Source organism: Sebastes fasciatus, chromosome 3, assembly GCF_043250625.1.
Source record: "Sebastes fasciatus isolate fSebFas1 chromosome 3, fSebFas1.pri, whole genome shotgun sequence".
NCBI lineage: Eukaryota > Metazoa > Chordata > Actinopteri > Perciformes > Sebastidae > Sebastes > Sebastes fasciatus.
In genome coordinates, this window is record NC_133797.1 from 13,516,140 (window position 1) to 13,586,980 (window position 70,841).

Sequence of the window (70,841 nt, forward strand, 5' to 3'; positions counted from 1 at the left end):
ACACAGCAATAACAAACTATTAATGGTTCTACCTGTACCTGGATATTTGCCTTGCTTTACCTCTCTCAAAACTCTCCTGCAACGTGACGTCTTTTGTCGGACAGTTTTTGTTCCACTTAAACTTAACTTGCAGGGTGTGTTGTTTTTCAATGTTTAAAGAGGTTACTCATGTGGCTGCTGTGTGCCACTTTCTTGTCACAAATAATGCATATTGCCGCAATTGTATCTACAAGGGAAAAGTAGCACAATACAACGCTACGTTTCCTTCATTTTTAATTAAATGTGGTTTGCTATAGAGCTAAAGTTAAAACACTGGTGGCTGAAGACTCTCAGCTAGCGTTAGCAAGGCTACCTACCTGAAAAACTCAAGCCATTTTGGCATCATGCGCCACTGAGCAACTTTCATAGGAATGAACAGGGTCCCGCCTCCAATGCTGTATCCAGTTCTCTTTATACATCCATGGGTGAAAGTAGTAAATGTGATAAGGCCTGATTGTCACAGCCTCTAATGCACCCACCTATAATAATGCCTCCTCTCTGATCACACGCACGCGCTCATATGCATGCACCATAGGCGTGCATATTAGCATGTGGATATGCACGTGCATGAATATACGTGTGCATGAGCGTGCGGTACACTGAAGGGTCCCGGTTTGGGGGTTTAAAAATATGGTCACCGTAGTTTAGCAATCAGTGTCTTCAGGGGGTCAAGCCTATGTTCCCTCAGCATCATCCCTGGCTCATGTTCAAATTTGTCTACAACGTTTTGAGATATCGCACAAACAATATCTGATAAGAGGCAGACTGGCTAGTAGTCTACTTCTTGCCTTTGTTGGTTGGGTTGGTTAAGTTTAGGTATGTGGAGTGAGCTAAGGGTTCGTTCAGTTCCCAAACCTCCTCTCGCAGCGCCCCCCATTTTATAACTCTGGGCCCCCTTAGGGGTCCCGCCCCCCAGATTGGGAACCACTGGGTTAGGGTAAGAATATCAGGGTAAGCCAATCAGAGTTAGAATAGGGCGGGACATGCCTTCACCAGAGAAAAAAAAGATCAGGACTGTGCTGTGCACGTGCGTTTGCTGTACTTTCTGAGCAATGGGACTTCGGGACAATGGGTGTTTTTTTTCGAGATAATAACGGACTGTCGGACAAATGGGATTTCGGTCCATTGGGACATTTTTCAGTCTATTGGGCTGGGCTGTCGGAAAAATGGCATGGCACCGGCGGAGGCCCTGAACTGAGGGAACATAGGGCTGAGGGAGCACAGGCACGCTCCTGTTTTTAGCTGTTCAGTTAAAGCTAGCGATGTATCGGCTCCTTATAACTGATGATGGGAATACATAGTTACATTCTTGATCCAACCATGCATTCATTCATTCATTCATTCATTCACTAATTCATTTTATCAATAATCATTGACAAATCATTTGAAATATTTTTAACATTTAAACAATCACACCTCCCACATGCACAACACACCTCCTAAAATCGACTATTTTAATTATTTACACTATTAATTGTCCACAGGTTCGACACAACTGAAAGACCTGAGACTCATTCTGGTTGGAAAAACCGGAGCAGGAAAGAGTGCTTCTGGAAACACCATCCTGGGGAGGGAAAATGCCTTCAGAGAGGAAATGTCCCCTGAGTCTGTGACTAAAGGCTGTCAAAGAGAAGAGGTCAACGATGGTGACAGGAACATCGTTGTCATCGACAGCCCAGGACTGTTTGACACAAACAAAACACAAGAAGAAGTGAAGTTAAAAATTAAGGAGTGTATTGACCAGTCAGTTCCTGGACCCCATGCTTTTCTGTTAGTGATCAGTCTCAAGTCAAGATTCACTGATGAGGAGAGGGCAGCTGTGACGTGGATCCAGGATAATTATGGCTCAGATTCTTCCATGTATACCATAGTCCTGTTTACACATGCTGACCTGCTGGAGGGTAAATCTGTGGACGACTACGTGGCAGAGAGCAAACATCTACAAAGACTGAAAAACGAGTGCGGAGGAAGATTCCATTCACTCACTAATGACAAGAGACGAAGCAGAATCCAGGTCAGAGAGCTCCTGGAGAAGATAGAGAAAATGGTGAAGTCCAACGGAGGAAGTCACTACACCAATGAGATGTACCAGAGAGCCCAGGAGAAACTTGAGGAGGAGAGGAAAAAGAGGGAGGAGGAGGAAGAGCGAAGAAAGAAGGAAGAGGAAGAGAGGATCAGAGAGGAGGAGAAAAAACGTGCTTGGTGTAAAGTGATGGCTGTTACTTCCATGGGTATTGTTGCAACAGGAATGTTATTTGCCTCAAATCCTCTCATGATAGGAGGTGCAGCACTTGCACTCACTCAAGGTTATGATTGCACGATAGATACGTTTACTCCTTAGAGTCCTGAATCTTAAATTGGAATATCAGTTTACATGCTTTGTTTGTTGTTGGGAATTGGGAACGTGCTACATACATCTGTTTCTCTATATGTGATTATGTGCTCTATAAACATTTTTCAATAAAGTCTGAAGTTCAGCTCAGATCTGGCATTTATTGCTAATTTCATTCATTTATTTTTTTTATGTCAAAGCTTCGATGGCTTTTGTATGTTCACCATTTATTTATATGTGAGACAGACACATGCTAAGCTGTCTGTAATATTTAAAAATATTGGTGAGATACAATTTATCTTTAGCTGTAACTTTGAACCCAGCAAGCTACAACTGTTGCCATGGTGATCGACCTCAAAATCAGTATTTGAATGCTTAATTTTTTGTTTTGTTATATATAAGTATATAATTATAATGTATAAATCCCCAAATAGCCCATGAAATAAGGAATAATCCCACAATATTATTCATTATTCATATTCAACATGAATTATAATGCGTTATTCTCAGATGGATATTAGTGTTTGCTTTGTGTAGAGGTGTTGTGTGTACAGTAGTGCTGCAGCGGCGCTGTCCCTAAGCTTTGAATATATTAGAATATTTCTCACTGAAGCTTCGAAGACCAAAAAAGTATAGTATATACTTATGGAAGAGGAGGCAGACAGGCAGTCATGCTAAGCTAAGCTAACCATCTGCTGACAAACAAACAAAAAACATTAGATCTTTTCTTTCTCTAAATGTTTGTCCCACTTAAATGTCTGGATTAATACTACAACTTTTAGTTTATTTGTCACCTTTTTACATTAAAACATGTAAAGTTTCCATTGCTTTTTAAGAAAAGTGATTCACAAATCTTTGAGATGCATGAGAAAGCCCTGGTTTCACCTTCAGTTGTTTATTTATTTGTGTTGTTTGTTGGTTATGTTATGTCATTACAGAAAAAGCTAGTCTAACGTTAGCAACAAAGCAACAATCACACACATTTCTGTAACCTGAACCAATGCCATTCCTCCTGCCACCAGTAGATGACTCCCTCCTCATGGATCCTGCTTTGGTTTCAGTGCTGTTTTCCAGGAAATGAAACTAGATTCTGTGATGTGAAAGAGAAGCCCATATCTGATTCATAACTATTCAGGCAGTTAGACAGTTGGGTGTGTGCTGATTGTTGTTCCATAAAAGAATCTCTTCACCTGCCAACATATCAGACAGCTGAGGAAACACTTATACAGGTATGTAAACAATGTCTCTTTTAATATAAGAAGAGTGCTTTAAATACATTGTTTGAATATATAACCAAACAGGGTACCATTCATTTTATCACTTCTGTTTTAATCAAAACATTTAATTGCTACCTGAGAAATTTCTTTTAATCTTTTTCATTATTTTGTTTGGTTTTTGACAGAGATCAGCCGTTACAGAGATGTTGGGAGGAAACGCTTGGATCCCAGGTTGCACCCTGCTTGTGCTGGTCACTTTATGTGGTGAAACGGCTCACTGCCAAAACCAACACAAAGGTAAATCATCTAAAAGGACACAATGTCACAGGCACTGCAGGATTTGGAGATAAAGATATGGAGCCCTCATACTGATTATCAAACAAGTCAAAAACATACATCTATCTGTTGAGTAGGGATGGGCGATACCAAACCTTTTAAATTCAATACGATACTGATACTTTTTGTTCCAATTTTATCAATACTAATAATTTCTTATATTGGTAGGTGATTTATTTTATTTTTTTATAAATAATGGCAATCTTTAGAAAAAGACAAACATATCATTACACTTAAAGGCAAATCACATGACACACATACCTGTGACTGTTTGCATTCATTTGCAATAACAGTTTTCCACAAATTTTGATTTGCTTACTTTATTTTAAATTTAATTTATGTTTATATTAAAGCCCTATAGTTTTATACACTATTTTATGTCTTAGATTGTCATTTTGCTTTCATTTGCGTGATTTACCTTTTTTTAATAGCCTGCATATTTAATGAGAGATCCAAGATTTACATTGCCAAAGACTGCTTTACTGTTGTTGTGCACATGATTATAAAGTTGAAACTCATGTAACACTCAAATTAAAAATGAGATTGTGATAATGATGTTTAGGAGTTTGGGGTAGACAGACAGACACAGCAATAACAAACTATTAATGGTTCTACCTGTACCTGGATATTTGCCTTGCTTTACCTCTCTCAAAACTCTCCTGCAACGTGGCGTCTTTTGTCGGACAGTTTTTGTTCCACTTAAACTTAACTTGCAGGGTGTGTTGTTTTTCAATGTTTAAAGAGGTTACTCATGTGGCTGCTGTGTGCCACTTTCTTGTCACAAATAATGCATATTGCCGCAATTGTATCTACAAGGGAAAAGTAGCACAATACAACGCTACGTTTCCTTTACTTTTAATTAAATGTGGTTTGCTATATAGCTTAAGTTAAAACACTGGTGGCTGAAGACTCTCAGCTAGCGTTAGCAAGGCTACCTACCTGAAAAACTCAAGCCATTTTGGCATCATGCGCCACTGAGCAACTTTCATAGGAATGAACAGGGTCCCGCCTCCAACGCTGTATCCAGTTCTCTTTATACATCCATGGGTGAAAGTAGTAAATGTGATAAGGCCTGATTGTCACAGCCTCTAATGCACCCACCTATAATAATGCCTCCTCTCTGATCACACGCACGCGCTAATGTGCATGCACCATAGGCGTGCATATTAGCATGTGGATATGCACGTGCATGAATATACGTGTGCATGAGCGTGCGGTACACTGAAGGGTCCCGGTTTGGGGGTTTAAAAATATGGTCACTGTAGTTTAGCAATCAGTGTCTTCAGGGGGTCAAGCCTATGTTCCCTCAGCATCATCCCTGGCTCATGTTCAAATTTGTCTACAACGTTTTGAGATATCGCACTAACAATATCTGATAAGAGGCAGACTGGCTAGTAGTCTACTTCTTGCCTTTGTTGGTTGGGTTGGTTAAGTTTAGGTATGTGGAGTGAGCTAAGGGTTCGTTCAGTTCCCAAACCTCCTCTCGCAGCGCCCCCCATTTTATAACTCTGGGCCCCCTTAGGGGTCCCGCCCCCCAGATTGGGAACCACTGGGTTAGGGTAAGAATATCAGGGTAAGCCAATCAGAGTTAGAATAGGGCGGGACATGCCTTCACCAGAGAAAAAAAAGATCAGGACTGTGCTGTGCACGTGCGTTTGCTGTACTTTCTGAGCAATGGGACTTCGGGACAATGGGTGTTTTTTTTCGAGATAATAACGGACTGTTGGACAAATGGGATTTCGGTCCATTGGGACATTTTTCAGTCTATTGGGCTGGGCTGTCGGAAAAATGGCATGGCACCGGCGGAGGCCCTGAACTGAGGGAACATAGGGCTGAGGGAGCACAGGCACGCTCCCGTTTTGAGCTGTTCAGTTAAAACTAGCGATGTATCGGCTCCTTATGACTGACGATGGGAATACATAGTTACATTCTTGATCCAACCATGCATTCATTCATTCATTCATTCACTAATTCATTTTATCAATAATCATTGACAAATCATTTGAAATATTTTTAACATTTAAACAATCAAACCTCCCACATGCACAACACACCTCCTAAAATCGACTATTTTAATTATTGACACTATTAATTGTCCACAGGTTCGACACATCTGAAAGACCTGAGACTCATTCTGGTTGGAAAAACCGGAGCAGGAAAGAGTGCTTCTGGAAACACCATCCTGGGGAGGGAAAATGCCTTCAGAGAGGAAATATCCCCTGAGTCTGTGACTAAAGGCTGTCAAAGAGAAGAGGTCAACGATGGTGACAGGAACATCGTTGTCATCGACAGCCCAGGACTGTTTGACACAAACAAAACACAAGAAGAAGTGAAGGTAAACATTGAGGAGTGTATTGACCAGTCAGTTCCTGGACCCCATGCTTTTCTGTTAGTGATCAGTCTCAAGTCAAGATTCACTGATGAGGAGAGGGCAGCTGTGAAGTGGATCCAGGATAATTATGGCTCAGATTCTTCCATGTTTACCATAGTCCTGTTTACACATGCTGACTCGCTAGAGGGTAAATCTGTGGAGGACTACGTGGCAGAGAGCAAACATCTACAAAGACTGACAAACCAGTGCGGAGGAAGATACCATTCACTCATCAATGACAAGAGACGAAGCAGAATCCAGGTCAGAGAGCTCCTGGAGAAGATAGAGAAAATGGTGAAGTCCAACGGAGGAAGACACTACACCAATGAGATGTACCAGAGAGCCCAGAAGAAACTTGAGGAGGAGAGGAAAAAGAGGGAGGAGGAGGAAGAGCGAAGAAAGAAGGAAGAGGAAGAGAGGATCAGAGAGGAGGAGAAAAAACGTGCTTGGTGTAAAGTGATGGCTGTTGCTTCCATGGGTATTGTTGCAACAGGAATGTTATTTGCCTCAAATCCTCTCATGATAGGAGGTGCAGCACTTGCACTCACTCAAGGTTATGATTGCACGATAGATACGTTTACTCCTTAGAGTCCTGAATCTTAAATTGGAATATCAGTTTGCATGCTTTGTTTGTTGTTGGGAATTGGGAACGTGCTACATACATCTGTTTCTCTATATGTGATTATGTGCTCTATAAACATTTTTCAATAAAGTCTGAAGTTCAGCTCAGATCTGGCATTTATTGCTAATTTCATTCATTTATTTTTTTTATGTCAAAGCTTCGATGGCTTTTGTATGTTCACCATTTATTTATATGTGAGACAGACACATGCTAAGCTGTCTGTAATATTTAAAAATATTGGTGAGATACAATTTATCTTTAGCTGTAACTTTGAACCCAGCAAGCTACAACTGTTGCCATGGTGATCGACCTCAAAATCAGTATTTGAATGCTTCATTTTTTGTTTTGTTATATATAAGTATATAATTATAATGTATAAATCCCCAAATAGCCCATGAAATAAGGAATAATCCCACAATATTATTCATTATTCATATTCAACATGAATTATAATGCGTTATTCTCAGATGGATATTAGTGTTTGCTTTGTGTAGAGGTGTTGTGTGTACAGTAGTGCTGCAGCGGCGCTGTCCCTAAGCTTTGAATATATTAGAATATTTCTCACTGAAGCTTCGAAGACCAAAAAAGTATAGTATATACTTATGGAAGAGGAGGCAGACAGGCAGTCATGCTAAGCTAAGCTAACCATCTGCTGACAAACAAACAAAAAACATTAGATCTTTTCTTTCTCTAAATGTTTGTCCCACTTAAATGTCTGGATTAATACTACAACTTTTAGTTTATTTGTCACCTTTTTACATTAAAACATGTAAAGTTTCCATTGCTTTTTAAGAAAAGTGATTCACAAATCTTTGAGATGCATGAGAAAGCCCTGGTTTCACCTTCAGTTGTTTATTTATTTGTGTTGTTTGTTGGTTATGTTATGTCATTACAGAAAAACCTAGTCTAACGTTAGCAACAAAGCAACAATCACACACATTTCTGTAACCTGAACCAATGCCATTCCTCCTGCCACCAGTAGATGACTCCCTCCTCATGGATCCTGCTTTGGTTTCAGTGCTGTTTTCCAGGAAATGAAACTAGATCTTGTGATGTGAAAGAGAAGCCCATATCTGACACATAACTATTCAGGCAGTTAGACAGTTGGGTGTGTGCTGATTGTTGTGCCTTAAAAGAATCTATTCACCTGCCAACATATCAGACAGCTGAGGAAACACTTGTACAGGTATGTAAACAATGTCTCTTTTAAGATAAGAAGAGGGCTTTAAATACATTGTTTGAATATATAACCAAACAGGGTACCATTTATTTTATCACTTCTGTTTTAATCAAAACATTTAATTGCTACCTGAGAAATTTCTTTTAATCATTTTCATTATTTTGTTTTTGACAGAGATCAGCTGTTACAGAGATGTTGGGAGGAAAAGCTTGGATCCCAGGTTGCACCCTGCTTGTGCTGGTCACTTTATTTGGTGAAACTGCTCACTGCCAAAACCAACACAAAGGTACGTCATCTAAAAGGACACAATGTCACTGGCACGGCAGGATTTGGAGATAAAGATATGGAGCCCTCATACTGATTATCAGACAAGTCAAAAACATACATCTATCTGTTGAGTAGGGATGGGCGATACCAAACCTTTTAACTTCAATACAATACTGATACTTTGTTCCAATTTTACCAATACTAATAATTTCTTATATTGGTAGGTGATTATTTATTTTTTTTATAAATAATGGCAATCTTTAGAAAAAGACAAACATATCATTACACTTAAAGGCAAATCACATGACACACATACCTGTGACTGTTTGCATTCACTTGCAGTAACGGTCTTCCACACATTTTTATTAGCTTACTTTATTTTACATTTAATTTATGTTTATATTTAAGCCCTATATTTTTATACACTATTTTATGTCTTAGATTGTCATTTTGCTTTCATTTGCATGATTTACCTTTTTTTAATAGGCTGCATATTTAATGAGAGATCCAAGATTTTCATTGCCAATGACTTCTTTACTGTTGTTGTGCACATGATTATAAAGTTGAAACTCATGTAACACTCAAATTAAAAATGAGATTGTGATAATGATGTTTAGGAATTTGGGGTAGACAGACAGACACAGCAATAACAAACTATTAATGGTTCTACCTGTACCTGGATATTTGCCTTGCTTTACCTCTCTCAAAACTCTCCTGCAACGTGACGTCTTTTGTCGGACAGTTTTTGTTCCACTTAAACTTAAGTGTGTTGTTTTTCAATGTTTAAAGAGGTTACTCGTGTGGCTGCTGTGTGCCACTTTCTTGTCACAAATAGTGCATATTGCCGCTATTTGTGGCAATAGCCACAAATAGCGGCTTTTACAAGGGAAAAGTAGCACAATACAACGCTATGTTTCCTTTACTTTTAATTAAATGTGGTTTGCTATATAGCTTAAGTTAAAACACTAGTGGCTGAAGACTCTCAGCTAGCGTTAGCAAGGCTACCTACCTGAAAAACTCAAGCTATTTTGGCATCATGCGCCACTGAGCAACTTTCATAGGAATGAACAGGGTCCCGCCTCCAATGCTGTATCCAGTTCTCTTTATACATCCATGGGTGAAAGTAGTAAATGTGATAAGGCCTGATTGTCACAGCCTCTAATGCACCCACCTATAATAATGCCTCCTCTCTGATCACACGCACGCGCTCATATGCATGCACCATAGGCGTGCATATTAGCATGTGGATATGCACGTGCATGAATATACGTGTGCATGAGCGTGCGGTACACTGAAGGGTCCCGGTTTGGGGGTTTAAAAATATGGTCACCGTAGTTTAGCAATCAGTGTCTTCAGGGGGTCAAGCCTATGTTCCCTCAGCATCATCCCTGGCTCATGTTCAAATTTGTCTACAACGTTTTGAGATATCGCACTAACAATATCTGATAAGAGGCAGACTGGCTAGTAGTCTACTTCTTGCCTTTGTTGGTTGGGTTGGTTAAGTTTAGGTATGTGGAGTGAGCTAAGGGTTCGTTCAGTTCCCAAACCTCCTCTCGCAGCGCCCCCCATTTTATAACTCTGGGCCCCCTTAGGGGTCCCGCCCCCCAGATTGGGAGCCACTGGGTTAGGGTAAGAATATCAGGGTAAGCCAATCAGAGTTAGAATAGGGCGGGACATGCCTTCACCAGAGAAAAAAAAGATCAGGACTGTGCTGTGCACGTGCGTTTGCTGTACTTTCTGAGCAATGGGACTTCGGGACAATGGGTGTTTTTTTTCGAGATAATAACGGACTGTCGGACAAATGGGATTTCGGTCCATTGGGACATTTTTCAGTCTATTGGGCTGGGCTGTCGGAAAAATGGCATGGCACCGGCGGAGGCCCTGAACTGAGGGAACATAGGGCTGAGGGAGCACAGGCACGCTCCTGTTTTGAGCTGTTCAGTTAAAGCTAGCGATGTATCGGCTCCTTATAACTGACGATGGGAATACATAGTTACATTCTTGATCCAACCATGCATTCATTCATTCATTCATTCACTAATTCATTTTATCAATAATCATTGACAAATCATTTGAAATATTTTTAACATTTAAACAATCAAACCTCCCACATGCACAACACACCTCCTAAAATCAACTATTTTAATTATTGACACCATTAATTGTCCACAGGTTCGACACATCTGAAAGACCTGAGACTCATTCTGGTTGGAAAAACCGGAGCAGGAAAGAGTGCTTCTGGAAACACCATCCTGGGGAGGGAAAATGCCTTCAGAGAGGAAATATCCCCTGAGTCTGTGACTAAAGGCTGTCAAAGAGAAGAGGTCAACGATGGTGACAGGAACATCGTTGTCATCGACAGCCCAGGACTGTTTGACACAGACAACACACAAGAAGAAGTGAAGTTAAAAATTGAGGAGTGTATTGACCAGTCAGTTCCTGGACCCCATGCTTTTCTGTTAGTGATCAGTCTCAAGTCAAGATTCACTGATGAGGAGAGGGCAGCTGTGAAGTGGATCCAGGATAATTATGGCTCAGATTCTTCCATGTATACCATAGTCCTGTTTACACATGCTGACTCGCTAGAGGGTAAATCTGTGGAGGACTACGTGGCAGAGAGCAAACATCTACAAAGACTGATAAACCTGTGCGAAGGAAGATACCATTCACTCATCAATGACAAGAGACGAAGCAGAATCCAGGTCAGAGAGCTCCTGGAGAAGATAGAGAAAATGGTGAAGTCCAACGGAGGAAGTCACTACACCAATGAGATGTACCAGAGAGCCCAGGAGAAACTTGAGGAAGAGAGGATCAGAGAGGAGGAGAAAATGAGGGCCTTGTTTAAAAAGGTAGCTTATGCTTCCTTGGGAATTATTGGAACCATATTTTACCCCGCATATGCTGTCGTTGCAATTGGTGGAGCACTTGGACTTTTAATTGCACAATAGATATGTTTATGTAGTTGTGGGACCTGTGACAAAAAAAGGTCATGGAAGAAAAAGAGGCAATAAATAATGGTTGAAACAAGTAGTTGCCGTTTACTAAATCTTGAATTGAAATGCATGTTGTATGGGATTGTGTGGGCTAAAAACATTTTACAATAAAGTCTGAAATTCAGTTTACAGTACTTCTCCTTGCATTCATCGCTGATTTCTTTTCATTTTTTGCTCATGCTGCAGCAATGCAGGACTCGCTCAGGACCCCAGATATTAACCATATTAGAAAGATCTGTGTTTTAGACAGATAAATACTATGGCTGTAAAAGTTAACGTGTTAAATTTGTTTTAACGCCGCTTATTTCTTTAACGCAACTTGCAATTTTTAGGTTGTAGCAGGTTCAGTTTTAAAGCTAGTGTGAAGATACTGGCATCATATGAAACTAAAAACCCTAAGAAATCCATTGGTACCAACCATGTCATACTAGCTTGGGAGGATAAATAAGGCTGCAAACTTGCGCAAAACTTTGCCGAGGAAAAACTGGTATGGACTTTTTCAAAGGGGTCCCTTGACCTCTGACCTCAAGATATGTGAATATAAATGGGTTCTATGGGTACCCACGAGTCTCCCCTTTACAGACATGCCCACTTTATGATAATCACATGCAGTTTGGGGCAAGTCATAGTCAAGTCAGCACACTGACACACTGACAGCTGTTTTTCCCTTCTGGGCTGCAGTTTACCATGTTAAGATTTGAGCATATTTGTTATGCTAAATGCAGTACCTGTGAGGGTTTCTGGACAATATTTGTCATTGATTTGTGTGGTTAATTGATTTTCAATAATAAATATATTCATACTTTTACATAAAGCAAGCATATTTGTCCACTCCCATGTTGATAAGAGTATTAAATACCTGACAAATCTCCCTGTAGAGGTACATTTTGAACAGATACAAAATGTGTGATTAATTTGCGATTCATTGTCATTCACTGTGGACAATCATATGATCAATTGCAATTAAATGTTTTAATCGATTGACAGCCCTAATAAATACACATCTGCATTAGTGATGGCGGATAGGTCTACCTATTTTAAAAGGTTATCCATTGTTTTTGGTATATTTGTTGGCGCTGTAAAGATATATTTAAGATATTTATGTTTTGATGGGAGCAATGAAAGGATGTGGTGATTGCCTCTGGCGGTTTTGTTGTTTCCTCCCTTTTAAACAACCAGGCCTCATTATGTGGCTATAATAAGATAACCTAATGTTTATTAGTTAAAGAGCTTGAATGCTGTTCTCGCGTTGTGGTTACACTTTCTGAAACATACCAGCCGTGCCCATACACAAACCTGTTCAGCATTCACACACACTGTGGACAGCCTCTTTGAGGATGCACATTTTCAGATGCAAACTAAAGACAATACAAGGAAATAGGAAACCCCCTGTGCACAGGCCAGGCTTCCAGACGTTTCCCAGAAAACCAATGTCTAAAGTCAAGCCACAGAGCTTGTCTAAGTTCGCAACTCAGGCCTGGAACAAGACATTTGGCCACCAGGGAACTGGAGAAGGTAAATCCGACGTAATGGCTGAAGGTAAGACAATCAATCTGACTTATGTTAAAAAATAAAAAAGCATTGATCTTTTGATTACTGTAAGATGTAACACTTACTGTGATGCTGTGATGCTGGAAAGAGCACAAGAGGGAAATCGTAAAAGCATAGACCTTGATAATGATGTCATTGGCTAATAATGTATTTTCTCTTGTCTCAATGGTATATTTTCATATCACAGCAATACCACTGCGAGAAAAGAAGCAGAAAACTCTGCCTCGGTCTGATGGGTGTGGTCTGAATAACTTTGACGGTATGCTCATTCATTGTCTCAATAATTAGACATACATATATCTGTATACCACTTTCTAACAAGGAACAATTTACAAATACTTTATTAATGTAATGACATGGTTTATTGTTGCTTTCAGATCAGTAACACATTTGGGGTTGCCAGGTTGTGAAAAATCCCTTTGTCTGATGTTTATTCTTCTCTAGTATTACTAGCTCTATCTTTATAGCTGCTCTATTTTGACAACTTATCAGGAAAATGCATGATCTTTTGTTCATGACTTTCTAACATCTATAACTGCAGATATAATCGCTTATTAGTGACTTATTAACTTGTGAGTTTTTGCACCTTTTAATATGAGTTGAGTTTTTCATTCAGTTAGTTAATTGAAAGGGTTCTTCCACCACAATAAAACATAAGTATTCAGTTTATTCAGAGAACAGATTTGGGTTCCAGTTGCCCTGCAACTCTTTCCAAGGCGTTTAGTGATTGAATGCTTTCCTGAGGGATTAAAGCTGCCCTAAATTATGTCCATTCCGTGTTTCTCACCAAAAGACACTGCATGTATCCTTGAGGTCTAGCAGACGTGTTGAATGTGTTTCCTTATTCATAAAAACATTTGCAACGCTGGTTGTTATAATAGTTTACATCATGATACTGGAATGCAGGATGGCGTCATTTGAATGAAAATCACTAAGCCAAGCCCATGGGCTTCAGTGTTTCTCCTACTTGCCCCGCCCGCGTGGTCACACTCGGCCCATAGATTTTACATTAGGATGATGTCACAAACATAAAAATACCTTTTTTAGGGTAAAGTTTTACCTCCATGATCCAAAAAAAATCTAAATAGAAAGAGTAATAATCAACCTTATTTGCTGTTTGAGGTGTCCTGTAAATATTTTCACAGACGTCTCTTTACAGGTGCTCATTGTGAAATTCAGAGCATATCTATTGCCTCCTCAAGGCTCTTAACATGGCGACGGCTGAGCCAGCAAATTGCGAAAACTTGCAAAAACTATCACGAGACTTGCTGCCTGACGACCTATTCTAACCTCAACCGTTCAAGGTCAATGCCTAACCTTAATCATCTTGCAAGAGTTTCGCAATTTGCGTGTTACCTACTCTACACGACCCTGAGCCGGGGACTCGCAGCTAACAGCGCTAACAGTGCAAACAACGCTAACACTGACAGAGCTAACAGCGTTAATCTGGGGGGGAGCGCTACGATTCCATGATGACGCCGTGTGAGCACAGTTCAGAGCGGCAGCCGTGATCAGTGGAATAGCATATATATATATATATATATATATATATATATATATATGCGGTTTATGTATAATTTCTGTTGTATGTTCAAGTATTCATTTTAATGATAAGTTTGGTTTTAATTAGTTATTTGATGCTTTTTCAACGGGTAACAGTTGACAGATTTCTCGGACACACACAAAGTGGATGATTTAATGTACATGAATGAGCCAAATACTTTTTAAAACACCCTTCTCATATTTTAATGATTATACTGAACAAATAATTGTGAAAATTATATACAAAAACATGTATTTTAGTGTTAATCTGAAGAGCAAAACAAATGGGACGGCACAAAAACAGCAAATTCCAGTATAGAATATGAATTATCTGCAAAATAAATGATGGGACCTGTTGACTTTTTTGTATTAAATGAAAGAGAAACGTGCCCCGGTATGTGAATATTTAGTAAAATTGATAAATACAGCCCATGGACATGACATGTACCCCTAATTATAGAATGACTCATATATATATATATATACGATGATGTATGTTCAAGTACTACATTTTTATGATAAGTTTGGTTTTAATCAGTTATCTGATGCTATAAAAAGGGGTGAGACGATATGATTGGCAGCTGTGAGTCTCTCACAGTCTGTACAGTGGGAGGAAGTGGAGACACGTCGTCAATCTTTATACAGCCTATGGTATGCACAAAACAAAAATATAAAAACCCTGCTCCGTAGCGCTACTAACAGGTTATCTTTAAAGAGGAAGCTCAAAAGAGAAGTTATACCAGAGGGAGATACACCATTCAAAGAGATCTTTCACAACCTACACAACCCCCATAAACCAAAACACTAGTGGACTAACTCGCCAAAAAAAAACAATGGATTCACCTTTGCCTTGTGCTCAACATTTATTTTGCTTCTGCTGTTACAGCTCTGGATTTGTCTGAAGGGTTGAGGATAGTCCTGGTGGGCAAGACTGGATCAGGCAAGAGTGCGTCAGGAAACACCATCCTCGGTAGAGCGGCCTTCAAAGAGGACCCGAGCCCCGTGTCTGTGACCCAACACTGTGAGACACAGAGCGGTGAAGTGGACGGGACTGTGGTCCAGGTGATTGACACTCCGGGTCTGTTTGATACAGGCATCACAGAGGAAGAATTGAAAATCAGAATAGAGGAGTGTGTCAAGATGTCGGTGCCCGGCCCTCACGCCTTCCTGCTGGTGATCAGGCTCGGAGTGAGGTTCACCGAGGAGGAAAGAAACGCTGTGAAGTGGATCCAGGACAACTTTGGAGACGATGCCTCCATGTACACTATCATGCTGTTTACATGCAAAGACCAGGCCAAAGCTGACAATGCTCTGAAGGAGTGCAAGGAGCTGCGGAGACTCTCTATCACATTCGGACGCAGGTACCACGCCTTCAACAACAATGACGCAGAGGACCGTGTGCAGGTCAATGAGCTGGTCACCATGATCAAGGAAATGATACAGGATAACGGCGGGAAACACTACACCAATGAGATGTACGAGAAAGCCCAGAGGAAGCTGAGAGAAGAGGAGGAGCGGAAGCAGCAAGAGGAGGAAGAGAAGAAAGAGGAGGAGAAGAAAATATGGGATGCAGAGAGGGAGAAGAAAGAGAAAGAGAGAGCAAAGGAGAAAAAGGTGAAAAGGAAGAATATATACGTGGTCTCGGCTGCTGCCGTTGTGTTGGTGGTGGCTGGGGTGGTCATAGCGGTGGGAGCCGACACCACGGTGGCTTTGGCTCTAGGAGCTCCTGTGCTCGTCCTGGGAGTGTTATGTGGCTTAGCTGCCTTTTGCATATGGAAGGGCATAAGATGCAAAGCCAAAGCAAATGTTCAAGTGTAATTAGGCGGAGGCGACAAGGACATGTTGATCCATCTGCAGTATGTGATGTAATGGTTTTGGATTATTGCAGAAAATAAGCTCTGTGGCAAACAAACGTTTATGATACTTGCACGTTTTAATCAGCAACATAATCTCCACAAATGAGTATCACTTTTATGATTTTTGAAGTGTAAATGCAATCGCCAGAAGTAAAAAGCTAACGTTAAGGCTATAAACGAACTGCACCACGGTCGCATGAGCGCGAGTATACACAACAAGGCTGTGAAGGCAGACGAGTCGGCGTGATGATGTTTAGTAGTCTCATTTAACCACTTGTTAGCAACCGCCTTTTTTAAGACACGTTAAGGCTTCAAAATTCACATGTGGGATATTTATTGATGTATTTTATACCATAGAACAAAACGTTAATATCATCTTGTGTTAACTACAGACCTTATTTCAGGCATCTAAAAACCCATTAAAAAACCATTGACTTCCAGACAAGGGAACCGAAGTGCTAAAATTGGACTCATTTCTGTAGCACTCTATTGCACCTATTTACTGTTCAGAACTAATCAATGAATTATGCTGTTTTGGCCTTTTCTGCATTCTGCTTGCAAAATTATTATGTTTTGACACAACATTGCAATAACAGAAATATGTGAATTTAATGCTGTCAGTAAACAAACGGTATGAAATGTTTTTTCTTTTTGTTGGTTTTCTTTTCACTCATTTATTGTTTGGAGCTTATATATGAAACCCACATGGAGACTTGAACAGATATTTTCTGGATCATGAGAAACAGTCTAACTCCTAATGTAAGAATGTATTGACATATTGTGCTATAGATCTCATAAAATTTGTAAATACATTATTTTTGCACGATTCATACTTTCATAATGTTACAATTGCTCAAATAGAATATTCATGCAGATGAATTACTGTTCCCTATTTAAACTGTGATGTGCTGTTTCCCCTCGCTTTATTATTAGTAACATTACGAGCTCACTTCCCTAAAGGAAATGAGAGACAATGGTAAACGTCCGCTGGGTCGATCACATTTCACTGCAACCCCTCACTATGCCACCACATCCCTCCAGCACATACCATCTACAACTAAATGACCAAGAAAGGCAGTGTAATGGTGAACTGTAGGCCAGTCTGTGTCAACCACATATTGATCAAAGTACGGGTGCTTTAGCTGCTAAATGTAGTGATGAAGCTGAATTACATTTCTGAAATATGAAATGGTTGTAAAGTGACATGTGGGTGTAACACATAATAATCAGTGGTGAGCTTGTTTCAGGCAGGTTAAGTTTTAATACATAATGGTAATACAAAATACAGTTTTTTCACATTCAAACTATCCATTATTTTTGCTTGCTTTTTTGTACAAGTTAAGTTAAGTAGTGTATTTTCATTACATACTGTAAATCATTCAGATTTGCAACCTTCACATCAAGATTTTAACCTTTTGTCCAATAGACAGGTTTGGGCCATGTTTTCAAAGACTCAAAATCAGAGAGGATATTGAGGTGTACAATTTTCAATACTGCATTTTCTATTATATAATAACCAAAATGTAGCCTAACATTGCAAGTTTGTGACATGCAGTATTTCCCATTTGTGAGGACTTATCAGTTGATATTTATATTGTATATGGGTCACCTTTACATCAGCTGGAGCTGTTGCATTGATGTAAATAAAAAAAGAAGAATTCATAGGTTAGACACTCACATCAATGCCTTTTAAGCCTAAAATGGTTGATGAAATTGACAGGCATTTAGAGTAAATGCATGAAATGGATCAAGGATTAAAGGAGATGTATACGACATTCAGAACATTTATATAGCAGCAAACTACTTGCTATGTAATAATGTAGTGGAGTAATGTGTACCTGAGCAGAAAATTAAGTCACTTACCCTCGGTGTCAGAGACTGTATATAAAGATGGACGACATGACAGCTCCCCAGACGTGAAGCCAAAGTGATCGCCCCCTGGTGGCTGGCTGCAGTATAGGTCATAAAGCCCGCCACCTCCATGTTTTCTTTGCATACCAAGTATTTTGAATGTGGATATGCTTAATGCCAAACAAGCAACAGTGTGGAGCCCTGGAAGGTTTTGTGGGAATTCTTGTTTTCATAACTGGGATTTTCATGTGAATAAAGGATTTGGTACAACACCAAACAACACTTTTTTTAAATTGTTTATTTCATTTTTCAAAATCAAACAGAAAAATTTGTATAGGGAATGGAAATAGCGGAACATTCTGGGGCACGCCGCCATTTTTGGAGGGTAACGTACGGAGCTACTGTCTACCACCGGTTTATTCATCTGTCATCTGTCAATCATTCATCGTCAGAAATGTATAAAGTACATGCGAAAGACAAATACCCTTATAAAGAGAAGCTGACAGAGGCAAAGGGGCGAAATAATACAAAACTGAAGTTAGTTTATGATTTCGATTTTTACGAATTAGGAGGACCTTGACAGCTTGCAACCCATAACGGTCACTGATGTGTTTTGGCGTTAGTGAACACCTGTCAGCAGTTCAAAATATGTGAATCTTTGGAGGCCGATTTACAAACGGTTCAGATCAAGCCTTCAGATCAAGCCGAATGGCATCAACACAATCATCTGGACAAAGATGTTAAGCTAACTGAAAATCAAATACTGCTTATTGCACGGCTTTGCTGAATACTCAATTCTGATTGGTCAATCACGGCGTTCTACTGTCTGTTATTTCTTTATAGCAGACCGTTGCTATGTATAACAGACCGTTGCTATGGGCGCAGTTCTGATGTCAGACTCTGGCGGACCGTTTTTGTGTCAAATTATTAATTTCTTAAGTAAGTAGCCGTGTAATAAGCAGGATAATGTACAACTAGCGGATCATTGTTGTGAAATAAACCCCTTCAGGGCAATGCAAGACCCCTCCACTTCACGTGCGGCATCGCCCTGTTGGGGTTTATTTCACAACAATGACTGGCTCGCTGTACATTATCCCTTACATATATACCAGTATCTTCTAAAATGAAATCCATAACAGTAGCCTAACTTTGTGTCTTACTGTATACTATATACATATATACATATATGTACTACAATTCGGCTTTTGAATTTTATTCACTGTGCCGTGTTTTGTGTTATTTTTGGACACTCTTACCCTTTATCCTCCAAAAAAGGCTGACTTGCTGTCGGTGACATCACATTCCCATTCCCTATAGTGTCCTCCACACAAAATTATGTTCAGGATAAGAGTGTACAGCATCAACATTTAAAGGATTTGTCATAAAAGGTTCATTTATCGTTCAAAGCAGGCAATCTGTGATACATATGTATGAATGTACATAAATGAAATGGAGAAATGCATTTGAGTTTTTACCAAGAAAAAGACAAAAATTAATTTTTGCTCAATCTACGGAATAACTTCACAAATTGCTTAAAGGGTCATTGCTTGACATAACTCAACTGTCTGGTTTAGGTTTCATCCACTTCCCAATGCCTTTAGAAATGGCTGCACCTGTGAGCATTAACAACGGTCTTATGGATGCAGCTGCTACTACAGAAGCTCCAGCTACAGGGGCGTTAACTGCAGCTGTGACTATTGCTAGCATCATCAACTGATTACCTGCAGTGTTCATGTAGCCTCCCCACCTGCTCCACCGTTCCTTCAAATTCTTCTTTCTCTGGGCCTCTTCATACATGCTTTTGGTATAATGGTTACCATTAAACTGCACTATCTTGTCTATCTTTTCAAACAGATCATCCACCTGAGTGCGGTTTTCCATGCATGTGTTGTCAAACACAACGTACCCAGCTTTATAGCCACTGGTGAGCTCCTTGAGTTCAGGACTTCGGTCTAAACTGTCCTCAATGGACTTCCCCTTGAGCTCATCTCCCCTCGTGAACAGCACCAGTGTATAATTGGAGACTTCCTCACCAAAGTTGTCCTTGATCCACTTGACGGCGTTCTTCTCCTCTTCAGTGAACCGTACATCCAGTCTGATTACTAGCAGGAATATGTGGGGTCCTGGGTCAGACAGCATGATACATTTCTCTATCTCAGTTTTCAACTGACTCTCCTTTATCAATGTGTCAAAGACCCCAGGGGTGTCGACCACACTCACAGTTCTTTCATCAAAGTGGCCGGTGTCTTTTTCACATGTCTCTGTCACAGAAGACGGAGAAATCTCTGAGGTAAAAGCTTGTCGTCCCAGGATGGTGTTCCCTGTTGCACTCTTTCCTGATCCAGTCTTCCCCAGCAGGACGATCCTCAGGTCGCTGACAACAGGAGAGCTGCAGTCTGTGGACAAAAAGACAGAGAGACAGTTTATCTGAACTCTTGGGTTTTGGGTCAGCTCACACAAGGAGTGTAAAAAGGCCTGCATACACTCACCTTCAGTTGAGGTAAAATCCATCTTGTTGTAGAGAGAAATACCTGGAAACACAAATCAAACCTGACTTTGAACCACAAAATATGTCTGGGCTTTTCTGAACCTGTTGTTCCAGATCACAGTAGGTTAGTACTGCTGTGTGCTAGTTATTCCTCCCTCCCTCCCTTTCTCTCTCTCCACCTCAGTGGTTTACAGGAAAATGAAACTCTCTCCCTTTCTCTCTCAACCTCAGTGGTTTCCAGGAAAGTGAAACTACAACTTTCAGAAAGCTGTTGACATGGGATTCAAAACATTATTAAAATAGTTTAGATTCTTACAAGCTAAAGCAGGTGACACCCTAATCTCAGCTTTGGCACAAACTCTTACAGGAGACATGGCACTTTTCTATTGATAAGTCCCTTTCATTGATAATCAGGGTTCATCATTATTGGCAATAAACAATACAGGACTGCACAATGAAATGCAGAAGTCGCCACTCCACATTGCACACTGAGAAGTTGTATAAACGAGACAACGACATTGAACTAGAATCAAATTGTAAAAATATGTATCAAAAGAAACAGTCATTTGTCTTAATATCAACTGGACCTTTGACTTGACACTGATGGTTAATAAATGCGGTGTCATGTTAACTGAAGTTGCTAAATGTATGTTTTTTCACCTTACATTGACCCACTAGAGATTTTTGTTTTTACATAAGACCCACTGTAGTTCTGGGTCTTATGAATTCACCCTGACTGTGTTTATCTCAAAAAAGCAACTGTGTGGATGCGTGGAAGATATAATGGGGATTCTTGTTTTCATAACTGGGGTTTTCATGTAATACAGATTTTTGGTACAAAATCAAATGACACTTTTTAAAGTTTTGGTCACATTGTTTTATTTTATTCTTCCAAATCAAACAGACAAAAATAACAATAGTGTCCTTCACACAAAATGATATTCAGGATAAGAGTGTACAACATCGGCATTTAAAGCGTTTGTCATAAAAAGGTTCATTTATCGTTCAAAGCAGGCAATCTGTGATTAATATGTATGAATGTACATTAATGAAATGAAGAAATGCAATAAAGTTTTGGAAGCCAAAAAATTATTCAAATATAAATTTGCACTCAATCAATGGAATGACATCACAAGCTTGCTTAAAGGAGAAATATCATGAAAAACTCACTTTTTAAGTGCTTGTGCTCATACATTTGGGTATGTGGAGTTCCTACCAACCCACAAACTGTGAAATAAGACAACCCAATCAGTTTTTGTGGGCTGTCTAGATCAGAAAACATGTGATTCAACAAGCCATTCACATTTGGTTCCTCTTACTGTGTCACTTATAGGCTCATTAGAATATACGCCCACAGCTTGAGAACTACCTTTGTAAAGGTGCACCATATATTTTTAGCAAGCCAATCAGAGCAGACTGGGCTTTTTCAGGAGGGGGTCTTAAAGAGACAGGCGCTAAAACGGAGCGTTTCAGACAGAGGGTGAATACAGGTATATTCAGACAGACAGTATATGAGAAGAATAATGTGTTTTATGAACATTAAAACTTTTAAACATGTTCTAGTAGAAACCCCAAATACAAGTATGAACCTGATATGTCCCCTTTAAAGGGTCATGGCTTGACATGACTCAGCTCTCCGGTTTAGGTTTCATCCACCACCCGATGCCTTTAGAAATCCCTGCACCTGTGAGCGCTAACAACGGTCTTATGGATGCAGCTGCTGCCGCTTCCTCTGCCATTAGAGCAGCACCAGCTACAGGGGCAGCTGTGGCTGTTGCTAGCATCAACAACTGATTACCTGCAGTGTTCATGTAGCCTCCCCACCTGCTCCACCGTTCCTTTAAATTCTTCTTTCTCTGGGCCTCTTCATACATGCTTTTGGTATAATGGTTACCATTTAACTGCACTATCTTGTCTATCTTTTCAAACAGATCAGCCACCTGAGTGTGGTTTTCCATGCATGTGTTGTCAAACACAACGTACCCAGCTTTACAGCCACTGGTGAGCTCCTTGAGTTCAGGACTTTGGTTTAAAAACTCCTCAATGGACTTCCCCTTGAGCTCATCTCCCCTCGTGAACAGCACCAGTGTATAATTGAAGACTGCTTCACCAAAGTTGTCCTTGATCCACTTGACGGCCTTCTTCTCCTCTTCAGTGAACCGTGCACCCAGACTGATTACTAGCAGGAATATGTGGGGTCCTGGGTAAGACAGCATGATACATTTCTCAAGTTCACATTTCAACTGGCTCTCATTTATCAATGTGTCAAAGACCCCAGGGGTGTCGACCACAGTCACAGTTCTTTCATCAAAGTGGCCGGTGTCTTTTTCACATGTCTCTGTCACAGAAGACGGAGAAATCTCTGAGGTAAAAGCTTGTCGTCCCAGGATGGTGTTCCCTGTTGCACTCTTTCCTGATCCAGTCTTCCCCAGCAGGACGATCCTCAGGTTGCTGACAACAGGAGAGCTGCAGTCTGTGGACAAAAAGACAGAGAGACAGTGTAATGGAAAATTACATTGTATGTAATGATGTCTCTTTATACAACAGTGGAAAGTTACTGTCTGCGTACTCTTCGTCTCATGTAGTGGGAAAGTACTGAGTATTGACTTTTACTGGGACACTGTCTGAGTAAAACAACTCCTTATCTGTACAAAACACTCTTCTGCAGACTTTGTGTGACTCCGTATAACCAGTGCCTCTTCTTGCAAGAATAAAATACAACAAAGACATTTCATCTGTTTGGGATCTTGATTTCAACGTTCATTAGGACTCATCTTGGAATATTGACAGATTTCCATTACAACAGTTAATCTGAACTCTTGGGTTTTGGGTCAGCTCACATAAGGAGTGTAAAAAGGCCTGCATAAACACAAATAAAGACACTCACCTACAATTGAGATTAAACCCATCTTGTTGTGGAGAAAGAAATACCAGGAAACACAAATCAAACCTGACTTTGAACCGCAAAATCTGTCTGTCTGCGTTTCTGAACCTTTTCTTCCAGATCACAGTAGGTCTGTACTGCTGTGTGCTAGTTAGTCCTCCCTCCCTCCCTTTCTCTCTCTCCGCCTCAGTGGTTTACAGGAAAATGAAACTTACCCCCTTTCTCTCTCCGCCTCACTGGTTTCCAGGAAAGTGAAACTACAACTTATTAAAATAGTTTAGATTCTTACAAGCTAAAGCAGGTGACACCCTAATCTTAGCTTTGGCACAAACTCTTAAAGGAGGCATCATAACTCATTTGCATCAACTTTTTGTAGACAGAAACCAGAGATCTAGTTCACTAGTATATATATATACTAAAATGTGTCATTGATAATCAGGGTTCAAGGTTCATCATTATTGGCATTACACAACAAGACTGCAAAATGAAATGCAGTTGTCGCCCCTCTATGTTGGACACAGAAATTGCATAAATGAGACAAATACATTAACTTAGAATAGAATCAAACATCAACAGATTATTTGGCCACTTGGTGGGGCAGGGGAAACAAACATGGTATTCAACAAGTTTGGCTCATCAACCTGTATTGCAGCAATTAAAGCCAAATGTACTTTGATTCTGAACTCTGCTGCCAGCTTCAGGACTATCAGGCATCCTACCAGGCAGCCAATTACCAGCCCGCCTCTTTCTGCAAAGAGCAATGTGCAAATAATGTGCCCACTGTGCCCAAGCTGCCTGGAATGAGGGGGCGTTGAAGCCATTGTGGTAATGGTGGCATTGTCTCTAATGCCATCTAGTGGCTCTAAAGAGAACATTTTAAATTACCCACCTGTACACTGTCAGTGTATCCACACACTCACTAATAGCAGAAGTTGGTAGAAATGGAGCAAATATGATTAAAAGAAAAATATTTTTTATAAAATGTTCACTATATCCTGACTGCTTCAGACAGGTAATCTGAAAAAAAAATCATTTGCCTCTGTGTCCTCTGGTGCTCCAAATGGCATCTGCAAGATTTCTCAGACCGAAGGAAAACAACCAATCAGAGCTGATCTGGAGCCTTGCCGTCTCTGAGCAGCTGTCAATCACTCGCAAACTCCGATCAAACGGTGAAACTAGGCAGCGCTGATCAAATATGAATCAATATCATGTTACTGTAATGTCTATTTCTCTCCTCAGATGTTCTCAGAATCATCTTGTAGTGTACTGTTTAGCTGTAAAATGAGAAAGTTTGTGACCCGGCAGCCATGGTGAGATCAGATGAGGAAACACCAAGCACCGCCCACCAGCCGGAGCAAAGAGATCAGAGTTTGCGAGTGATTGACAGCTGCCTCCTCCACAACTGGACGGGTCCAACATACACAAGGCGTCATCCAGGAGGCCGCTGTTTGTGTCCCGTGCGTCACGTTACAATCAGCTGTTTGTTCGCGTCCCATGTTCACAATGTTCAGTGTCATTTTCACTGTACAATCATAGTAGTTTTAAGCCCAACCATGTAGATCTTTCCTAAAATCTATTGTGGTTTTGTTGCCTGATCCTAAAGTGACGCCAAGGGGCGTGTTGATCAGGCTCCAATCACCTTTCACCTCCTCTTCCTCCTCCTCCTCGGTTCCATCCACTGCCTCAATATGGCCACTCCAGCTCCAAGCAATGACAACATGATAGCAATCAACATTGTCTGTAACAAAGTGTCCTTGTGCTGTAATTTTTTCCATAACTAGCTGTGTGTGTGTGTGTGTGTGTGTGTGTGTGTGTGTATTTAGTATGCAGTATTACACACTGCTGCCCTCCCACACCCCTGTGTATGAGATCCAGAGAGACAAGCTGGCCAGTCATAACAGAAGAAAGACACCAACTACTCACATCACACGACTATACCACCAAGGAACACACAAAGGACCATCAACACGCCATCTGCGGACGTCTGGTTGCGGGATTAGCGATTGAAAGATACTTTTTTTAGAGCTGTATTTAGCTGGAACTGTGAGTGAATTGATTGATTGAACCAAAGAAAACAGGTCAAGTTTAATGCTTTTATTATAACTTGTTGCACAATTATATGTTTTACTAGTTGAAAAAACAAATGAACTGTCTGAATGCCATTAGCTCAGATCTATAATTATTGAACAAGTTCATTTAAAATGTGCTTCTGTGAAGTAAATTTGTTGAAAACTCTGTCATCTTAACAGCAGGCGTTGAACAGAAAAGGATACTGAGGAGAAGAAGGGGACTCATCTCAACAACTCACAATCACGGGACATCTTACTGAATGACTGAGAATAAACCGCAGGAAGCACTGACTTCCATCTACTGAGTGCTCAGTAACCTCCTATAGTGAGAAAGACAATTAAGGGTGACATTTTTCTATTTTTCTTCAGCGGCCATGGCGTCGACGGGTCTCCAGCTGCTGGGCTTGGTGCTGGCCGTGCTGGGCGGGGTGTTCGGGGCGTTGGTGTGCGCCGCTCCTCTGTGGCGTGTGTCCGCCTTCGTGGGTGGAGAGCTGGTGATTGCCCAGGTGTTGTGGGAGGGCCTGTGGATGAACTGCCTGTCTCAGACCACCGGCCAGATCCAGTGCAAGACCTATGATTCCACCCTGGCCCTGCCCAAGTCTGCCCAAGCCGCCCGGGGCCTCACCGTGCTCTCCCTGCTCGTCTGCCTCCTGGCCCTCATGCTTGGGGTGGCGGGGGCCAAGTGCACGCACTGCATGGGCGACAACAACCAGGCCGCCAAGGCTCGGCTGGCGAGGATAGCCGCGGTCCTCTTCCTCGTGGCCGGCTTGGCCTACTTGATACCCATCTGTTGGACCGCCCATGCGGTCATCAGGGACTTCTATGATCCGAACGTTGCAGCACCTTTTAAGAGAGAGCTGGGGCCGGCGCTGTACCTGGGCTGGGGGGCCAGCGTGCTGCTCCTGGTGGGGGGGTCTCTGCTCCACCTGGGTTCCTCTCCACCGGGAGGAGGAACGCTGTCTGTTTTCGGCGGAGCAGCGAAGAACAACCCACACGCAGGGGCAGCAGGGGAGGCGAAGCAACAGGAAAAATCTTTTGTATGAGATGATTTTATTGGACGTGTGAGGTCAAACTACAAGGTCACCATCTATTACAGGACATTCAGCCTATATTGTGTTTTATCTCGCATGTTTCTTTAAATAATGTGGATTTCATTACACTTTGGTAAATGGTTGTTTACATTCATTGACAAATTTACACGATAAACTAAATAGCAAAGGGTTTCTAATAGAGTGTACTGTATATTATTTAATAGCTTTCTGTCAGAGTGGGAGTTGACATGAATTGTGGGAGGATTTTAAATGATTAGCGGTTTACTAATGTGTGTAACTTTGAATTTCTCAAATTCCACTCTGCCTCTGCTTGTGTGCTTGTGTGTGTATGTGTGTGTGTGTGTGTGTGTGTGGGTGGTCTGTGTACAGAAGGCCAGTGTACATGTGTATGCTGGTGTGTTCACTGAAAATATGTGCGGGCCGTCAGAGCGATGCTTGTTTATTTACTTTTATGAATGTTTTTGAGTATTTGGGATTTTGAGCAAATTTATTTATTTTGTTCTTTATTCTTGTTTCTTTCTATTTTTACTGTGGTTCTGCATTACGTATGTCTACTGAACCCTTTTATTGATATCAGTTCAAACACCCCTATTGTCTAAGTTTTAGAGCTTTTTTCTTTATATGAGAAATAGTTATTCATGTTTATGTAATATAATAGTATGTATTGCAGTATAGAAGTTATAGTTTTGTAAATTTAGTTTAAAACTTCAGTAGGCAGAAGGTTTTTGTCATCATTGGGCAAAAATTCCATAATAACCTTTCAGCATATTGTAATTCAAGTGTTCTGAGAGATAACTAAACTTCTGCACCTCCTCATTGCTCTGTTTTCAGGCTTTAAAAAATCTAGCTTGTGATGGGAGACTTTGACCAATCACAGGTCATTTCAGAGAGAGAGCGTTCCTATTGGCTGTGCTCCGACTGGTGGGCGGTGCTTGGTATTTCCTCAACTGATCTCAACATTGCTGCTGGGTCACAAACTTTCTCATTTTACAGCTAAACAGTACACTACAAAATGTTTCTGAAGGCATTTGAGGTGAGAAATAGGCATTACAGTAACAGAATATTGATTCAGCGCTGCCTAGTTTGACTGTTTGATCGGAGTTTGTGAGTGATTGACAGCTGCTCAGAGACGGCAAGGCTCCAGCTCGGATCTGATTGGTTGTTTTCCTCCGGTCTGTGAAATCTTGCGGCACATGATTTTTTTTCAGATTACTTGTCACACGCACTACTGTCATGTTATAGGAACCGTTTTATAAAAATAACTTTTTTTTAAATCATATTTGCTCCAATTCTACCCACTGCTGCTTTAACAAAAAATAATTTGTTGCAGATCTTGAAAATGTATTAATTTTTGACCTTGTGTTCTCTGACTTTATAGTTTACTAATTCTCACAATTGTATATGTCTTACATAGTCTGGAGATGATTCATCTAACTTTTGATTTAATAACATCATACAGTATAAACTAGTCACTGTGACTTTGCATTTTCCACTGTGACATTGCATTTTCCACCTTTATTATTTTTGTATTGACTGTCTTTTGTTATAACCACTTATGTACAATAAACATACGTGTTTGCATTCCACTACAACTGTTTCTATATATATTAGAATATATATTCAAATACAGGATTATTCCCTTCTAGACATCACACATATATTATCTACCAGAGAGATGTGTTTGCTACCATCTTCTTCACACTTCACTGTCTCAGAGGAATGAGTCATAAACAATAAATGAGCCTGGTTACACGCAGGTCAGTTGTGGGTGCACGGCTAATGGAAATCAGCGATGTCTGCACACTCACACTGAAAACCACATAATGATTTGAATGGACAACAACTCAAACCAAACCATTATTTACCCACTATGAGTGGTGACAGCAGACATAATACACTTGGGGGCAGTAAAAACTCAGCAACTGATGATGTGCTCTCTAACATGAACTGGTGATTTATATATACAGGCGGTGGACTAGACAATGTAAACACTACAGGTAAACAGTATACTCAAATTAAGTTCACAATAGCAAACATGGAAACCAATATGGGTGCCATCGGTTTGAGTGCCAGTTTTCCGCTTTTGCCAACCTCTTATGTCTGTCATACAGTATTTGATATAATGACTGTTATTCTTTTTTATTTATTTTGCTTTTTTTCCATCTACCCTTTGGGTATGGTCTCTTTAATGCTCCGTGAGTTGTTACTAATAGAAAAAAAATTCAAAATGTAGCATTTGGCACCTGTGGTTAAGGTAAGGGTTTAATTGCTAGGTGCTTTTGGTTGAGGTGTTGCAATACTGTTGTATAACTTCTGTTTTTTTTAGCTGTGAGTTATGTGTGTTGAATAAAAAGCTGCACTTGATTCAAGAGACAACTTCATTGGAGCGACTATTACAGAAACTGACACAGCATGGGGCCAAAGGTCAGCCAAGAAATGGAACACATATTCAACAGTGTCTTTGTCTTGCCTGCATGCCATGCACCAGAACAGATAAGACTTATTTTTAAGGGCACAGGGCAAAAGGACTGCATGCTAAAAGTTCCTCTTTCTTGGAGAAGAACAATGTAACTTTAAAGCTGCAAGTACATTTTAAGTGGTATACTTCCTCCCTTTTTTAGATAGTGAAAAAGAATATTTCTTACCAACCAACCTCACTATTAATGGGACATAATGACATCTGCCTCATAATAAAACAACTAGTGTTATAATGATTTTATTAACTTTCTTTAACCCTCTGAGACCCACGATCCCGACCGACATTATTGTCTTTCAGAGGGTCAGTTTTGAGCTAAGGGACGGAGGCTAAATTTTGGCGAGGAGAAACTGGCATGGTCATTTTCAAATGGGTCCCTTGACCTCTGACCTCAAAATATGTGAATGGGTTATATGGGTACCCACGAGTCTCCCCTTTACAGACATGCCCACTTTATGATAATCACATGCAGTTTTTTGAATGCAGTATAAATATGTTATTTTCCCCTATTCTAAAAATCATGTGTTTGAATATTTCTGCATACTGGGGTCCCTAAAAAGTCTTTGAATTACACAAATTGGGTATCACTGTAAAGCTGAGACTCTTGTGGATCCAATGATCCAACTGTATTCATGTGTGATGATGTTAGTTCCCATAGTAGCCATTTCATTGTAGTGAGACCATTTTTTTAAACTTGACCTCACTGTATAAAATGACCTGTGGTGACCTCTAGGATAATTACAGCCTCATGAAACTTTACAGCCACAAACTACAGACCAAGAGCATTCAGAGGATGGATGGCTTTCCTAGGTAGATTGACAATAAGGGGGTTTATGAGCAGTTTCTAGAACAGAAGTGCTCGCCATCTAATCGCTGAAAAATGCAATTTTTGCAGAAATCTCCAAATGTCAAAAGTTTTTGATCCCAAATCACAGCATGGCTTTTTCTATGGTGTTCCTAAAGGTGTCTTAATGTGGTATTTTGGAGGGATTATTGATCATCTTTTATCAATTCTCGATTGGTAAAAAAAGTGGTTGAATTTAGCACCAAATCTTTGTAACAAATGGTATCAACCCAAAAATTGCTGCAACAATTTATGAGACATAATAGAGCATGGGGATGGTCATTATATACTTCTATCATAATGTTCTAAACTCTTATACACTTTTACAATTTATTCAAATGAATTAATTGATGTTTATTTTCTAATTCATAACTAGAACAACTTGACACACAGTGCTGAGCTGCATCTCAAACTAATCTTCAGGTTCCCAGCTTTCAGATGATGTACACCACTTCTATGTGGCATCTACTGCTGACCTGCTATATCCCCCTAAAGACCCCCTGTAGCCCCCTAAAATAGACAAAAACGGGTCTATTGTGAGTCTCAGAGGGTTAAATGACCTGGAATGAGCATGTAGGCCCCTTTATTTGTGAGTGTGTGTACAGGACGTTACAAATAACCTTGTGATAAAGGATCTATTCACGGTTAACTGGATGAAGTTTCTGCTGGTTTGTGAATGTCAAGGCAAATAGGTCTCTTCTACTCTTCCTCTTAAAGAGACAGAGACACTATCTGGGCTCTGCGGGCTACAGGGAGGAATGCGTGTCGCTTTAAAACCCGCATGAGTTTGCGGTGGTGACTGGTGATGGGAGTTCCGGCTCTTTTTAGTGATCCAGATCATTTGACTCAGCTCACCAAAGAAGAGCCGGCTCTTTCGGCTTCCAAACGGCTCTTCGTTTTACCACTTCTGCCTTTTATAATTCAGCCAAATTTAGCGCTGTTTTGACCTATGATTAGTATGTGTGCACATATATCACTTAAATTATTCAATTTAATTATACTAAACCTTATAATTTCCAGAATATCATAATTTTACATTTTTTGCTTCATTTCCGACTATCACTCATCTTGTCTGCTATTCACGCACCGCACTCCTCTCTCTTTCTCTCCTCCTCTCCCTCCTGCTGCGTACCTGTAGACCGTCAGCGCGCCGCACACCCCCGTCCCTCCCCGTTTGATGGTATGATCCTTGTCTGTCATCACCTGATTGGTCGCACGGACGTCAATAACACAGTATTCAGTCACAGTCATGGTACTTTCCACAGGCTTTGTGCTTTCCATGCTCCCCATTCATTGTCTATGTAACAGCGACACCTGTGGCCGTTAATTCAACGAAAGTCAGCGTCGGGCTCGCGCTTTGCTCGCTATAAATAGACATGAGCATCGCTCAAAACAGTGAGGCGACACACGTCAGCTAAAACCACAATATCACTCTATATTTCACCTGCTTGGCAGTAATGTTAGCTGACAAGACGAAGGTCTCTCCATGAATCACTGCTGATCCTAGTGTTGGCTTTTCCTGCTTCAGCCTCCGGGGCTGAGGCAGCAGGGCTCCGCAGCGGGCAACGCCACCATCTCCGACCGCGGCCGGAGGAAACAGGGAAGACACCGGCACCCGGTCGGAGACGACAACATTTCTCGCTGCGTAGCCCCGTCATTTCACAAGACACGGAAAACCTCTGTTGGTCTGGAGGAGCTGCAGCAGTTATTTCTGCACAAACGTCCACTGTACATTCACTAGATATTCTCAGAGCTAAACTAACTCTTCTGCAGTGTGGAGTGAGCGCACATGCACGTGTAGAGGCGGAGCGAGACAGCGATAACGTGCGCGGTGTGTGAGTGAAGGCAAGCAGGCAGAGGAGAGGAGTCTCCGGCCACACGCGAGCACGCATGGGATCCCGATCCGGTAGATTTATACGTGTAAAAAGTTACAAGCAGTTCCTTTAATTATTTTTTTTAAAAAACGGCTCTCGGACGGGAGCCGGCTCTTATCGTTCACTTACAAGAGTCGGCTCTTTGAACCGACTCGTTTGTAACCGACACACTACAAGTGGTGAAATATGGCTGCTGTGTGTGAGTGAGTTTCTGCTGTGCTTGTTCGGGGTCTTTTAGTAGCATTCCCAAACCCCCGCTGCTGCTGTCGACCTTTGGATCCCGGGTGCTCGGGTAGTAGGCAGCTCCTCCGTCCCCGGTGACCATTGGCTGCTCTCTTCTCCTCTACTGTGTGTGTGTACAGTCGCTTCCTGCTGCAACATCGTGGCCCATAACCAGCCGTCTCTTTTTACACGCATACACGCACGTACGTTATTTGGCGTGAGTGTGCGCGATGCAGCTGGAGCCCAAAGTCCCCCCGTCAGAGTCTCTTATCGCAGTGATTGAAGATTAACGAGAGTTATCCGCGTCCACAGTAGTAGACCACAAGTTGTGTCCTGCAGGCCACCGGGAAGCCGACAGAACAGAGGCGGGCTGACAGTGTGTCGAAGGCGGACTGGAAGAAGGTGAAGTCACCGCTGCAGCTGCTGCACCGGAGCCATGACCGAGAAACGCATGTCACGGTGGTATTTCGGTGGGCTGGCGTCCTGCGGAGCCGCCTGCTGCACGCATCCTCTGGACCTGCTCAAGGTGAGCTGTCCTTAGTGTGTGTAACCCTCCGCGGTGTGTGTGGAGAGAGAGGTAGAAAGCAGGCCTGAACAGCAGGCGACAGCTGTTTCCAGCAGTAGTCCTCGCCATCACATTGCTGGGTTAGATATCTGTGTGTATGTGTGTGCAGTAGCTGCAGAGAGCTTGTAGTGTAGTGGGGCATGCCATATAGTCTGTGGTATCACATGTCTTCTGTGGCATCACTGTAATGTCTATCAGGATGTGTGCAAGGCTGGGCATAATATAGGGCACAGGTTAAATCTGGTCACCCCCCACTGACATTAATAACTGCCAATGATGTAGACAAAAATCATATAATAACTGTGCGATGAACTTAAAAGTGCACAGAAAATTATTTTTTATAGTCATGTTTTATTGAGATAAATATAATGTCAAACCTGCAGTAGGCAGCGTTCCTATTGGCTGTGCTCTGGCTGTTGGGCGGTGTTTGGTATCACAAACTTTCTAATTTTACAGCTAAACAGTACACTACAAGATGTTTCTGAAAACATTTGAGGAGAGAAATAGACATTACAGTAACAAAATATGTATTTATATTTGATCAGCGCTGCCTAGTTTGACCGTTTGATCAGAGTTTGTGAGTGATTGACAGCTGCTCAGGCTCCAGCTCAGCTCTGATTGGTTGTTTTCTGAGAGGCACATTATTTTTTTTCAGATTACCTGTCTCATGCACTGCTGTCAGGATATAGTTACCTTTTTAGAAAAACTAACTTTTTTTTAATCATATGTGCTCAAATTCTACCTACTGTTGCGCAGAGTAGTAGGCTACTGTACCTAATGTGAAAATCCATCCTCCTTTTACTTGTACCTCTCTTTTGATTGCATTGAAGACAGCAGCACGTGAGCCTCACTGCAGTCACATGGAGTGTAATTATGTAGATCAGGCCGGTAATCATCCCATTGCGGTTAAACTGTCCTCTGGAATGCTTCATTTCTGCCCTAACTTGCTTGTTAGCTGGAAATGCCATGTACAATTATACTCGCTAGTGTAAAACTGTGGAGTTAAACTTTGAATCTGGTAATCTAGTCTAATCACATATACAGCAAGATGAACAAAAGTGTGCTTCTATCTATGTTCTTTATAACCAGAGAAGAAGAGAGGCAGAATATAAACTGATTTCCAAATTAAATTCTCATTTTCAGTGTTCTGCTTTTTGTTTTTCCAGGATATAATAAAAGTGAGGTTTACCAACAAAAAACAAACAAACACGTAATGACCCGAAAATGACTAAAATATGTTCCCACCGGTATAGTGATGCAACTTTTCCAGTGTCATAAGGCCTTTATATGGGCCAGATTGAGTGCACATGATCTGGGTCAATCGATGGGGGTTCTTTAAGAAACACAAAAAACTGCGAGGTGTTTTTCATTCACTTTAGACTGAGTGTGAGACTCTTCATTAATCTGCAAAACCACTAAACTTGATACTCTCTCCCAGACACAGTGGATGTGCTTGGTGGATTCCCTGGAGTTTTAATAAAATCTTACAATCTTTTAAGGACAAATCACCGTCAACAACATCCCTGTCTGAGCAGTATAAAGAACACATTGAGAACTTTTTGTAAATATTGATGTTCTGAAGTTTGAGGACATTCCTATAATCTCATTTATTCATAATAAATGCAATCCAACTGTCAGCATCTTAAATGACAGTGGAGTGAATGTTTTCACATTCATTGGACCTTGACTCGAACTAGCCAGCTCTGGTGAATGGTCTCTATACTTGGGTGGGTAAAAAATAATTTAAAGAATTGTTAAAATAAAAAATAAAATGTTTTCATCTGTATCACTGGGGATTTTCTTTAAATCTAAGATTAATTTACAAAAAGATTTGGAATTGAGACAAGTGCGGCTTGAGCTGCAAATGTCGATTTCTTCAAGCTACTAAAAATAATTGCTGCAACAACTTGAACCCTGTTTTTTTTAACCTCAATTTGTTTACATTTTAGCAAATTGGCACCATTAAAAGTATGCAGGAATAACATGTATGAATTTTGTAAATGGGCGTAGAGAATTAGTACTTGAACCTCAAAGTCATTGTTTCCCTTCAGGTCCTTTGTGCTGGAGTACAGAGCCAGCAGAACAAAAGAATGTGTCACTATCCAAATACTCACTGCACCCTACATAATCATGTGGTTTAAAACCAATCAAGCTGCTAAAGTGGCAGTCAGGTGAGGAGTGTTACTGATGTTGGATGCAGGTGACGCCATACGTGGTCCACTATCAGGACTGGTGCTTTCATGAAAAGGTTCTCCAGCTGGTGAAAGAGAGATTGTTTCTCGACAGTTGAGAATATGTGAAAGAATGCTATAAAAACTCATTGAGAAATCCTCATTTATACACGCTAGAATTTAATTATTATTAGGGCTGTCAAAGTTAACGCGATAATAATACGTTAACGCAAATTAGTTTTAACGCCACTAATTTCTTTTAGGATGTAGCGGCTCAGTTTTAAATCTAGAGCGAAGATACTGGCAACAGATGAAACTACAGGAATCCATCTGTACCAACCATGTTATACTAGTTTGTTGCGAAAGAGATTAAATAACGCTCCAAACTTGCGCAACATTTTGACAAGGAAAAACTGGCATGGCCATTTTCAAAGTGGTCCCTTGACCTCTGACCTCAAGATATGTGAATGAAAATGGGTTCTTGCCCACTTTATGATAATCACATGCAGTTTGGGGCAAGTCATAGTCAAGTCAGCACACTGACACACTGACAGCTGTTGTTGCCTGTTGGGCTGCAGTTTGTCATGTTTTGATTTGAGCATATTTTTTATGCTAAATGCAGCCTGTGAGGGTTTCTGGACAATATGTGTCATTGTTTTGTGTTGTTAATTGTTTTCCAATAATAAATATATACATACATTTGCATAAAGCAAGCATATTTGCCGTCTCCCATGTTGATAAGAGTATTACATTATTTGACAAATCTCCCTTTAAGGTACATTTTGAACAGATAACAAATGTGCGATTAATTGCGTTTAACTATGGACAATCATGCGATTAATCACAGTTAAATATTTTAATCGATTGACAGCCCTTATTATTATGTATATGAGTGTGGGAGCCCTGTAGATAGTCAGTGAGTTCAGCTGCAACACAGTGAATGTACAAACTGTTGATACTTAGGTGTTGTGAGAACATTGTGTTGGTAATGGATAATGTCATGAATTTTAAGGACAGCTAATGTAGAAATTAGAAAGTGTGTGATGCAAACTGGAGGTAGCACTGTCTCAATCACATTTCACAGTTCACATTTGCATAACATTAAGCAAATTTCAGCTGCTGTAAATTGCACCCATATCTCTTTGCCGCAAGCTTGGTCTGCGTCTCGCAACGTTTCCCATCACTACTTGAATGATGTACAAAATGAATGGTGGTTAAACTGATCCGGTCCACAGTACATGAGACCAAGCTTTTTGTATGTTTAACACAAAAAGCTTTGGTAACTGATTTTGTTCATTTTTAATCCCGGTTTGCTCAGAATCATTCATTCGTCCGACAAAGATTCATTGATGAAACAATGAGCACACTGTCCTCCTCCAAGCTGAGCTGCTCCTGATGATGATGATGATCAAGCCGTAGATCCTTCCTCACTCATGAAGTACTTTTAAAACCAGTTTTATCCTCACAGCGTATAAAACACACACAGAGAACCCAAAGCTTGCTCTGTCAGCGGACAGCGAGGCAGATGGTGATTTAGTAACAGCTTACAAAGCTTAAAAGGTGAATGGCTTCATAATGCTGAACACTTATCACATTCCTGTTAGAGCTGAACAGCATGGCATCTAAATTTAGAAGCACTGAAAAGTAATTTAGACGAGAGAATATGTGCATGTGGTTTTCAAGAGGGAAGTAGGGCTTAATCCAGCACATGCGTCGCATGGCAAAGATTGCCAAGTCATGTTGTATTGGTTTCCTGTTCCGTGTTAACCCAGACACCCATTACACCACCAGATAGACTGCTCTATTGTCCTCAACAGGACTTGTTTGACCTCACCTAAAAAGATAATCTTTAAGCCAGACACTTGTCAACTCATGTGGGTGTAATATTTCACCACAGTGTGTGTATGTGTGTGTTCCTGTATTCATTATCTTGCTGATGGCTCAACACTTTGTGTTTATCACAGCTTCAAGGAAAATACCAGAGTTACAGCAGAGTTGCATTCATTACATCAAGATTAAATTCCCTGAAGTATTTTGATCTTTTTTTTTTTCCACAGTGTGAAACCTGGCTCAGAAATCGATTGTGTCCTGTTATCAAATGGTGCCTTCAAATGGGGTCGTGTTTACCGTGTCGGTATTCACGACCTCGTAAGTGGAAAGTTTCTGAAAGCTCAGAGTTCACGAGTTGTGGCGTGTTTGTTGACGTTGTCAGAAATTGCGGAGGCCATGGAAGTTCATTTTTCGGCGCCTAATAAATTAATATATTGTAATTTTAGTCGTAAATGAATATTTCTGAGGAAAATGTTGATATTACCAACAGCCTAATTTTCCCCCTTTGTCATTTTGCATTTGCTTTGCAAATTGTCAGCCTCTGTGGCTTCTGGAAGCCGAACGCCAAGCATATCTTGTACACGACTTCCCATGTTGTAAACACAAGCTCACAAGTTTCGTTTGAAGGCACCAAAAGACCGTTTTAGAAGTTTGTATGATTTTTGTAGTAGATATTTAGCCATGGTAGCTCCCCGGCTCTATGGATGGGAATGTCTTTAGGTCGGGCCACCACGTTTGATTGTCATAACATTTTGCAACGACATTCACGGTCCCCAGAGGATGAATCCTACTGACTTTGGTGATCCCTTAACTCTTCCTTTAGCGCCACCATGAGGTCTAAGATTTCAGTCCATCTAGTTAATTATGTCAGCATCACGCCCCCCTCGGGATGAATTGTAATAACTTTTCATGTAGCGTTTGTATTTTAGTGCTAATTAAATGGACTTGGACTTATATAGCGCTTTTCTAGTCTTCCGACCACTCAAAGCGCTTAATTAATTAGTAATCGTTAGCATGCTAAACTAACATGACTAACATCATCAGCATTGTTATTGTGAGCATGTTAGCATGCTGACGTTAGCATTTAGCCGAGCTGTTAGCACGTCCCTAGATTAACTTTATCTTTTAGAAGTAATGTGTGATGATGGTGGTGACTGTGTATATAATTAAATGGGAAAAATTTGAAGTTCATAATTGTCTAGTCCACTGAGGCATCACTTTAAGCTAGGTTTGACACTAAAATGTTTGTATCTTCACATATCTAATGACCTCTGACTCTACAAATGAGGGTAAAGTTTATGTAAATTTGATAAAGGCTTCTGATGAGACAGTACGCATTCAAGCATTGTGTTTTGAAGGCCTTCAAACTCAAATACTGATTACACACACACGCACACCGTGGTTAAGACATTTAGAAATCTTGTGTATTGCGTTATAACCGCCTGTGTTACACATTGTTCTCTTCCTCCTCTTTACTCGGTGGTCAGTATTACTCAGCTTGTGAAAACAGTTGCGTGATGTCCTCTGTGACTCTGGAGAAAGCTTTTTCAAACCTGAGAAAATAACCCTGATGATGTCATAGTGATGTCATCAGGGACCAGATCTATTTAACTGAAAGCCTGCATTGCAAACTGGACGTGCGAAGTTTTGAAAGACACGTGTGTTTACCAGACAGCAAGAATCTAATTACAGTAAACATGGTCTTGAGTTGCATTACGGGAAGTGTAGGATCCAGTGTGTTTTGAGTTTGACCCATACTAAAGACTAAGCTTTGTTTACCTTTTTCTTTACGTCGCCGGGCTTCCCCTGGTAACCCTGTGTTTAATGTCACAGAGCTATGAATTGTGGGTTATTCCCTCAAGCAAAGTCTGCATGAATGCAGAAAATGTACATAAAGGGCTCAAACAGTCTGCGAGAGAGCCCTCAAGCACTTGACTGTTTGACAGTGGGATAGCCCTAAACCCTTGCGGGCTTTGCAGGAACGTGCCTCAAAGTCTGTGATTGTGGATATTGAGTCGGGATTTCTCGCCCTCTTCTGACTAGATTTTGGCCATTGCTTTTTTGTTTTTTTTCATGTCTCTCACAAGTCTCCCAACTTTGACACATTTAGTCGCCCAAATATGTGAACTGGTGTCTATAAGTTACCCCACAAGAAAAAGTTGCTGACGTTGTTGTGTCTTTTCTGTCAAATATTTTCTTTACTATGTTACTACGGTGCCTAACCTAACGCTAATACGTGAATGTCTTTCCAGGTACACCTGCAGACACAGCAGGAGGTGAAGAAGAGGATGATGGGGATGGCCGTTCATGTGGTGAAGAGCGATGGCGTGCTGGCTCTTTACAGTGGCCTCTCTGCCTCCCTTTGTAGACAGGTATGTGTGTGTCTGTGTGCATGCCTAAGACTGTTCTTGAGCCTGTGTATGTTGTTGAGTTCAGCAGTCATTTCTCTCTCTTTTAACCTGTATCTAACCAGGTAAGTCCCACTGAGGGTGGAAACCTCTTTCGCAAGAGAGACTGGCCAAGATGGTAGCAATAAAAAGTCATAAAGATATCGATAAAATGATACTGAAATGGACAATAATACTAAAAAGGGCTAAAGGTAGGCTAAGAGCAGACACAATTACGACTCAACTGTGTAGTTTGGAGGATTTTATCAGCACTATAAGAAACAGCTTGTCACTTTTTGTCATTTCAGTTTGACCGTATTAATGTTAATGGTTGTCCAATCTTTTTAAAATAATAATAATAATAATAATTATTATTATTATTATGACAAACTTTATGCATACAACATAAGAAGAGATATGTTGGAAATTAAACTGTGTGCAAGCATTAATAAAAGGCTTTCTGAAAGGATTTAATTTATTCCACCACTTTGCTTTCTTCGAGGTACTTCTTAAAGGAAAGGGGTGCATTCGTCTCAGTTATTTCTCTAACTGAAATGAAGTTTGAGTAAAACATAATGTGTTCGCCAACTTCAGCGTGTTTTTAGTCAGAGGAAGAGCGAGAAGGATGGACGACATTACAACAGGTTTTTGGGTAACTTTTTTGTAAAGCTGGGCATGCACTGTACGATTGTAGCCCGTTTCTGGCCCGAATTTTGAGTCATTTTAGAGTTGGACCAAATTTCAGCTTCATCGGGCGATGTTTGCCATGCAGTGTGGGGGGGGGCGAGGACCGATTAACTCCTCCCGACCGGCCGTCGGACAGTCGGGTGATTTTTGGTCGGCCATCCACAGGCTCTTGCACAGTTGAAGCAGAGCCACGAGCCGATTCCCCAACGTCAGTGACTTATTTCTGCTTTTCTTACAATGAGAGCGTAGCTATCAAGATAACTATGTACAATAGATATAGTAAAACGTAGTTAGCTTACCTCCAATTCTCTCTGAAAAATGGACGAGTCACACACGTCTTCCTAGCCACCTGTGAGTCCATATACGCCGTACATACGTTTCAGCAGACATGATGGAACAGATGATCGAGCTCTTAAAACCATGGATGTATTAAAAGAACTGGATACAGCGTTGAAGGCGGGGCCCCGTTTATTACTATGAGCGTTGCTCATTGGTGCATGATGCCTAAATGGCTCGACTTCCGTCTGGAAAAGTACCCGGATCTTGGCGGAGTAGCGTCCGAAAGTTGAGTTTCGTTTAGCTCCCAATCTAGAATAGAAATATAAAACATAGAGAAATCACAAGAAAATATAAATAAGAAATATGTATAACAACAATGCAAATATTAATGCTGAAAAATAGAATCTACGATTTAAGTGTCTAAAAATGCAAGACTAGTAAATATAGATAAGAATATTAGTTGAAATGTTCTTTATAAATAAACCAGATTATTTTTAAGTCAGTATTGCACAGTTGAAGATATGATAAATTGTGGGGTTATAGCTGCTGATAGGGGTAAAAAATGATATATACATCTTGTATACACGTGTATATAACACTATATAACACTTTACAATCAAATGAACATGTCTACCGTTTTCTAGACTAGACATTTGATCCTAAGTACAATGTATTTACTTTAAGTTGTTAACGTCTGTATGACAATAAAGTAGAATAAATTAAATGTGTATTTTAGTTTGAGCAGTTTACGAGTAAATGTTTGAACCGGTAGTCGCACGGAACTGACATTGGAGCGTCTTCCATGACAAACACAAAACGGCGATGCACGTCATCATTAAGGGCGGCTGGTTAAGTCGGCATCGATGCAGGCTCGCTGTTGGAGGGTTTTATAAAACACTTCCACTCCCCAGTGATTGGTTTGGGATGGCACTTAATATGGTGGACCTTCCACACGTACGCACAAACAGAGTGGAAGTAGGTACGGAGAGGGTGTAGGGGGTGGTTTGGAATTGGGCCCTTGTTTAGGTTAGATTGGTTGTGTTGCCAAAGGCTCCTTCTAGTGGTTGAAAAAAGAAAATGTTAAATAGTGAGGAGAGTATAGGACACTCATTCTCCTCTCCTCTCCTCTCCTCTCCTTTCCTCTCCTCTCCTCTCCTCTCCTCTCCTCTCCTCTCCTCTCCTCTCCTCTCTTCTCTCTCCTCTCCTCACCTCTCAGATGTCCTATTCCCTCACCAGATTTGCCATCTATGAGACCGTGAGGGACATGATGGGCACCACGAGCCAGGGCCCCATGCCCTTTTACCAGAAGATCCTGCTGGGAGCCTTCGGAGGTGGGAACACACACACACACACACACACACACACACACACACACACATGCAGTGTTACCCATGCAAGATTGTGTGCCAACAAGATTTCTCTACCAACAGGTTTCACTGGTGGATTTGTTGGCACGCCGGCAGACTTGGTGAATGTCAGGTAACCATGACAATTCAAATTCTCATTAATATATGTACACAATTTTAATTATTCTAAACAAGCAAACCAATCTTTTCTTGCTTCTAGGATGCAGAATGACATGAAACTACCACCAGAACTGAGGAGAAAGTGAGTGTTGTAACTCACTGTAGTTAAAAATGTTCAGTTTAGACGTTCTAAATCTCTTATTGTATTTAACCCTGAACGTTTTTTCTTTAAGCTACAAGCACGCCATCGACGGGCTCTTCCGAGTCTTCAGAGAAGGTAAAGCCCAAGCAAGGTAGTGTGTGTGTTCATGTAAAGCACACAGTGGCCTCATGTCTGACCTCTGACCTGTGTCCTGTCCCACAGAGGGCGTGAGGAGACTGTACTCAGGAGCCACCATGGCCTCCAGCAGAGGAGCGGTGGTCACTGTGGGACAGGCAAGTCACAGATAAAGAATGTGTAACTTTTAAAACATCCTTTTAAATGTCTTAAGGTGAAAACACCCCAGGGATTCTTAAGCCAGTGATGTACTCTAATCCACCTGGGCTAATACAATCACAATTTAGATCAGTTTTTTCTCTTCAATACATTAAGAAGATATTTGTTAAATAGCATGTCAAATTCTGAATCCATCTGTAAGCCCTTTTTAATAATATAATGGAATAAAATTTAGTTAAATTAAAGGTACATTAATTCATCAATGCTGAATCGATTTCCTAGATGAATACGCTGCTTCTTCTGATGGTTCCATTTAAACAATGCGTAATAAATTATGCATTAATGCATATAACCTCAGCCTCACTTAACTGCGTAGGCAAGCATATCCAGAGGACGTTTGCTTCCGCTTGTAGCATCGATACCACTGTTCACATTCAATTAGTCCAAAAATGCATTTACTATATGGATTAAATGTAGAGTAGTGTATAGAATTAGCACAACACTGGGCATGCTCTAAGTATACTACAGTATGAGTAGATTGTTGAAGGCTGCCTGCAGCTAAACGTATAACAGCATTTCCACTCATTATCTTTAAGGAGTCTCCCATGATTCCACTTAGTCTCATCTGCTTCTGCAGCCTAATGTCCACGTGTCCTTGGGCAAGATCCTGAACCTCAAATTGCTGAGTGTGCATGTGAATGTTTACCGCTGCTGAAGAACAGGATATGAATGTGTGTGTGTGAATGCTGACTTGTGTTGTAAAAGCACTTTGAGTAGTCGCTAAGACTAGAAAAGCACTATATAAAAGCCATCCATTTACCACCCCCATAGGTAACAATACACCTATAACAATAAACACAATAATAGTCAATCAGTGCTAACGTACATTTTATCACTTCTATGAATAATTACAATTCCCCCTCTCTGAGGATAAATGTGGGGTGAAAAATGTACGAAAATATTTGCCACGGTTAGACGAAGGGTCAGAGGAGGGTCCATACTTAATATTACGGGGGGGCACCCCCACTAGATCCACCCCTGCTTCTTCAAATGCCAGGACATGCAGCTGCCCATCAAAATATTTCTGGCCTGCATAATACCCAGGATCCTCGAGGTAGTTCTAGAAAAATTAGACAATTTCTGTCCGTCTCATTTGGGTTTTTTTTATTTGTTTTTCTGGTATAAACCACTGGGGGGCGCCAAAGTCAGACATTTACAAAAAGTGATTTAAAATTGACATGTTTAGATAGATAGATAGATAGATAGATAGATAGATGGATGGATGGATGGATGGATGGATGGATGGATGGATAGATAGATGGATAGATAGATCTTATATCTATTTGTGAACCACATAAAGGTCAACCCACTTGATGTACTTAAAATGATCTCATTCCATCCTGTGACCCCAGGCTTTTCTCTTATTTTTCCCACCTTTAGTTGGCGTGCTACGACCAGGCCAAGCAGTTCGTGCTGGGAACAGGCATGATGGGAGATAACATACTCACACACTTTCTCTCCAGCTTCATCGCTGTGAGTATCAGGTTTTTATTTGTGCGCCCTGAAAGCCGGATTGAGTCAGCGTGACGTTTGCAGGGCTCTTTAGTGAACTGATGGTGTGTTTCCTCTGCAGGGAGGCTGTGCTACATTCTTGTGTCAACCTCTGGATGTGATGAAGACGAGGCTGATGAGCTCAAAGGGAGAGTACACAGTGAGTGGATCCCTCTTCATCGTCTCCTCTAATAGTTTCGTTCCTCTGTTACGTTTGTCCATCTTCTTCATTCCTCAGTGTTCAGTCTAATCCAGCATGTCTCTCTCTCTCTTTAGGGGGTGGCGCATTGCTTACGAGAAACTGCCAAGCTTGGTCCTCTGGCATTTTATAAGGTAAAATAACAGTCCTACATATTATACATTAACACCACTGTGGTTATTTAGTGCCACTTTTAATCAGAGGTTAAAAAAACAAGGGCAAAACATTGTATTAGAGTACTACAAATAAATCTTACAGAATTGAATTGTGCTCAGAGTACAAAAGTATTATCATCAAATTCAATTCAATTCAATTTATTTTTGTATAGCGTGAAATCACAACAGAAGTTATCTCAAGACGCTTTATATATAGAGCAGATCTTAGACCGTACACCAAATAGATACTTAAAGCACCAAAATTATGCAGGATGGTCCATTTCATAATAATATATGTATACACCGATCAGCCGTAACATTAGGACAGCATGGGCACCCTCACCGGTCTGCGGCTACGCAGCCCCATACGCAACAAACTGCTCATCACTGTGTCTTCTGACACCTTTCTATCAGAACCAGCATTAATTTTTTTAGCAATTTGAGCTACAGTAGCTCTTCTATTGGATCAGACAACACGGGTCCGGCCTTCGCTCCACACATGCATCAATGAGCCTTGGGTTTGACCCTGTCGCCGGTTCTCCGGTGTCCTTCCTTGGACCACTTTTGGTAGGTCCTGACCACTGCAGACCGGGAACATCCCACAAGAGCTGCAGTTCGGGAGAAGCTCTGACCCAGTCGTCTAGCCATCACAGTTTTGCCCTTGTCAAAGTCGCTCATATCCTTACGCTGGCCCATTTTTTCTGCTTCCAACACAAAGTTCGAAGTTCAAAATGTTCACTTGCTGTCTAATATATCCCCCCCACTGCCAGGTGCCATTGTAACGGGATGATCCATGTTATTCACTTCACCTGTCATTGCTCTTAATGTTATGGCTGATCAGTGTATATCATCAGATTATAAATATTGATGCATTAATGTGTTCATTACATTAGTGTTGCAGCTGGTAAAGGTGGAGCACATTTTAACTACTTTATATACCTAATAGGCTACATCATAGTTTATTTATATTTTGTATTTTAAGAATCTGAATCTGCAAAGTAACTACTGTAGTAGCCTAACTAATATTGTCAAATAAATGTAGTGAAGTAACTCAGCCTTCTCGGTCAATATAGCACACACTGAGGAATTTATTGCTTCAGTTGACTACATTTACCATCAACACTGATTGGACGTCCACATAAATAAATCTGTCAAATCACTTCAATATGATTTTTTGAAAGCAAAAGTTGAACTTAATTTTTACAAAAATTAAAAGCATGCTGGCTGCATGTCAAGTGTGATAAATTACCTTCTTTTTATCTGTTTTTTATAATAAAGTACAATTCAGCACATCAGCTTTAAATTGATAGATGCAATGGGAGAAAAACTACAAATAGTAATATACCGCCAATTTTTGTTGCAGGGTCTCGTCCCCGCAGGGATCCGCTTGATTCCTCACACGGTGCTCACCTTCATCTTCCTCGAGCAGCTCAAGCAGAACTTCGGCATTGTCATCATCTCCTGAGCACGCTCCGTGGCCAGCCGCTTTTCACCCCCCCCCCCTGTCACCGACACTGCCACACAGCACCCTGTCACCGCTCTACTCTTGGCATTTAGAAAGGAAGAAGGGGAGTCATGTACAGTTTATTATGGGCTTGTGCATGTTTTCCTTCTCCTTTTGCTCTACCTCTATCTCGCGGCTAGTTAGGACTTTGATTATTAAGAGCACCACCTTCTAGAAGAACATGATAAGTGTACAGGTGCTTCAAATGGTTATTTTTAGAATGAGCTGCCAAATTTAGAGAGCAGATTAGTATTGGCTCTAGCAGACGTTTAATGTAGTCGTCCAGTGAAATTTCAGGTGGGATTAGTTACGTGAGACTTATTGTGATTAAGTGTTAATTCTTGAGTTAAGGAACAATTCATCTGTCACGTTGACAGACAAACTAAATGATGACTAACTAATTCCAGATCCGATTTTGTGATTTATGTGTTAATTTCAGCAATACTTAAGTTCACCAGTGGCGTCCAGCGCCTTCAGAGCTCACACACCAGTGTGGCTTAAAAAGTTAGTGCCAGGAATGTGTTTCCACACGTTGCAGCACGTCATTGGTGTCATATTAGGTCAGGACAGAGTTTGTGATGTAGCAGAAATACAAAAATGCAAACAAACACAGTGTAGCCTTGTCATCAGTGCCATTTTTTCCAATCTATACTATTACCCAGAAGCCATTACTAAAACGTGACTTAACAAACTGTTATGTGATTAACATAGTAACCATTCCCAACAGCGGTGATCAAATGTGATGCACCCTGAATTTAAAGGGACTGTTTGTAACTTTTTAAGCGTATAAATGTACCGGGTCAGGACACATGCGTGCTCACATATGCGCGTTCGCGTGTGGCCGCTGCCTCTGCTCCTCTGCCTGCTTGCCTTCACTCAGACAGAGCGCGCGTTCTCGTTCAGCTCGCTCCACCTCTAGACGTGAACGCGCGCTCACTACACACTGCAGAAGAGTTAGTTTAGCTCTGAGAATATCTAGTGAATGTTTAGTGGACGTTTGTGCAGAAATAAATGCTGCAGCTCCTCCAGACCAACAGAGGTTTCCCGTGTCTTGTGAAGTGACGGGGCTCCGCAGCGAGAAACGTTGTCGTCTTGTTCATGTCTATGTAGAGCGAGCAAGCGCGATCCCGACGCTGACTTTCGTTGACTTAACGGCCACAGGTGTCGCTGTTAACAAGCATTTCTGAAAGTAACAAATAGTCCCTTTAACATTTTTTTTTTTTTTTTTTTGCTTTTTCTTCACTAAATTAATTTAGTTTTATAAGTGGAAATCAACTACTAAGCGAGCAGGTTAACATGTCTTTAACTCTGACCCGATTCTCCTTTACTTCATTCCTCCATCATCGTTTCACTCTCCAATCTTTTTGGAGAAGAGGACCAAGTTTGTCTCGTGTTTTTAAGTAAGGAGGGAGTTTGTGGGGAAACTGTGAAGCAGAGAGAGCAGACTGGTGAAGGTCTCTCTTTCCAGTCCCAGTGATATTCTGTATGACCACTTGATCTCTTAAAAGTTTGAATAGAGATGCCTGTAGAGGACTGCTGGTACATGTACGTTTCCATCCGTAACGTTTCGCTTAGCTGAAAGCATGTCAGACCTTGACTCAGGATGCTACTCCGTTTTATGAGGCACTTTATTAAAATCCCTGGACTCGTGCTGACTAACCTGCTGAATACTGTAACATGATCTAAAAGTGAATAATGTGTTTTGAATTTAAAATGTCAATGGTTCCAGTCTGTGATTTTTTTTTTTTTTTTACATGTTGCGTGCCAGTTATTGTCCGATGAGAACTTGTGGTTAGTACAGTGGTTCAGTGATGTAATGCGTCCTCTGTGCTGCTGTGCCTGCTCTGTTGACAGAGACCTTGTCAAGTCCTGTTGCCTTACAGTGTGTGTCCTCCGGAGGGCAGTATAGTTACGTGTGAATGATATCGATGCCAACGACCTGAACGATCCTCTCTTGGGCATCATGTAAAGCCTTGCAGCCTCACATAATGACTTTGAACCTGCATGTTGTTAAGCTCAAGCGTCCCTCAACAGTGTGAGGTACTGTAGATCAGCCATAGTAAGTAATGCTAACCCCAGCTTTATTCATATGCACAGAAATGAAACTGGAGGGACCCACAGTTCTGGGTATTGTGACATTATATTTTGTTAGATTACTAACTGATGATTTTGGAATTAAAATACTAATGAAAAAATGTGTTTCTGTGTTGTTTCAACGTCTTTATTTTGGTAGTAAATCAGATTGCTGCAAATCACACCACATTTTTCTAAATGTTATTTTTGTCATTTCATAAATCAGCTGCACAGACCCTGTGATCAGTGTTAAATCCATTTCATACACGCAAACAGGGCGATCTTTGTGTTTTCTGCTGCCACAGGCTCATAGTAGCCTACAGTGATGCTGGCTGTGACTGAGTTAAGTCAGAGAGAGTTCAGAGAGGAGACGGCGCACTGAGAGTCAGTTTCCTTTATCTGTGTCATGTGGGTTTCGCTACTACCGTGCCCTTTTAGGAGACAAGCAGCAGGTCCTGAGTCTTATTAACTTCTCAATGGGAGAAGTGAATGTGAACACAGATTATGACTGATTCTTTCTCCCCATAGTCACCAAAGTAAATATTGGACCCATTATTTTACAAGTCACATCTTCTGAACATTCTGACACTAAAATTGCATTTTTCAGATGGACAAATCAGGAGAAAATTAACTTAGACACTTTTTCCTTAGCGATTCTTAAACAGGTATAACGTTAATATAAAACGTGAGACTTGGATTTTGGTCTTGTTATTAGTACAGCCAGTCACACAGCAGCTCTTTGTATGTCGGGCAGGTGAACATTAACATTAGACCTCTGACGGCTCTCTATTAAATAGTGTGTTGCTGGTGGCTAACAGTTCAGTCAGAAACGTAATGCCAAAAGTCAATGCAATATTGCAGATATGTCCGATTCAAATTTAAATGAACCTTAGCCAGTGAAAACGTCCGTGGCCGCTTGTTGTTGTGACCGCGGACTACCAGACGTCTTCGCTTCAAAATGTAAAGTTACAACAACTTAGAGCCGTAACGAAGCCTTGCATCCGTTGCACAGAAACCCATATATAGAGCATCTTTAAGCTTCACCATCAGGGATTTGCCCTCATCCGAACAAGGACATATTTTACTGTTAGCTCCGCTGGTCTTTTGCACCAGCCCACAGACCTAAGATCAGTTCTTATTAGGCAGAATTACGGCCTCCCAGCCTGCACCGCGTGACAGGACCATCCACGGTTAAGTGGCGATATTCAGCTGTAATGATGAATGGTGACGGTGTGACTCTGTTCCTCCTCTTAGATGAACATTGCTGTCCGCTGCTTTATTAAAACTATCCATCACATGCAAAACATTAGTGACTGTGAGCACTCACCTCTATACCATCACATGCATCTCATGCATGTGTGATCCTTATCTGCATGGACTGCTTTTTTTTGCACAGCAGAGGCATATGCTGCCTGTGTGTGCAGTGAAAAGGAGAATCGGGCGGTTGTCCTATACGTATTGTGATGTTCTTATTTCAGAAATGTGCTTTGATTTTAGCAAGCAATTCAGCCTCCATGTCTATAAATATCTGAAGCTTTCAGAAACTGAAATTACTATCATTGCGCATGCAAGCAAGAAGAATTTAAGTGTACATATATACTGTATCATGCTCATGTTCAGGTTCATACTTGTATTTTGGATTTCTACTAGAACATGTCTACATGCTTTAATGCTCAAAAAACACATTATTTTCCTCATATTGAGAAGGAAAATACCGTAATGTATAGATAATGTTCTGTCTGAACCTGTATTCACCCTCTGTCTGAAATGCTCCGTTTTAGCACCTGTCTCTTTAAGACCCCCTCCTGAAAAAGCCCAGTCTGCTCTGAAAATATGGTGCACCTTTGCAAAGGTAGTTCTCAAGCTGAGGGCGATATATTCTAATAAGGCTGCATATGACATAGGCAGGTAACAAAAAAAAAACTGTCACAGTTTGTGGGTTGGTAGGCACTCCAGATACCCAAATGTATGTGCACAACAGCTGAAAAAGTGAGTTTTTCATGATATGTCCCCTTTAAAGATTCCAATTTTTGAGCGATCTCGGCTTCAGTTCATTCGTCTTAAAACAAAAACAGATATTAACGTGTTGTACAGGACAATAAATATTGTCAGTAACATTCAGAGATTCAGAAACGATATGTAAATGTAAAACGGTCCAGCAGCTTCTGTGATATATCGACCGCTGCGCTGAAAAATGTCTTAGATTTCTTCCTCTCAGGATGACAACTGAGAGCTGTTGCTTTTAGGCTGAGAAAAGGGAATTCTTTTGTTCCTGCATCTATTTTAAGGGACAACAAAATACTATTACCAGTATCAAATCACACAACAACAAAGAGATGGTGCAGGAGCGACAATTTTCATATTAAAGAGGCCTGTTTTTGTTAAATGAGAAACAAACACATATAGAGATGATGCTATTCAGCTGAATTAAGGAAGGTTAGAAAAGAATGCTTCTCATTGAATTTGTTCAGGTCAAGGATGTTATACTTGGCAGGTATCCGAAAACATAGTTTGTTCATAAGACTGATTCTTCCATTTGTATTCTCTGCTACACGTTCTGCCTAAGAGGACGTCGCATCTCCAACTATAATATATAATTCCTGTTCTTAAACATCATCCGACCGTCAACCTTCAACGAGACACTGAGAAAGAGGAGTGAAAAGAAGAGGAAAAAAAACATCAACTCTCCCTTTTATAACAACTCTTCACTAGAAGGAAGATTGGTTTCATTCAAGGACACGCAATTTCTCCTCAAGGTTTGGACTTCAGCATGTTTATGTGAGTGGGTGTGAAAATGTGAAAGCTGGTGAGAGCAGTTGTGAAGGTGTTTTTAAAGTTTTTAAAGTAACCTAACTCCTATATCTTTAGCATAAAATAACACAAAACATACAATACTGAACAAGATGATACCAAATATGCGTGGCAGAAATGAAGCATTGCATCATTAGCTCAGGAGGAGCAGTGAAGTCAGGCTTGTATTGGCTGATCGACACCAGCTGTTTCCAATATGCTTCACAGTCATTGGCTCATTCACAGCTGTGAGGCTAGCTTCATTATATCTGCTGACATCGACATGTTAGCATTGAGTATTCAGCACTCAGATTACAACACACACAGAGGAAGAGCAACTTCATTCTCTGCTCAGGTAGACATTACTCCTCTATAGCTTTACATAGCAAATAATTGTTTGCTGCTAATGCTCTGAATTTTGAATTTAGCACCTTTAAAGCAATGCACTGTAACTGCCTGTAAAAATCACGTGCCCCTTTGTCCTCCGGTGCTCCTAATTGCATCTGCACGATGTGTTGAGGAAATACCAAGCACCGTCCACCAGCCGGAGCACAGCCAATAGGAACGATCTCTCTCTCTGAAAAGACCTGTGATTGGCTAAAGTCTCCCGTCATTGGCTAGATTTTTTAAAGCCTGAAAACAGAGCCATGATGAGGTGCAGAAGTCTAGTTTTCTCTCAGAACACTTGAATTACAATATGCTGAAAGGTTATTATGAAATGTTTGCCCAATGATGCCAAAAATATTCTGCCTACTGCAGGTTTAAAATCTACATTTTTGAATTACACTTTTCACTTACATTTGAACTTCCTTCCATTTATTTCTGTTTTATCTTTTATTTTATTTCTTTTTTAAAAGTTTTTATCCTTTTAATTTGGGTTGTAAATCATCTAGTTGTCTTTGTATATAAAATGTGCTATATACATAAATTAAAAAAACAACAACATTTCAGTGATACCCTCAGCAAGGAGACAGTTGTTATTGAACACTATATTGGATATTATGTTTAGTGTGGCTCCATATATGACTTCCAGCAGATTATTTTAGTTCATCAAATGGAATAAATCAATGTCCCCTTTCATCTGTCATTCTCTCTCATTCTCTTTCACTCAGCCACCCCCACACTCCCACAGATACGTATCACACATGTATCTCAAAGACACTTGTGAAGACGGGCAGAGTTCAGTACCTAATGTCACTTAACATGCTGCTCTCATTAATCTGGTCACAAGGTCATGACTTCCCGACCACAAAGAGTGTGCAGGCATAAGTGATCAATAGATTACATGACAGAGATGTTACAGCTCTTCGGTCAGATGTCCTTTCACATCAGTAAGATGGTTGATGAGGATGCTTTGCACATGCTGGCGAGGAGAGACATCAGTCACAAGGAAATCAGCCAGTTGGAAGCAACCAGGTCCCTGCAGCTCGCTCAGAGCATTGTTGATGTAAGACTCAAACTATAATTCATTCTTAATCCTAGCTATTAAGTGGTTCTTTTATTCACCTTACTTTATAACCGTTTTTATTGAATTTAGCTTTATGTTGGTTTAATGTTTTATTTTATAGTAATTGATTTCCTGTGTTCTGTAGGCTAATATGCATTGCTGTAGCGTAAGGATGGAAGCACTGTAATTTCCATAATTTTATGGATGACTAAATTCAACTGTAAATCTTGAACCTTAACAGTTTGCTATTGGTCAACAGAGTAGATCTGCTAAAGTGCACCAAGTTGAACTTGATATGAAAGCTTCGCACGGGTTTATTTTGCATTTTTTTTGCCAGTATGAACACTGTATAGCCCTTATTTAAATCATTAGGTCCTTATAGCTGCATCCAGAGTTATTTCCCTTCCTCTGTTCATGTCAATGAGACCCAGACAGAGGGCTGGGAGGCGGAGTTAGAAAGCTGTGACGATAGCGTGACGGCTTCGACCCCGTGACCGAGCCATGTGACCTAGCGGACGCTACTGCGCCTGCTTCATGGGCCCAATGGATGCAGTAGCTCGCTGGAAGATCCGGATACTTTTCCAGTCGGAAGTCGAGCCATTTTGGCTTCATGCACCACTGAGCAACTTTCATAGGAATGAACGGGGCCCCGCCTCCAACGCTGTATCCAGTTCTCTTAATACATCCATGACTCACAGCTGTCAAGCTAGCAGCTTGTGGAAGACTCCGGTGACGCGCAATGAGTGCACAGGCAGAGTGTGTGCAGGTAGGTAGGTAGGTAGGTAGGTATAGGTAGGTCGAATCATTTCATTCGGGCCAAATTAAATGATTGGACAGTTTATTACAGTCCTGCGATAGCCACAGATATCGGATATTTGTTTCTCTTTTTTTGTCAGAGCTTTTGATTTATTGGTTACTGTCGGGATGTAATGAGAATTTCAACAAATGTTTTTGAACAGCACTACCAACCCTACCTTTTAACACAGAAAGAACACTACAAGAACTTCTACAGTATACAGAGCCAATTCAATCAGGTCTTGTTAGAACAGTCCTGATCCTTTAACAGCATGGCAGTGTGTACAGTAGGAATTAGTTTCAAGAATACACAGTGTCAGCTTAAACCGTCTTTGTAGTTGAGCTAACAATTAATTGACTTTCAAAGTTCATTCTTGACCTGGGAAACAGCAGTTGACAAAATGCTCTCGCCTCAAGGTCCATTTAGCAGCTGTTCTGCAGCTTTCAATCATATCACATGATGTTCATAAGCAGACAGTGTTTGCTCAGTTATCATGAAAATATACTGTGCATTTTCTTTTTTTTTATCTTTTGAGAGGACTTTATGTTGCAACAAATTTAAATTTAAACATCTACAATTTTATTGCAACTGAAGAACAAAACAGCTACTAAATGGACCTAGAGGTGAGACTGTTTTGTCAAATGTTAACAATGGCTCTCCAGATGGCAATGTCTGTAGGTTTGTCTGTCTGTCGGTCGGTCATTTTGTAGAAATTCATGAGAGAGTCAGAGTATGATCCATAAAGACTTTTGTGATTCTTTGATATTTCATCTAGTGCCTTTATCAGGTCCAAATTTCAATCTGTCCAATACTTTGATTTGTGACCAGATACCTGCATAACGAATGACATTCCCATCAGCCTCAGCTGTACTTTGTGTTTAATTCTAATTAGCAGTGCTAGCATGCTAACACGCTTAACTATGGTGACTATGTACCTTCCATAGATATATAAAGAGAACTGGATACAGCGTTGGAGGCGGGGCCCCATTCATTCCTATGAAAGTTGCTCAGTGGCGCATGAAGCCAAATGGCTCGACTTCCGACTGGAAAAGTACCCCGATCTTCCAGCGATCTTCCGCATCCATTGGGCCCATGGAGCAGGCCCATGGAGCAGGCGCAGTAGCGTCCGCTCGGTCACATGGCTCGGTCACGACCTCACAACGGTGACAATGTCGTCACGGCTTGCTAACTCCGCCCTCGCTCCAGCCTCAGTCTGGGTCTTATTCACATGAACGGATGAAGGAAAATAACTCTGGATTCAGCTATTAGTGCATTTTACAACTTTTAGGACCTAATGATTTAAATAAAGACTATTCAAGTGTTTATACTGGGTAGTTGATTTACCTCAAAAAATTATCCGCTGAGTTACAGACGTCTCTTTCCCAATGTAAGTCTATGTGAAAAAGTCTTTTTGGGCCCGATGGCATCACGTGACGGACACTGAACTTGTAGTACCGCCGTTTGGCCACTACTAAAATTGGGATCAACAACCGGTGCTCTTCTTGGGGGCTGGGTACCTTCTAAATGTCAGCACGATAGCATGCTGGCATTAGCATTTAGAAATACAAAATACCAGACACAAACACAACTGGAATGGGGGTGTATCAGAGGTTTTTATTGTGAGAAAAGAGTGTGAGAAAGGTCCCAGAGGGCAGTGAGTTGTTTCTCTCTCTCTCTCTCTGTCCCTCTCTCTCTCTCTCACACACACACACACAAATCAGAACATATACTTCACCTCACACTTTCATGATGTCATCACAACCAATAAGACTGATGCTTCTGCCAAAGAACAGTGTTATAAATTGGGTGTACAGCAGGGAAAAATATTTCCCTCTGACACACTCGCATTACATTTCTGCTGGGAGGAATATGTGAATGATCATAAGTCACCCTCTGACTGACTGTGGGACAAACAGGGGGGAGCTGCAGATGTTTGTCGGCGTTGTGTGTGTGTGTGTGCGTGTGTGCGTGTGTGTGTGTGTGTGTGTGTGTGTGTGTGTGCGTGTGTGTGCAGACAGGCAGGGTGTGTGGATCAGAATGGGTTCTCCTCTGATCAGCAGTGTTAAGATAATTGTCAGGCTTTGTGGTTTATGACCCGGGAGGTAATCCATCTTGACCCGCAGCTTCACCGATTGCTCTCCTGTCACCAAATCAAAAACATCTGACAAGGGGCTTAGAGACACATAGTCCCTGTGTGGTGTAATTACCTCTTTCCTCTTGTGCAACACATATAACTCAGCGTGTGTGTTTGTGGTGAATTAGCATGTGTCTGTTGTCGGTGTGGGTGAGCGAGAGTGTCAGGAAGGATTAGAGGGATTGGGAGGAAAGACGAATAAAGCAAATTTATGTCTTTGTGGGCGTGTTATATATATGTGCACACATGTCTGCAGCTGTGTGAAAGGATATCTGGGCCTGATCTATGAGTGCAAGCTGACTTCAATTAGGTTTCCGTCTTAAGTGGAATTGAAGTGATGTGTGTCTGTGAAATGTCCATCAATAACTTCATGATGTTGCTTCTCTGCTTTCCTTTTTTCCCCTTCCTGCTCTGTTTTACTCTACATTTTCTTTGTCTTTACATTCCCACATGTGGTTCACGATAATTAACTTTGTATTGTCTGTGTGTGACAGTAATGCAAGGTGTGTTTGGGGAAATGTGGATTTGCAGATTATTGCTGTCTCACAGGGCATTAAAGCAATACAGGAAAAAGCTATTAAAACCACACTTCTAAGAAATGTGAGGGAATATACGCCAGCTGGAAAAGAAAGACAAGCACAGAACATTCGCATTTATGCATATAATGAATCCCACACATGTCTGTTTTGTTTCACATTCAGCTGCTTTACATTCAAGGCAAAAAAATAATTTATTGGAACTGAAAAAATGCATGATAACAGCCTGAAACTATGGCTTAAAAACACCATTTGACTTCCCTATAGGGGAGTGCTTGGATGTATGAGGTATGATCTTTTTCAAGTTTTACTATAAGGAATATTTATTTATATATCCAGAAAAGGGGCTTTGCAGATAACAGGTGCTTTTGAATCCTATTTTTCTGTTGCTCGCTCACTCCCGCTCCTGTGACCACATCCAGTGGTGCAGCACATACATCTGGGCTCTGTACATGTGCAGCCTCAATGGGCCCCCTACACCTTTATACTGCATCCATTGTCAAGCATGCACAAATAATTGAAACAACAAGTAAACACATGCATCTGTTGTGGTTATTAGGGTAATCAGTAATGAGGTGTTTATAACGCATTTAAGAAGGTCCGCACAACCTGAAGTCTCTGCATAATTCAGCCCTGTTTTCTCGACAAACTGTGAACTGCTGTGGGAAGCTTTCACTACTTTTATCCAACATTTTATGTATCCAACTTATTGGATATTATTTCCATCACGTTTCTTTACTTACTCTAATTACTCTGACTGTAAAAAAACAGAGACTTCACTGGAATTATTTGCAGAATTAAGAGCTAACCCAGCATGTTGCAACATTGAAGTAGCAAATTCGATGAACGCCTCTAATTTCTTAATGCAATCGATCTTTCGGAGGTTGTAGAGGGCTCAGTTTTAAAGCGAGAGAGAAGATACTGGCATTATAGGAAACTAGAAAAAATTTATGGAATCAATTGGTACCAACTAGCTTGTCGTGAAGGAGGCAAAATAGCATACCATTATTGAACCATTCTCAGACACTGCTAGCAAGTTGTATTCACAAAATTCATTCTTTTGTCAACAGCTGCTTTTTATCCGATTGGGGCTGATAACATAACATTTTCAAAAAGTATCATTCTTCCAATACTTTAACTTTAACTTGTAAAGCATGTTTTGAGTATGAACCCGAGCTGACTGCAATTCTCAACTTCAGCTCAACAGGAAGAGTTGACAATGCTATGCTCAAGGGCAAATACTTGTTTATTAAGGATCTTTATTAAATTAGCAGTCTCGTTGAGATCAAGCTCTCTTTTCCAAGAGAGACCGGAGAACAAGAGACATTCGTGTTCAAACAACCACACAACTCACAAGACAAGCAACAACCAAGCAACAAATGAAAACCATTGCAAGAGTCATGAAAAGCATCACGTCGTAAAATATTCAATGTGAATAGAAGAATCTAGTTTGAGGGCAGTTTGCAGTTCATTCCATTTAAAAGGTGCTGAATCTCGTTCTTCCAAGGTTATATTGGATATATAAAGTCAGGTAGTTAACGGAGACTTACAAATATGAAAGGAAGAGCATTCTTTGTTTTTCCTCATAACTCTGAAAATAAGAAGCAGTATCTGTTCACTAGTGAACTACCAAACCAAAAGACATCCGCACAAGCACAATCATACAAAACAATAGCTATAATGATGAATTCAGATCAGCCAAGAGGAGGCGAGATCTAAATTTGGAGATGGAAACGTCACTGTAATTAATCTTCTTTGTTTGTGAGGCCAAACTGAACTGCTGTTCAAGATTCCCAGCTGTGGACTTAGCACAGACGGCTTATTAAGATTGATTCAAATTGATTTATTGATTCAAATTGATTTATTGATTTATTTGTAACGGCCAAAAACAATAATCTCATATTTACTGATATTAAGTTTGAGAAGGTTTGGGGGACATCCAGCAACTCTGGGTTTATTGATACATGTCGTCAGCATATATAAAATGGATGTTTGATGGTATCAGTCAGGGTGGTGGCAGAAATCCAAGGTGCTGAGGAGGAAGAGACATCATGGTGAGGCTGGTAATGACCATTGGGGCAGATTTAATGTTTCCTAATTTTCTGTTGTAATGGGCCAGAAATCCTTTACAGGGTGAAGCTTAACATTGCCACTGGTTGGGGGGTAATGATGGAGTCAGCGATGCACACTCCTATTGTTTCATTAAGGCAGGGATACACATCTTGCTTTGGGAGGCACTTTTGCAATCAGATAAAACAAAACAGATAAAAAAATTTCTTTGAATTTTTTTATTTTCAAATAAACTGACTCTATTATTCAAGGCATCTTTGAGTTTTTTCAATCCATCATCCGATAAAAACTGTTCCGTACAGAAACCTTGCACACTGAGTCCGGAGCGTTTGCTTAGTCAATTTGTTACGAAAATTCGCAATACAAGACAAAACTGAATTGATTACATGGGTGCGCTTGTCCTGAATGGGGCTAAGTTGGTGGAGGGCTTTGTAGGTAAGGGTCAGGATTTTGTAGGAGATCCGGTGGGAGACGGGGAGCCAGTGAAGGTCTTTCAGGACTGGGGTGATATGATGCCATGATTTGGTGTGGGTGAGGAGTCGGGCAGCTGCATTCTGGACCAGTTGTAATTTATTTATGGAGGTGTTGCTGATGCCGTAGAGGAGTGAGTTGCAATAGTCAAGGCGGGAGGAGATGAAGGCGTGGATGAGTTTCTCTGCTGTAGGGGGTGTGAGGGACGGACGGATTTTTGCGATATTGCGAAGGTGGAAGAAGGATATTTTGACCAGTTGGCGGATGTGGGGCTCAAGGGAGAGGGTGGAGTCGAAGATCACGCCAAGGTTACGTGCCTGGGGGGAGGGGGAAACAGAAGTGCCATCGATGTCGAGTGTGAGGTTGTTGGTTTTGGTGAGGGTGGATTTGGAGCCGATGAGGAGGAGTTGTGTTTTGTCGCTGTTGAGTTTTAAAAAGTTCTGTTGCATCCAGGCTTTAATTGCAGAGAGGCAGGAGTTGATGTGGGAGAGCGGTGGGTTGTTGGTGCTGAGGTAGATCTGAGTGTCGTCAGCATAGCAGTGGAGATGAGTTTATTTTTATTTTTTTAACCCAACTCACACACACACACACACATTCATTCATACATTCACAGGATAAGAGAGACACAAATTAAAGGAGGTTTCATCACAATTGGTGAGGGAAATATAAAATACATTAATTAAATGGAGCAGATGGCAACAAAGAGTCTTATCATTATGAATATCTGCAGTTGACATTTGCACAATGTTTACAAATGAATTGTCCAGATACATCTTTATGAAGTCAAAGCATTACTGCAAACTTCAGATCAGAGCTGTCAGTCTATTCACGGCAGGAGTAAAGAATGACTGTGAGAGTTTTGCAGTGATCACTTTAATGAATCAGCAACAAATGATTCATGATAGCCATAAAAATGTTAATATTATTCATGTGAAGCAGCTCTGATGCCCGTGGGCCTCTTCTTTGTCTCCTCATTCAGACTCAGGAAGTACATCAATTATACGTTTTTAAAAAAAAAATATTGGTTATATAATAATGTATTACACAACATCCTTTCTAAACCACTAAAATATTCAGAGAGCGAGAGAGAGCGGCGCCTTAGTAAATTAATTATTTTTTCATTCAATAAAATACTGTCAGCTGACTAAAATATTTTTAAGACACTTTCAGATTCGTCCAGCTGTCAACTCTCTCTGAACCTTGAAATGTAATCTGATTTCACAGTTTAAATAACAGACACAGCTTGTAGAGTTATTACATAGAATTCAACGTGTAAATTGACTCTACAAAACATTCATCTGTGCACATGTTCAAGTGTATTTTGTATACATTTTTCAATGTCGGTGGACATGTGAATGTCGTCGTCGTGTTTCCGTGCCATACTGTACTATACGTTCGAGGATCATCCTTTAAAGCTTCAGTAGGCAGAATATTTTGGCATCATTGGGCAAAAATCCCATAATAACCTTTCAGCATATTGTAATTCAAGCTCCAGCTCGGCTCTGATTGGTTGTTTTCCTCCAGACTATGAAATCTTGCAGATGCCATTAGGACCACCGGAGGACACAGAGGCACATGCTTTTTTTCAGATTACCTGTCTCATGCACTACTGTCAGGATATAGTGACCGTTTTATAAAAATAACCTTTTTAAAACATATTTGCTCCAATTCTACCTACTGCAGCTTTAAACGCTCTGGTCTGTGTTAAGCAGACATACGAGGCTGCGACAGCTCAAGTTCAGAGGTCACTGATATATTGAATTTGTCGTGTGGGGAGTTTACAAAGGGGACCCAAACGCAGAGTGACAGGCAGGACAGGTAGTGTTGAAAATAAAGCGAGCTTTAATAGAGCTGAACAAATCCAAAACACAAAAGGCAGGGAGGGGAACCAAGTACAAAACAACAAATAGAAACAAACAACAAAAACCAAACAGAGGACCAAAACCAAAAATCACATACCAGGGAAAACACGAGGAACACCAGGATTAGAGCAGGAGGACACAAGGAACACGGAGGACAAGGTAGACGGGGCTGGAGAGACAAGCGAACCGACAAGGACAGAGGGGAAACACACAGGCTTAAATACCATACATGACTACACACAGGTGAAACAAATCAGGGCGGGGCAGACAATCAACAAAAGGCGGGAAAACAAACAAAGGAGGGAAGTAAAACCAGACAAGACACAGGAGGAGTGAATTACCAAAATAAAACAGGAAACACCGGAATAATCTAAAAATACAACAAATCCAAAATCACAAAAGTAAATAATAAGAGGCTGGCACAGCCAGAACATGACAGAATTGCATTTTTCATGAAGACCACCTTCAATATGACAGAGAGTGAGGAAGAGGCAGGAAGACAATAATGCCTATCACTGACACCATTCAGCATCTGGCCTGAGGTCAGATTTCATGTCGAGCCAGGCCTCAGATCAATGGATTCTCATTTACAACTCCAGGTTCATGCAAAAAATGACATTCAGAGAATCCTGAAGCCTTTTGTGATTCTCATTCAAAGGCCGTGGCAGCCCTGATGGCCTCGACAGCACAAGGTCCTGCTACGTGCAAGAAAAAAAGCCTCACAGGTCACACGTTTTTCAGATGCTATTTTCCTTTGCAAGAGGTTCACTCAGAAGGACGGCTTCATTCACTCTTGCTTCATTCATCACTGCAGTCAAGCTGTGCCTCGTGGCTCTTATCCATTCATATGTTCCTGCATCAGTTCCTTCATCACTGATGCCAACATACAGCCACCACCCTCCTCTCCACCACCATTAAGACTTCAACTCAGATTACTGATGATCAGTGAGGTTATGCTGCTAATTATAGGGCTCTGACCCTGAATGAAATCTCCCTGTGCAGTGATGAATCACATTGTCTCGTTATTAATGCCGGGTAGCATAAAAATGGAAATTCATAGGGGACCGGGATGCTTCTTAAATAATAAAAGAACACCACCCCATCAAGACAGACAAGACATATGACAATGAGTTATACAACACAAATACTCTTTTAAAATGACTTTAAAATATGTAGCATACAAATAAATGCATGGGAAACAATGATGTTATAAGTAACGAACAGGTCAAATATCAAGAGAATAACTGTCATCTGTGTTCTTGTACAATCAGTGTTTATTACTGCTGTATGAAAGTTGAGGACTGACAGTATTACAATTATATAACTGGAAATAAAAAAGTGCCCTAAAAAGTATTTGTCCATGGAGTTTTAATTTGCCTGTAAATATTCAAGCGTGAAAATAAAAAATAAATTTAAATTTGTTTTAATTTTGTTTTCATATTTTGTGGCACAAAGATGGCAGGTTCCCAATTTCTATTTCACTGCATGACTTAATTTTAATCTTGGCATCCCTGAACTTATATTGTTAACTTATTTTCTTTTTTCTCTCGGCCGAGCATCTGATGATACTGACACACTCAGCCAGTCATGGGACTATAGTCAGAGCATAGATAACAACCAGGGCAGTCTCATTGCTTTATCAGCATGTGTGTCACGGATCTGGATGAGTCAATAGGACTGAGGACCCAAATGCAGACAGAACAGGTGGAAGAACATTTTACTAAATTACTAAATAATGTTCAAATTAAAAGGCTTCCAGTCAGACACAACAAGGCGGTCCAAACAAGCAAACAAATCCTGAGGGGCAGGGTAGGCAGCAGGTCTAAATATGATGGGTAGCAGATATTAAAATTGATATAAATTAGGGCTGTCAAAGATAACGCGATAATAACGTGTTAACGCCAAATCGTTTTAACTCCACTAATTTCTTTAACGCATTAACGCAATCGATCTTTCGGAGGTTGTGGCGGGCTCAGTTTTAAAGCTAGACTGAAGACACTAAGGAATCCAGTCGCGAAAGAGGATAAATAACGCTATGAAGTTACGCTAAATTTTGACGGGGAAAACTGTCATTTCCATTTTCAAAGGGGTCCCTTGACCTCTGACCTCTAGATATGTAAATGAAAATGGGTTCTATAGTTACCCACGAGTCTCCCCTTTACAGATATGCCCACTTTATGATAATCACATGCAGTTTGGGGCAAGTCATAGTCAAGTCAGCACACTGACACACTGACAGCTGTTGTTGCCTGTTGGGCTGCAGTATGCCATGTTATGATTTGAGCATATTTGTTTTATGCTAAATGCAGTACCTGTGAGGGTTTCTGGTCAATATTTGTCATTGTTTTGTGTTGTTAATTGATTTCCAATAATACATATATACATATTTGCATAAAGCAAGCATATTTGCCCACTCCCATGTTAATAATGTTATTAAATACTTGACAAATCTCCCTTTAAGGTACATTTTGTAATGATAAAAAATGTGTGATTAGTTTGCGGTTAATCGTGATTAATCATGGACAATCATGCGATCAATTACGATTAAATATTTTAATTGATTAACAGCCCTAGTATATAAATTGATAAGGAGCAGGGAAACCACAACAGGTATGGCTGGAACATAAGTGCACAACATTGGCAACATGATAAACTGGGGAATAGCAGGTGAGCTGGTTACATACACTGAAGGACAGATGAGATAATGGATGCAGGTGTGTCAGCAGGTGGGGATGATTTGGGAATGTGGACAGGTGAGTGCATGGTGGATGTGGGAGTCAGGTGACCAGGATTGGTTGGAGGACATCTGGTGGACAGGTAGAGAATCGCAGGTCTGCTCTTCCTCCTATACCTCTGCATCTTTTCCCCCATACAGACACTAAGGTGTCCTTGTTCATCAATCTATCTATTTATTTAATATTCCAAGAAACATCCAAAATAAAAGCCTACACTAAAATCACTTCCTGTAAAATTCCTTTGGACTGTGAGGAGGAAAAATATTCAATGACTGAACCACATTCAATTAGGAACCGATCTGGATGAAGCTAACTGCATTTAGGAATAATCCTACCGGAAGTTCTTAGAGTGGTATTTCAAAATAAAGGCATAAAAGCACCATATCACAAAAGGCACTGATAAACATGATCATGACAGAAAATCAGATGTTAGGAGCTAAGAATGATGACAAATTCCTCAATTAAAGACTACCTTCAGTTCCCCCTGGCTTTAGATCTGACTTGTATCACATCATGCAGTGACGTTGACAGAGAAGAAGGAAAACCTGACTCCTTTAGAGTGAACACATTCAGTCTGGGAACAAATGTACCTCTGCACCATCTCTGCGAGATTCAACAGAGAGCATCGGCTCAGCGGACTTCAAGGCTGGTGTTGCAGGATTTTTACATTGCTGTGCTCTGGACTAATCTGTTCAGCATCAGTTTGCTCTCTCCATGGTTTGTGTTCAATCATTAGGATTGTTAAATATTGTGTTACTTTGTGTTTTCCTCATTCATGTGCTATAACAATGCCTCCATTTTGGTGTTTTCAATTCAACTAAACATAGGCTATACGGCTCTCTACAGATCTATTTATGTGCATTATTGCACTACTAGGTCTCAATTATATGTCACATATTTCACAGTAATGACTATTATCATTATATAGATGGATGCATTTTGCTTTTCTTTGGTTCATACTACTTTTTATAAAGCTACATTTTCACACTGGGTTGCTTTTTTCCTTCACATTTACATAACATGAGCTTTCTAATACTACATTCAAAGTGAAGTCAGTTCTATTTTACAGAAGGCTGACCCAAAATTAAAAAAAAAATAAAGAATATATATATATTTTTGTGTGCTGTGGTTATTTTCAATGTAATGACCTGATTTCCCAATTTCAGGCCATTTATTACCAGGGGACAATAAGTTTAAATTTCAACATTGGTTATCTAATTATATGGCAGGTCAGGCTATTAAAAACGGAGACATTTAAAGCAGCAGTGGGTTGAATTGGAGCAAATATGATTAAAAATAGTTATTTTTATAAAATGGTTACTATATCCTGACAGTAGTAAATGAGACAGGTAATCTGAAAATGTGCCTCTGTGTCCTCCGGTGCTCTTAGTGACATCTGCAAGGTTTCACAGATCGGAGGAAAACAACCAATCAGAGCTGAGCTGGAGTCTTGCCGTCTCTGAGCAGCTGTCAATCACTCGCGAACTCTGATCAAACGGTCAAACTAGGCAGCGCTGATCAAATATGAATCAATATTCTGTTACTGTTATGCCTCAAATGTTTTCAGAAACATCTTGTAGTGTACTGTTTAGCTGTAAAATGAGAAAGTTTGTGACCCGGAAGCCATGTTGAGATCAGTTGAGGAAATACCAAGCACCACCCACCAGCCGGAGCACAGCCAATAGGAACGCTCTCTCTCTCTGAAATGACCTGTGTTTGGTCAAAGTCTCCCATCACTAGATAGATAAACAGAGCCATGAGGAGGCGCAGAAGTTTAGTTTTCTCTCAGAACACTAAAATGCCAAAAATATTCTGCCTACTGCAGCTTTAAAAGGATGATCCTCGATATATAGTACAGTATGGCACGGAAACACGGCGACGACGTTCACATGTCCAACGACATTGAAAAATGTGTACAAAATACACTTGAACATGTGCACATATGAATGTCTGTAGAGTCAATTTACATTTCATTTTACGTTGAATTCTATGTAATAACTCTACAAGCTGTGTCTGTTATTTAAACTGTGAAATCAGATTACATCTCAAGGTTCAGAGAGAGTTGACAGCTGGACGAATCTGAAAGTGTCTTCAAAATTTAAATCAGCTGACAGTATTTTATTGAATGAAAAAATAATTAAGTTACTAAGGGGCCTCTCTCTCCCTCTCTCTCTCTCTTTCTCTCCCTCTCTCTCTCTGGAATTTTTGCCCAATGATGCCAACAAATATTCTGCCTACTGCAGGTTTAATGACGTAAACACACACACACACACACACATACACACACACACACACACACACACACACACACACACACACACACACATTTTGACTGTGCTTCATCTACAGATTTGCAACACATTCACCGTTTTTGAGTTGTATTTTGAAAGTATCCACCGGAAGTTCACCCTTTTATATTGTGACTATTGACAGAAGTCACGGAGCACTCAGCTTCTCTCAGCCTCCCACACTTCACTTCACCTACAGTCAGTCCGCTGCAACACGAGCAACATATACATCTAGAAAAGTGATTTAAGAAACAAAAGTGAGCCTGGACAAAAGCCCAACTGGACGAGGGGAAAGTTGAGAACTCACCAGCTCAGTCTTTCTTTCTTTCTTTCTTTCTTTCTTTCTTTCTTTCTTTCAGTCTGTCTTGTTTCTCTCTCTACCTGAGGACACGGTGATGCTCTGTGGAGCTGGCCGTGCTCTGTGGACGGTAGGTGGGCTCCCTGCTGCGGAGGTGATGGACCGGGCTGGGAGATGAGCAGCGGGCGGTGTGGAGGTACCAGGGCCGCTAGAGGAGGTCTGGACGCTCAGGTAAGAAACTGCTTTTATAGTCATGTTTGCATCTGTTTGTCTGTGTTTGTTCTCTCTGAGCTTCAGAAGAGGTGGTTGATAGAACTTTCTGATGTAGTCTATAGCTAACTGAGGGGTTTATTCTTCTTTTTCTTTTCCTTTCTGCGCTTCAAACACTGTTTTATTCTGGAGCAACTTTTTGAGGTGCTTCAGGACCTATAGTGTGATAGTGTGTGCGTGTGTGTGGTCCTCTTATCGCTGCGTGGGAATAAAGTTAGATAAAATAAACCGTTTCCTCTTTCTACAAGCAACTGCTGCTCTGTCGTATTTTAATCTGCAAAACGTTCACTGTGGTCTTCATTTATTATCTCATCTTCGTGTCATGGTGATCCATAGATATAACTCATTACTTCATCATAACTCAACATGAGAATTCATCCACCTGCCATACATTGCAGATGTTGCTTATATAGATCCAATTTTATGACATTCATTCACAGTGTGTACACTGTTTCACTGAAAGGTACTGATAGTTTCTATTATTATTTTTTATTCTATTATAGTATTTTATTAAATATTTGTTTATATTTATTAGTTGCTTTCTAGGGCTATAGGCACAATGATTGATTTAGTGATTTGATTTGATTATTTTGCTTGTTGATGTCTAGGACAGACATTGGAAGAAGTGATAAGAAAGACTGAGCACAGAATATGAATCCATGGATGTTGTGCTTGTTACAGCTTCTTAGAGATAAAATAAACCGTTTCCTCTTTCAACAAGCAACTGCTTGTCTGTCGTATTTTAATCTGCATGAAGTTCACTGTGGTCTTCATTCATTATCTCTTCTTCTTCGTGGTGTCATGGTGATCCATATAACTCATTATTACTTCATCAACATACTTCAACATAAAAATTCATCCACCTGCCATACATTGCAGATGTTGCTTATCCAATTTTATGAAATTCATTCACAGTGTGTACACTGTTTAATTTCTCTGAAAAGTACTGATAGTTTCCATTATTATTTTTTATTCTATTATAGTATTTTATTATATATTTGTTAGTTGCTTTCTGGGGCTATAAGCACAATGACAATAAATGTGATTTGATTTGATTATTTTGCTTGTTGATGTCTAGGACAGATGTATTTGTAGTTGTTTGAGACATTGGAAGACGTGATAAGAAAGACAGAGTGCAGAATATGAATCCATGGATGTTGTGCTTGTTACAGCTTCTTAGAGAGAACTTAGATAAAATAAACCATTTCCTCTTTCTACAAGCAACTGCTGGTCTGTCGTATTTTAATCTGCACACAGTTCACCGTGGTCTTCATTCATTATCTCCTCTTTGTGTTGTCATGGTGATCCATATACTTTACTCCATTTCATTACTTCATCATAACTCAACATGAGAATTCATCCACCTGCCATACATTGCAGATGTTGCTTATATAGATCCAATTTTATGAAATTCATTCACAGTGTAGGCTACACTGTTTCACTTTTTAATTTCTTTGAAACGTACTGATAGTTTCTATTATTATTTTTTATTTTATTATAGTATTTTATTATATATTTGTTTTATATTTATGAGTTGCTTTCTGGGGCTATAGGCACAATGACAATAAACGTGATTCGATTTGATTATTTTGCTTGTTGGTGTCTAGGACAGAAAGGTGTATTTGTAGTTGTTTGAGACATTGGAAGAAGTGATAAGAAAGACAGAGCACAGAATATGAATCCATGGATGAAGTTCACTGTGGTCTTCATTCATTATCTCTTCTTCTTTGTGTTGTCATGGTGAGCCATATAACTCATTACTTCATCATAATTAAACATAAGAATTCATCCACCTACCATACATGGCATATGTTGATTATATAGACTAGTTTCAATTTTATGAAACTCATTCATTGTCAAACTGTTTAATTTATCTGAAACGTACTGTTAGTTTCTGTTATTATTTATTCTATTATACGTAGTGTTTTATTATATATTTTTTCTATTTGTTAGTTGCTCTCTGGAGCTAGGCACACTGACAATAAAGGTGATTTGATTATTTTGCTTGTTGATGTCTAGGACAGATAGGTATATTTGTAGTTGTTTGAGACATTAGATGAAGTCATAAGAAAGACAGAGCGCAGAATATGAATCCATAGATGTTGCGCTCGTTGCAGCTTCTTTGCTCATAGGGGTGTAAGAAAAATATCGAACAAGGCAAATATCGCAATATTATGTTTTGTGATACTGTATCAATTCTCAAAAACACTATTGGTTTTTAATTAATAGTTTACATGCAGTCAATATTTTATTTCATGCAAAGAGATGTGCCCTCTCAATGTATGTGTCCTCTCAAAGTAGTGCCATGAAGTTGGATGTTATAGTTACTGTGATAAATGCAAATCTTCAATATATTGCAATATATCGCAATGCATTGAATCGTAACCCCTGTAACATGATACGTATCGTATCGCCATATTCTTGCAAATACACAGCCCTATTTGCTCATGGTGAATGATTTGATGACTTGAAATTTATTTATGAAAAGTTTGGAGTATGACAAATATCTCGTCTTTTTGTACCCTCTATCAATCATTCTCTCTCTCTCTCTCTCTCTCTCTCTCGCTCTCTCTCTGCAAAGCCATGAATAGGCAAATGCAGATGCTTATTGATATTAGTGTATCACTTTGGTATTTTTGTCTCGTGGCTTGTGTGTTGTGTGATATGAAGTGCTGCAGAAAGCTGGTTTACATGATTGGTGTAAATATTCTATCTTGTTTGATGATTGCTGAATGATGATTGTGTCATCATGACACAACAGGCGTTGTTTTCATCTGAAACTGGAGGGAATATTTTGTAATCCAACAAACACATTTCCTTTCTTTTTCCCTAAATGTCTTGTTATCACTGCGTATAAAGACGTGCCAGACTGCGCTGGGTAATCATCTAGAATCGGCAGCCATTAGACAATCTCTGCCGCTTACTTTGCTGCTTACATTTGACATCTGCATAGAAGAATCATTACAGCGTAATGCAGCTGCAAGCACAGTCCCTGTAGTCTGCCTTTAGGGGCTGAGAGTGGCCCCGCGGTCATCATCAGTCAGTTTACAGTAGCCTATAGAGGCCACATTAGGCATTAATCAGTGTTATATAAGGGACTTATTTTGTGCGTTGCTGTAATACAGCAAAACTTATTACATCGAGATCATGAAATTATGATTCTGTGATCACAGAGCTGCAACCATTACTCAATTAAGTTGATCAGCAGAAAATTGACTTGCAACTCTTTTGATTTCAAGCAAAAAAGTCAAGTGTTTTCTGGTTCAAGCTTTGCGAAATGTTCTTATTTGTTGTTGCTTTGTAATTATTGATAATAAACGGATTATCTTTGACAACAATCTGAATAGCTCACTGGGGCTGTGGGAAACAACTAATCAAGGAAACAATCAGCACATTAACTTGTGATGGCGTTACATGCAGCCCTATCTGAAAACAAAACTAGAATTTCCGCCTCGTGGTTGTATGCTTCCAGTCAAGTTGCAGTTTCCATTCATGTCTGTCCAATATGTCATCACTTCATCATTTTATCCTGTTAGACATTTACTGTATGTGATATTGTCATAATTATAGGGCTGTCCGGAATACCATTTTTTTTGGCTTCGGTGAGAAAAATTTGAAGGTATTCGAAGCTTCGCTTTTACGAATCGGAAGGCTGACATGTTCTTCTGTCTGTCTCCATCTCCTCCGTTTCAGCGCCGCTGCTGCACTACTGTACACACAACAAAGAGAGAATAACTAATAATAATTACCGTTGAATATGAATAATGTTGTGGGATTATTCTTTATTTCATGGGCTATTTTGGGATTTATACATTATTATTACATACTTGTATATTAAAAAAAAGCATTCAAATAGGGATTTGGAGGTCGATTGCCATGGCAACGGTCGAAGCTTCGAAGCATTCGGGTCAGCCCTACATAATTAGCATATGAATTCTTGAGTCATGGCCAAATATGTGTTTTGTGAGGTCAAAGTGGCCTTTGACCTTTTCCCACCAAAATCTAATCAGTTCATCCTTGTGTCCAAGTGGACGTTAGTGCCAAATTTGAAGAAATTCCTTCCAGGTGTTCCTGAGATATGGTGTTCACAAGAATGGAAGGTACTTACAGCTGTCACCGGCATGGAGGCATAAAAATAATATTATTACACATTTGCCCTCTATGGCTTTCAGTATTTCAGGCGGTGTATTCAGGCTCTTCATATTTGTATGTATTATGTATGGGGCTTCACTGACAGGTTTCTCCTCTGACAAGTTGACCTGGACTCCATTTGAAAATTGTCTTGTGCTTTAAAAGGGGATGAGAGAGGCTGATGTGATTGGCCATTAGTGAAGCCTGTCCCACGAACAATGGATTTATTCCGTCTGTCCTCAGTTCCAGATCGTACACCTGGTTTGCAAAAACTGTCCCAAGTTGGTTCTTGTGTTTGCACCAGAGCCTTTTTTCTCCCTTCGTGTCCTTTCGCCCCCCTTCTGTGCTTTCGTCCACTCTCTAAGAAGTAATATCCTAAGTTGTCCCGCCCGAGGGCTCCATGGTTTCCTCAGACATCAGACCACTCTTTTGTAATGGTATGATGGCCGGAGATTTGATTTGCTTGGTCAGGATGGGTCGGCGCAACATACAGGGAACATTTATAAAGGACAGATATTGATTCACAGACGTTGGTCTTCAAACATGAAAGCAGACGAAGTAAGCTAATGTCTTTTTTCCATTTACTTCTTCCTCCTGACACTATTGTCAAAAAGCTTCACTGACTAAACATTTTTTTCAATCGATAAACAGACAAAGACAGCAGGTTGTTGGGAAACAATGCTGGGCAAGTCTCATTCAGCAGCACTGTGGATGGGGCTTGTGGGGGGGGCGTAGTTGGAAGAAAGTGATTGCTTTGACCTGTGACCTTTTGTGAGGGGTGCGACGAAATATCGTGCCACGAAATATCGCGGTATAAAAACATGACGATATGCATCGTCGAGACGAAAAACTGAATCGCGATATCAAGTCAGGGATTAAATTTTCGCTTGTTACATGCGTACAGTTTTTTCAAAATACACTTCCGGCTTCACGGGAAACAACTTGGTTCATTTTAGGCAACAAAACTGTTTAGGAAGACATCGTGGTTTGGGTTAAAATAACTCCGGAGGTAGCGTAAATTAAGTAAGGAAATTACGTGACAGATGAATCAACGTTGACTTCTAGTATCACACAGGGTACAAACATCGGCCTCCTGGGTTAAAGTCTGGTGTTTTTTGACCCGGCCATCCACCCCGACCTCCGGCGGTGCTACAACTTCAGTGTCGGTCACTTGATGCCATTGGGCCCAAAAATACTTTTTTCCACAGACTTACATTGGCAAAGAGACATCTGTAAATCAGCGGATAACTTTTTTTTGAGGTAAATTAACTTCACAGTATGAACACTCTAATAACCCTTATTTAAATCATTAGGTTCTTAAAGTTGTAAAATGCACTGATAGCTGAATACAGAGTTATTTTCCTTCCTCTGTTCATGTGAATGAGACCCAGACCGAGGCTGGACCGCGGGCTGGGAGGCGGAGTTAAAGGAATCGCTACTGCGCCTGCTCTGTGGGACAAATGGATGCAGAAGATTTATCACTCGGCAGTCGAGCCATTATGGCTTTATGTGCCACTGAGCAGCTCTCATAGGAGTGAACGGGAGCCCGCCTACAGCGCTGTATCCAGTTCTCTTTAAACACCCATGTTGCATTATGTGGATTACATACAAATTGATGTCATGGGATACATACAAATTACAATG

The 70,841-nt window shown here is 40.5% G+C and overlaps 8 protein-coding genes across 12 annotated transcripts in view; 6 read left to right on the forward strand and 2 right to left on the reverse strand.

Annotated features, from left to right (window-relative positions):
- Positions 1–2,521, forward strand: part of LOC141765415 (GTPase IMAP family member 8-like) — an 8,082-nt gene extending 5,561 nt beyond the window's left edge. Inside the window, exon 6 of the mRNA XM_074631466.1 lies at positions 1,524–2,521. Coding sequence (XP_074487567.1) covers positions 1,524–2,380 — 857 coding nt within the window. The 3' untranslated portion in view covers positions 2,381–2,521. The remainder of the gene's footprint in view (positions 1–1,523) is intronic.
- A 929-nt stretch (positions 2,522–3,450) lies between these two features.
- On the forward strand, positions 3,451–11,491 carry LOC141764141 (GTPase IMAP family member 7-like). 4 transcript variants are annotated; one of them, XM_074629115.1, is made up of 3 exons: positions 3,451–3,600; positions 3,774–3,885; positions 6,027–7,024. In XM_074629115.1, exons 2-3 carry the CDS (start codon positions 3,792–3,794, stop codon positions 6,881–6,883), a joined length of 951 nt encoding a protein of 316 aa, XP_074485216.1. In that variant the 5' UTR covers positions 3,451–3,600; positions 3,774–3,791; the 3' UTR covers positions 6,884–7,024. The 4 variants fall into 4 exon arrangements, with proteins under 4 accessions (XP_074485216.1, XP_074485218.1, XP_074485219.1 ...); XM_074629117.1 differs by lacking the exons at positions 3,774–3,885; positions 6,027–7,024 and adding exons at positions 8,272–8,383; positions 10,537–11,491 and having other exon boundaries at positions 3,474–3,600; XM_074629118.1 differs by lacking the exons at positions 3,451–3,600; positions 6,027–7,024 and adding exons at positions 8,272–8,383; positions 10,537–11,491 and having other exon boundaries at positions 3,818–3,885.
- A 1,198-nt stretch (positions 11,492–12,689) lies between these two features.
- On the forward strand, positions 12,690–17,118 carry LOC141765164 (GTPase IMAP family member 6-like). The gene is made up of 3 exons (XM_074631156.1): positions 12,690–12,896; positions 13,096–13,167; positions 15,337–17,118. Exons 1-3 carry the CDS (start codon positions 12,695–12,697, stop codon positions 16,266–16,268), a joined length of 1,206 nt encoding a protein of 401 aa, XP_074487257.1. The 5' UTR covers positions 12,690–12,694; the 3' UTR covers positions 16,269–17,118.
- Positions 17,119–19,403: 2,285 nt separating this feature from the next.
- LOC141765168 (GTPase IMAP family member 4-like) lies at positions 19,404–20,784 on the reverse strand. Its single transcript, XM_074631161.1, has 2 exons — positions 20,647–20,784; positions 19,404–20,553 (listed from the first exon to the last, which is right to left on the reverse strand). Exons 1-2 carry the CDS (start codon positions 20,666–20,668, stop codon positions 19,715–19,717), a joined length of 861 nt encoding a protein of 286 aa, XP_074487262.1. The 5' UTR covers positions 20,669–20,784; the 3' UTR covers positions 19,404–19,714.
- A 714-nt stretch (positions 20,785–21,498) lies between these two features.
- LOC141765166 (GTPase IMAP family member 7-like) lies at positions 21,499–23,721 on the reverse strand. Its single transcript, XM_074631159.1, has 2 exons — positions 23,533–23,721; positions 21,499–23,118 (listed from the first exon to the last, which is right to left on the reverse strand). Exons 1-2 carry the CDS (start codon positions 23,552–23,554, stop codon positions 22,274–22,276), a joined length of 867 nt encoding a protein of 288 aa, XP_074487260.1. The 5' UTR covers positions 23,555–23,721; the 3' UTR covers positions 21,499–22,273.
- Positions 23,722–25,564: 1,843 nt separating this feature from the next.
- Positions 25,565–28,236, forward strand: LOC141765169 (claudin-4-like). The gene has a single exon (XM_074631162.1). It carries the CDS (start codon positions 25,973–25,975, stop codon positions 26,639–26,641), a length of 669 nt encoding a protein of 222 aa, XP_074487263.1. The 5' UTR covers positions 25,565–25,972; the 3' UTR covers positions 26,642–28,236.
- Positions 28,237–32,016: 3,780 nt separating this feature from the next.
- slc25a10b (solute carrier family 25 member 10b) lies at positions 32,017–47,021 on the forward strand. Its single transcript, XM_074631160.1, has 11 exons — positions 32,017–32,592; positions 38,885–39,004; positions 41,202–41,316; positions 41,416–41,464; positions 41,552–41,593; positions 41,685–41,728; positions 41,816–41,886; positions 43,328–43,420; positions 43,521–43,598; positions 43,715–43,771; positions 45,156–47,021. Exons 1-11 carry the CDS (start codon positions 32,503–32,505, stop codon positions 45,255–45,257), a joined length of 861 nt encoding a protein of 286 aa, XP_074487261.1. The 5' UTR covers positions 32,017–32,502; the 3' UTR covers positions 45,258–47,021.
- Positions 47,022–64,667: 17,646 nt separating this feature from the next.
- gcgrb (glucagon receptor b) overlaps positions 64,668–70,841 on the forward strand; it is a 60,667-nt gene continuing 54,493 nt past the window's right edge. For both annotated transcript variants that reach the window (XM_074629119.1, XM_074629120.1), the window contains exon 1: positions 64,668–65,027. The gene's annotated coding sequence lies outside the window, so the exon portion shown is untranslated. The remainder of the gene's footprint in view (positions 65,028–70,841) is intronic.

What these genes read in the sequence shown, in the direction of transcription:
- LOC141764141 (XM_074629115.1), top strand. Translation starts at nt 3,792, where the DNA reads ATGTTGGGAGGAAACGCTTGGATCCCAGGTTGCACCCTGCTTGTGCTG. An exon ending in CTGCCAAAACCAACACAAAG is followed by an intron (nt 3,886 to 6,026) that starts GTAAATCATCTA and finishes AATTGTCCACAG; the next exon opens with GTTCGACACATCTGAAAGAC.
- LOC141765164 (XM_074631156.1), top strand. Translation starts at nt 12,695, where the DNA reads ATGCACATTTTCAGATGCAAACTAAAGACAATACAAGGAAATAGGAAA. An exon ending in ATCCGACGTAATGGCTGAAG is followed by an intron (nt 12,897 to 13,095) that starts GTAAGACAATCA and finishes TTCATATCACAG; the next exon opens with CAATACCACTGCGAGAAAAG. An exon ending in TGGTCTGAATAACTTTGACG is followed by an intron (nt 13,168 to 15,336) that starts GTATGCTCATTC and finishes CTGCTGTTACAG; the next exon opens with CTCTGGATTTGTCTGAAGGG.
- LOC141765168 (XM_074631161.1), bottom strand. Translation starts at nt 20,668, where the DNA reads ATGGATTTTACCTCAACTGAAG. An exon ending in GGATTTTACCTCAACTGAAG is followed by an intron (nt 20,554 to 20,646) that starts GTGAGTGTATGC and finishes TTTTGTCCACAG; the next exon opens with ACTGCAGCTCTCCTGTTGTC.
- LOC141765166 (XM_074631159.1), bottom strand. Translation starts at nt 23,554, where the DNA reads ATGGGTTTAATCTCAATTGTAG. An exon ending in GGGTTTAATCTCAATTGTAG is followed by an intron (nt 23,119 to 23,532) that starts GTGAGTGTCTTT and finishes TTTTGTCCACAG; the next exon opens with ACTGCAGCTCTCCTGTTGTC.
- LOC141765169 (XM_074631162.1), top strand. Translation starts at nt 25,973, where the DNA reads ATGGCGTCGACGGGTCTCCAGCTGCTGGGCTTGGTGCTGGCCGTGCTG.
- slc25a10b (XM_074631160.1), top strand. Translation starts at nt 32,503, where the DNA reads ATGACCGAGAAACGCATGTCACGGTGGTATTTCGGTGGGCTGGCGTCC. An exon ending in CGGTGGTCACTGTGGGACAG is followed by an intron (nt 41,887 to 43,327) that starts GCAAGTCACAGA and finishes TCCCACCTTTAG; the next exon opens with TTGGCGTGCTACGACCAGGC. An exon ending in TTCTCTCCAGCTTCATCGCT is followed by an intron (nt 43,421 to 43,520) that starts GTGAGTATCAGG and finishes TTTCCTCTGCAG; the next exon opens with GGAGGCTGTGCTACATTCTT.